The sequence below is a fragment of the Aplidium turbinatum genome, chromosome 3 (genome assembly GCF_918807975.1).
Source record: "Aplidium turbinatum chromosome 3, kaAplTurb1.1, whole genome shotgun sequence".
Taxonomy (NCBI): Eukaryota; Metazoa; Chordata; class Ascidiacea; order Aplousobranchia; family Polyclinidae; genus Aplidium; species Aplidium turbinatum.
Window position 1 is genome coordinate 18799557 of NC_137474.1, and position 72089 is coordinate 18871645.

At 39.0% G+C, this 72089-nt stretch overlaps 2 protein-coding genes across 2 annotated transcripts; both read right to left on the bottom strand.

Moving 5' to 3' along the window:
• Positions 1-22566: 22566 nt before the first annotated feature.
• On the bottom strand, positions 22567-53806 carry LOC145767118 (sphingosine-1-phosphate phosphatase 2-like). The gene is made up of 6 exons (XM_082578877.1): positions 53225-53806; positions 45797-45968; positions 42505-42594; positions 35112-35244; positions 27495-27615; positions 22567-25248 (listed from the first exon to the last, which is right to left on the bottom strand). Exons 1-6 carry the CDS (start codon positions 53641-53643, stop codon positions 24954-24956), a joined length of 1230 nt encoding a protein of 409 aa, XP_082435003.1. The 5' UTR covers positions 53644-53806; the 3' UTR covers positions 22567-24953.
• Positions 53807-59224: 5418 nt separating this feature from the next.
• On the bottom strand, positions 59225-60028 carry LOC145766610 (protein FAM200C-like). Its single transcript, XM_082578325.1, has one exon. It carries the CDS (start codon positions 60026-60028, stop codon positions 59225-59227), a length of 804 nt encoding a protein of 267 aa, XP_082434451.1.
• Positions 60029-72089: the final 12061 nt, after the last annotated feature.

A 72089-nucleotide genomic window follows, 5' to 3' on the forward strand; every position in this document is an offset into this window, starting at 1 on the left:
ATGCAATTATGCATACAGACAGTTCACTAACACTCGATCACTCGCTTGCTCTACCTATTTTATGGGAAGAAGAACAAACATGCGTTGACATATGGTATTTAAATCGTGATGTTCTATATGCCTAGAACCAAAAGATCTGCAGTTTAAATCCCCAGTCTAGAGCATCCATACCATCGTCAGCAGCCTACCCATACAGACCATAACCTGGTAGTAAACTCTGAGGCAGTGGGATTTGGTAGAGGATGATGTAGGTGACATACGTTCAGGGTGAACAAAGGACTTAGCTGTTTTAATTTTCTTGACCAATGTATTGTAGCGCTGTGTTTCCAGGTTACTGCTGCCATCGTTGCCAAACATAACGGTCATAGCTCAGTTTCCAAGATCCTTAATGATGTGGTTTGTCTGATTTGGGAGAATGAAACAATTTGCACATTTTTTGATTGTTCAAAAGTGGGAAAAACTAATTGGAAGGAGTGATTTGGTGCTATGACACTTGCTCATATGGGCGATCTATGTAATTTTTCGTTTGTTTTTGGTCCAGTTGTGCTGACATCTATTTACATTGTAGGCTAATTTTTGTTTCGACTAAGTTGTGCTGACGAATCCTAATGGAAGAACACCGGTTCCACAACACAAATTAATTTTACTGAAATACTATAGTGAGTCTTAGCCTGGTCAAATGTTTTAAGGTCAGATTAAGGAAAAAAGCTATTGATTTGTTTTCTTTGATTACACTGGTCTACACGATTTTTGCGGCATGAACTTTGAAAACTGATTTAGAGTAATTTTGAGGTGCTGAATCCGAATCTGACCTCAGATTTTGCCTATCACGTCAGGTTTGTGAGATATGATGACAAAAGTTGTTACTTTTGTCAAAAGTCATGTACAACCAAGCAACCACACGGCATTTCATTAAACTTGAACAATAAACTATAAGCTACAAACGTTTTCAGCCATACACACGTTAGCCCTTGATATCTTGATAAGGGCTAACGTGTGTATGGCTAAAAACGTTTGTAGCTTATAGTTTACTGTTCCATTTTAATGGATTATGTTAAATGCCGTGCGGTTGCTTGTTTGTATATGCCTGTGGTTGAAGAAAGTGACCTCTTTAGCAAAATTGTATTTGTCAAAAGTGGAAAATTTGACGTTGCGTTTATCACACATACACAATTACACATTGTGCTATATCCAGAAATCCAGGCCATGTGGTGCATAAATAGCTGAAATACACTGTCACAATCAATGTGCGAGGTCTCGCGATGGGCTGCTTTGTATCTTGATCGAGCGTGCTGTTTTGATTGTAACATTCTTATGCTATAGGTTCTCATCGGTTATTGTCCTTTAGTAACTTTTGATTGCGAGATCTCTATTATGCAATGTATTTCCAGAACATTTAGAACAAACCTGGAATGTTTTTTTGTTTTTCACGATTGCCAAGTGATGTTTGTCATGACGTCATAAGGATGTTTACCAGCAGATCTGTGATTGCGAAATCTTAATTATGTAACGTGTTTTCTGGATCATTCTACTTTGCTACGTGCAGATCTAAAAGCTTCTTTAAACCTGCTATAAATAGTGGTGTGAATTGATGGATTATTATAATGAGTTCATCATTAAGTTAATTATAAGAGTTGTGCTATGAGTTGTGGATTGGTAAAAGGTGCAGAAATTATTGTTGATTGAGATTTGAAGTAATTGAATGCAAGTAGATGAGAATTGGTGCTGATATAAATTGTGTTCGAAATTAGAGTTATTTGAAAAGCCGTTCGTTAAAGTCCTTCAAGAATTTTCATTATCATTTCACCAGTAGAACTTATTCGACATTTAATTGACTGCTTTTCGGTTATACCCATTAAACTACGTCATTGAACCTTTCCAAGTCTTTTTCCTGGTAAGAGATAGAAAGAAACTATGACATACACCCACAAACTACAATTTTGATACCAATTTGTTTTCTAAGCAACAATATTAACCATTCAGTAATAACAAGCTAAAAAAGAGGCTAAAAGTATAACTGACCCCTTCCCCATCAATATTTTGCATAAAACCACAAAGATGTAAGCAGGCCTATATCAATGCTTGTCCAGTAGTAACCTTATTTAAGCTGTTTTGGCCTGTCTAACACTAACCTTCGCTATAGCACTGCATATGTTGGTAGTAAATGCAACGCCAAATCTTTCACTTTTGGCAAAAATAAGGCATTTTTGTTACCATATCTCAAAAATTTGATGTGATTGTAAAAATCTGAGTTCAGATTCGGATTCAGTACCCCAAAATTACTTGAAATCAGTTGTGAAAGTCCAAAGCGCAAAAAAAATCTTTTTTTGCAGACCAGTGTTATGGTTGACCTTTCACTAGTTTCTTGAAAGCCGTTTTCTTCCCGATACCAAATATCCTTAACGTTGAATCACAACCAGTGAATGCATGAATGAAGAAGAGCTATGAGCATATGTCTGGTGCGATGATTGCTTTCAGTTTGTTGATGTCGTGTATCTTGGTTGCGTAAGCTGTGTCGGAGCGGAAGTAAAGGTCTTTAATGTCTGGGTCAGTGTCAGCATAGTGTGGTAGTAACAATATTAAAAGGTCTGTGTCTTCACCAATTAGTCGTACTATGTCGATGAGGGCTGTCCATCTGCAGTCTTGACGATGTCAACATCTGCATCCACGGAAAAAATCGGCTTCTCGCACCAGCACTCCGCACCAGTCTGGTGCCGTAGTTCTCATACCCACCACAATAATACCGCCATCTGCGCACTGTGACTGGATGTCTGCGTCCCACTCCGACGGACTACCTACCCATTCTAGCAAGCATCCAGCCCGTTGAGCTACGTCGTAAAGTAGCCACGATTTCTCTCGCTCGCCGCGCTCTGGACCCCGACTATCGCCTCTATGCAACATTCAATTAAGCGACCACCACCTATACACGCCCCTTTGTGCCTGCCTGAATTTCGAAAAAAGTCGAAAAACGACCCACCCTAAACAGTAGCCAATATGCATAAGCATTAAGCACCCTATTGTGGTATAGCTTTTTTTTTCCAGGAATGCGGTTCATTTTGTAGTGAGCGACACTTGGTGATCATCCAGAGTTTTATCAGTCCTTCTATTCGGTGTGTCGCTTTTCAATCACTTTATAATTGAGGTGCTTTGGAAAATGTGGGCTATGTGCTATCGAACATGGAGCACATCTTCAGTGCTAAGTATTTGAAATTAAACTCGTTAGGAACGGACGGATATGACTTGCAAGTGCACCAGACACTGTCGCTTAGCATCAGTGTTACCGGTATTGATAAAAATACTTTTCTCTTGATATTGGAGAATTCAACTCTATTTTCCTTTTCTTTTGACACTTTACATTACTTTACTTAACTAATTAGATAAGTTAGTAGCTAACTTAGAACTGAATTTGAGAGTCTATGCTAGCAACAAACAGCAAAAATCAATGCTAGTCTCAGTCTGTGTAGTCCCAAACCGTAAAAAGATTTTTTTTATCCCTGAATGCACTTTGAGGATGGGCAACAAATTTAAGGTATTGTGCCTAATTCAATGGACTTGTGTGAAACACAAGTACCTAGGTGTATTATAACACCCGTGGATTTTGTATTGAAAAATCCAGCATGCAGGAAATGTTCGCCGACCGCATAAAAGCGTTACGCGTGCAAGGGTTTGGACCACCCTGAGCTAGGGTAGGCTATATATTTAAGGATTAATGTCGTCCTTAAATCAACTTTCGGGTTAGAATCGGATTCGGACCTGCAATGCTGGGATCCCTTCAAATGGCAATTTGCTATGACATCTTGATATGGCTAATAATTCTGCTTCATTGTGGGCACCAGCCTTCGGAATTGGACGATTTTCGGTAGACTTAGACCTACACCTTAAGTGTAGGTCTAAGTCTACCGAAAATAGTTTTTCGAGAAGTGTGACGATGATGTTTTTCGAATCTGGACTGCAAAGTAGAAGCATAACATATCGTAATTCAATCAGACTTTCTTTTTCATGAAGATTAAGGTCGCATGTGTTGACATCATCGATGCATGGTTTGTTTATCCAAAAGTTTCCATGTCGAGGATCTTCATGTTACGCGAAATGAATCGTTAAAATTGTTAGCCAACTCTTTCAATTTTTGACTCACAACGCTCAGCACCTCTTTTTACCACTCCATTTCACCAGCATTTTCCACAGCAAATCGGCTTGTCTTCATTCCATTCTTTGAAAAACAAGATCTTTGCTTTCTGAAACTCCGGTTCTGGCAAATTTCCATTGCAGGCCTGACTTTATCCCGGAACTTCAAACTTATCTAATTCTAAATTTTCGTCTCCAACGACTTTGAAATTTTTCAAAATCAAGGACAAAATTCCCCATTTGTGTATGTATTTCTGTGTTTCAAAACTTTTTGAAAACTATTATGCAATTTGTCACAAAAACATTATCAACGGCACAGAATTAGGTCATCAAAAAGTTCACCTTTATTATCAAACAATTTTACGTAGAGATATGTCAGTTTTACAGCTGTGCAATGTGCATGTTTCACAGTGCGATCACAATTTTACAATATGCTAATGACTCTACATTAAAATAAGCTTTGCAGAAAGTAAGATCTTTTGCGGACCGGCAAAAAAATTACACGGACCGGCACCGGTCCGAGAACCGGCGGTTAAGAACCACTGATCTAGAAAGCCATCATAAAAACACAATAACTCCAGCTTGAAAATTATAAATTTGAGTTGAAATAGTCTACATAGAATGGAGCTGATAATATTTTCATAACTCTGGCGTCCGCTCAACTTAAAAAAAATTCTCCTGATAGGGCTAATTAGTCCCACTCCTTATTACTATCGACCTACTGTAGGCCATAAACAACAAAATCTAATTTAACAAGAATTTGCGACAGTTAGGCTAAACTAATTCAAATTAAATAATTGCATTGAATAAACAAGAAAGTTGATAGTTTTTATTAACCAACCAGTCTTTCAAACGCACTGACTTTTACCACTTTAGACAGCTCGACTGACTGCGCACTTCAGCATAGAGACTAAAGTCTTATGTTCAATGAGGCTGCAACAACTAACTAAACTTATTCGATGTTGCAAACGTGTGTTGCTGTGTGACGCACTTGGCTACGTTTTCTTTGCGTCATTACTTGGCTAGAATTTCTAGCGCAGCGAAAGAAAGGGGAAATCCTTTACAAAAGGTGTAAACCTATCATGGGGCCTATACATCGTAAATGTATGCACAGTGGCGTTGCCTCCGGCCCGAGATGATTTTAGCGGTCCAGAATATTTCCAAGGGGCCCAGGAATTTGAATAAACCGTCGCGTATTCTTTGGGTAGCCTATGGTGTGTTTTTTTAGAAGTGTCTTGACTTAGCGTCCGAGAATCTCATTGGTAACGGGCCCAAAGTAATCTCTCTACGGCCCTGTGTATGTATAATCTAGTTCTTCGATCATTATGTATGACCTCCGCCATGATCGAAAACCTGAAACAGAAGTTAAACCATCAGCATCACTTTTTAAAGAGGGAGTGACGTGTTAGAAGCAAACTAGTCAGCCAAAAATGTTACAGATTTTTAAAGCTTTTTTGTCAAGCGATACCTAATTAAAATTTCAATTTGTGCGCTTTGAAACATGTACAGTAGCATCACCAGCAACCACTCTGCAAGAGTGGATGTAGCTCCTCTGTGACATTAGGCTACAATCGTTGCGGATCAATTATTTGTGTTCCTTTTTGACACCAGTTTGAAATCCAAACAAGATCAACATACCTCGGTGTCAAACTAGATAGGTTCCTCACATAGGCTGCAAATCTTATATCCAAAAAGTAAGAGCTACGGTGCCTTATCAAAATACTATCTTACAGAAACTAGAATACTCTGATTGGGGTGCCCTTCCGGTTACAATACGGTCAACTGCTTTAGCCTTATGCTATTAGGTTGCAGAATATGCCAGCCCAGTTTGGGAACGCTCGGCACATGCCAAGAAACTGCACCCATATTCAGAGATTGGTAAGATCACCAATATTGGTGACCTTGAAGATCAAGATCTCTTTTTTTAAACTTGAAAAAATAAAGTTGTTGATCCATGATGTTACAAAAAAAAACGAAATTTATTATAATATAGTATCCTATATTATGCAACCTGGTTAAAGGTAGTTTATATGGTATTGCTAACTGTTGCTTTTAACTACCTTATCACTGGCCAAAGAATTGTAATAAGTTAGTGGCCAGAGGCGTTGACGGGGGGATTTAGGTGGTACTTTTGGACTCAGGCCCGGAACATTTAAGGAGTCCGGCCGCCCGGATTTAAAAGATTCCTCGCGATTTCAAACATTATCAAGATCTTAATATACGGTAATCAGGTCTCAAGGAATTGCCACCAGAGGTTAAAACACCCACTTCAGCCGTCAGATGGTAAAGTACCGGGCCGTCAGATGGTAATGTTTTCACATTAAACATATTTGTTATACCGTACTCAAATTTTAAACAATAATATTAGTCTGATTTATTTGTTGCAATGAACCATTTTACAATACAAAAGTCGGCTATAAAGTTCATATTTTAGCACTACGATTCTAAACTATTTTAACATCTAAAATTGGGTCAAAGAAAGCAAACTTTTTTAGAATTCATCAAACAGAAATGTGAACAAAGTTGAATCATTTTTTTTATCATGAAAATAAAATATTTTCTTACAGGTGTCAAACCCACAGCAATGCTTGATATGAACGACTCGGTTACATGTCTTGTACTGTAATACAAACGAATTTATTTTCACACGAGTCGGTTCAATCATAAACACCTAAACATCGATTTTGGTTAGCTAGCAGCTAGATCATCTTCGGCTGAAAGCAAACAGCACAAATAATGAAAGTGGGAAAGAATGAAAAACGTTTCACTCTTGCTACATTAAAGAATTGATAAAAATGACTAACAACCAAAAGCGAAATAAAATAATAAATGGCACGAAAGAGTATGGTAGGCTGTAAGATATTGGTTCGCCGTCGTCGTGTGAGCATCTGGCGCCTAGGATCTATCCTTTTACCACCCCAGATTCACGATACTAAGCTCGAAGGATACGGTACCTAGAGAGCAGCTAGTCTTTTGGTCCATCACCCATCATTATCCAGACGTTCCTCTCCATTAGGTGGCTTGAAGATGATGCAATCGTTGATGATATGGCCTTCGGTCTTTTCTTTAGCACGACACTCACAAGCAAAGAAAGAAGCCATCCCGATGGGTACATGGTTGAACGGAAATTCCCGCATGTAGAGACGGTTGAGGCACACCTACGCCTATCTTTGTCGCGGTAGACCGGTGTCGGCATCGGGGATGAACAAATAGAGTCTGGTGGGGTTTGACTTGCATTAAAAACTCCATTTATGGTTCGCCCAAATAGACGTAGAGATGTCTTGTTCGTCAGCTTTGTTGATCAGACAGTTGAGCGGCTGGCACAAATGAATGCTTGATTTCAGTAGGCTGAGGTACTCCTTTGAAGAAGCAGAGATCTTTGAATGAAAAAGATGGTTAGGCTCTAATGCCCGTCGACTGAGAGACAGAGTGGCTTCTTCGCGACGAAGCTCAGCAGGTTGGATGCCAGCAAGAATGGGAAGATTTTCCAATGGTGTGGGACTCAGGAACCTGGTCAGTGATCACTGTGCGCAGAGCATTGTTGTGGCAGTGAGCACTGCGGCACCAAACAGGTGCACAGTAGGCTACTCTGGTAAGGTGTAGACAAGGGCTAGGGCTGCTATGCGCAAAGTTTCATCCCTCGCTCCCCAGCTGGAGCCTGCCGAGTGCTTGAGTAGCGCAGCGTACGATGACAGTTTCCTGCGCAGTGATACCAAATGGTGGCCGCACTTGAGCGATACGTCTAATGTCACCCCAAGATATTTTGGTTCGGAGCAGAAGGAGGTAATTTTCTGTTGTACTGGACATTCAGTTCACGATCAGCTTCCCGGTTGCATATTTACAAAAGGTTCCCTATTTTGTGCCTATCTCGAAAACTGACCAATCAGAAGCCGTATCGCTTTCTTACGTCAACTCATTTGCAAAGCTTCTTTGCGTGATTGCGTCGAGTTCGTAGGTTTTCTCCAGGATTGCCAGTTCTGCGGTTTTCTCCTGGAGTTAGGCTAGTTTTGTTTCAAAGTCGCGGAAAAATGTTAGCAGTGGCGTTTTTACTTGTTTTGTTCTATATTTATAAAAAAAACTTTGACTATATTCTGGACTTGTTTCATCACTTTCGACGACTGGGCTACTTTTCAGTAGTAATTGGGCTATAAATTTCAAAAACATCTGGCAACCTTAGTTTGCTCGCTGTATGTGTCTGCTCTGCTGTCTGGCAGGCTAATCGCTAGGCTAGTACTGTGGGAGGCTATATATCTATAAAAATAAAATAAAAAATTAAATTAAAAGGCTATATAAAATAAAAAATTAATGTGAGCATAGTAATTTTGTTTCGTAATTATTCTTATAACCTTTTTTTGTAATTTTATTAATGGATCCAGTGCACTGTCACAGGCCTTTCCCCAGCTTGAAATACAATATTGCAAATGACAGTAAATCAAAGCGTGATACACATCTTTTAAAGTGTCAGTGTTGACATAATTTCTGAGTTTAAGCAACGCCCATGAACCTTTTGCTACTTTTCCGCAAATTTTATCTATGTGATATTTCCATGTTAATTTGTTATCTATGTAAACGCCAAGGTATTTTATTTGATCTTTTTGTTGAATGCTTGTGTTACCAATGTTAATGTTAAAATTTTTTACTTGTTTTTTATTTGTTATTAGCATGTATTCAGTTTTTGAGAAATTTAATGATAATCTATTAAGCTTCAACCAGTTGTAAACTTTTTGCATTTCGGCATTCACATTGTTCTGCAAATTTATTTCACATTTGTCGCTCATCGTAAGATTGGTGTCGTCAGCAAATAGTTTAACATTCATGTTTGTTGAATTTGGTAAGTCATTTATATACAGTAAGAAAAGAAGGGGTCCCAATGTCGATCCTTGGGGCACACCGCAGGTAACCTGTCTTGAGTTTGAAGAGATTCCATTGATGACCGTGTGCTGTAGACGATTGCTGATATAGCTTTTTAACAATTGTAATGGAAGGCCCCGAAAACCATATGTTTGCAGTTTCTGTATGAGAATAGTGTGATCAACTGTGTCGAAGGCTTTAGCTAAATCAAGAAATACAGAGCAAGTTGTATCTTTATTATCAAGGTCAGTTAAGATGTTATCACAAACGTTTGACACAGCTAACGTAGTGGAATATTGTGGTCTAAATCCATACTGATGTGGTGTGATTAGGTCTGTTTTTGTTAGATAATTGTACATTTGTTCATACAGGCATTTTTCAAATATTTTGGTGAAAGGGGACAATAGTGATATGGGCCTATAGTTGGAACAATTTTTCCTGGAGCCACTTTTGAAGATTGGGGTAGCTTGAGCGACCTTTAATACATCAGGATATACACCTTTATCGATACACTCATTGAATAAGTTGGTGAGGAAAGGGGCGATTATTGGTGAGGATAGTTTGACAAATCTTATAGGTATTCCATCATGTCCTGTACTTTTAGAGACAGAAAGATTATTAAGATGTTTTAATACTTCTTCTTGATTGACAGGTTTTAGGAAAAAGGAGAATGGGACACTTTGCAATTTTAATAATGAGCCAGGAGACGGTAGAGGGATTTTAGATGCCATGGAAGGACCAATTTCTGTGAAATAATCATTAAAACAGTTACTTATTTGTGCAGGGTCAGATATTTTTTCATTGTCAGTGCTAATTATTTCTTCTGGTATGTGAGCTGTGTGCTTATGTTTGTAGGCTACTTGATGATGTCATTTATGGTTTTCCATATTTTTCCAGTGTTGTGCTTGCTTTGCGTAATAAGAAAACTGTAATGCATTTTTTTTGCTTGCTCTTTGGTATGAGTAAGTACATTTCTGTACTTTTTGTATGTTGCTTGTGCAGAAGTGTTTGTTGGGTCTTTTATTTTTAAGTGATATAGTCTGTTTTTAGTTTTGATGGAGTTCAAAATTCCTTTTGTTAGCCATGGTTTGGTCTTGAGTTTTCTTTCTTTTCGAGACAACAATCGTAAAGGTGCATGCTTGTTTAAAGTGTCATTAAAAGTGTCGATGAAATGATTAAATTTGCTATGAACTGAATCATTCCTTTCTGTGTATTGGTTGGTCAAGCTATTTTCCAGATCACAAACGAATTCATCAGCAACAAAGTTTTTCATGTTCCTTACTTTTTGTGTATATTTTTCTTGTTTTGGTTTTACAGAGTTTATTACAACTACAATAGGAAAGTGGTCAGAAACATCGTGAATAAGAACATGGCATTGAATTTTATTTGATTGGTCGTTGCTGTATACATGATCGATTGTATCGGTTGTATGTGTAGACTGTAAATGTCCAAGAAAAGTGGAGCCAGAAATGATCCCTGTGGGACACCATTTTTTTACGCGTCTTAATCAGCTTCGCCGTGAGCTGCCAGTGGTGAGGGTGGAGCTTCAATTTCTGACAAGTTCCGTGATCATATGGACCATGTGTCGATCAGGAAGCAGACGAAGCAGCTTGCAAGTAAGGCCACAGTAGCATGTAGTGTCGTAGGCAGCTGTAAGATCTAAAAAGATAGCGCCGCCTTCTTTTTCACCTCAAAGCAATCGATGTTTTCGGTCAAGGGTGTGACTTGATCTGCGGTGCATTTTCCTAGCTGGAGCCAGCTTGCTGCTTTGGGAGGAGTAGGGATGACTGGATTGGCGCGGGCATGGATCAGCCTTTCAAGGATTTTGAAAGGAATACAGAGGAAATACATTGGGCGATAGCTTCTTGGGTCTTCTGGTGGCTTGTGGATCCCAATTAGCCTACAACAGGTTTTCTACAGATTTGTGTGATTGTGAGGTGGTGCAAGCAGGAAGAAAGGAATCTACGTAGCCAGGACTTGAGGGCAGGGGCGCCGGAACGATTTTTGACTGGGGAGCAGAATTATAAAAAGGGGCATTTTTGTTTACTGAAAGGCCATTTTTTTTAAGTTTTAAGATAAGATATACCGATAATGTTCATCTATCAGCTCACTATTAAGAAGCCTAATGATAGCCTACAACAGGGATCCGCAAATGCAGTAGTGGGTCGCGACCATTCACAATGGGTCGCAAACGGGTTTAAACTTACCGTACTATAAATATAACTTGTATGTCAAAAATAAATACAATCATATACTCTTGGACTTGCTGAGTTTCATACAATTTGTACAAGAACATTTCTACTTTCCAAAGTAGTACCGGTATAGTAGTACCCGCTTATTAAGCCCGGAGTTGATACTCCATGCTGCTGCCTCCTTAAAGTCCTGGTTAAAAGACTTCCTTTCCTGCTGTTTGCGCCACCTGAGAATTCCCAGAATCTGGAGAAGAGCCCTTGTGGTTGCAGTCCCTAAGCCGAAGAAGCCCCCAGGGGACCCGAAGAGTTACCGTCCAATCTCACTGCTCTGCATCCCCTTCAAGATCCTCGAGAGACTCATCTACGCCCGTGTCGAACCAATAATAGATCCGCAGCTCCCCCGTGAACAAGCTGGTTTCCGACACGGACGATCAACCGTAGATCAGGTCACACTTATGACCCAAGACATTGAGGACAGCTTCTCGGCTAAGAAGAAGGCTGGCGCCGTGTTTGTTGATCTCACGGCTGCCTATGACACCGTATGGCATAGCGGCCTTACCTGCAAGTTACTCCGTCTGCTCCCTGACAGACACATGGTCCATATGATGATGGAACTTGTGCAAAACCGCAGTTTTACCCTCACAACCGGTAGCGGTCGTCGAAGCAGACTACGCCTACTTAAAAACGGCGTCCCACAGGGCTCAGTCTTGGCTCCTCTCCTGTTCAACATATACACCTACGACTTGCCCCCACCATCTCCAGGAAATATGCTTACGCAGACGACCTGGCACTCCTGCACTCAGCAGGAAACTGGCAGTCAGTGGAGAGGAACCTCAGCCAAGACATGCAAACACTATCAGCGTACCTCCAGAAATGAAAGCTACCCGCACAGCAAACAATGTCGGCTGATCGTTGGCCAACGGTCGCGAACGTCGCGGTCGGCTTTTCGCCGCAAAACAACCATTTGCCAACTAACATTATTTCTTTAACTGGACAAAGAATCAGTAAAAAAGGGTACAACATGTTATAATTTGGTGATATAAACCACATAAAACATTTTTTTTACCAAATATATATTGTGTAAAACTTGGTTGTGGACACAATGCTAAGACAATGGTGGGCCAACGTCGCATTTGTCGTCGTGGGCATTCAGTTGAAAACCAACCTCCAGCCACCGATTGTTTATTTTGATATTCCGGGTGAAATAATCTTACATAATGAAAAGTACCCATTACAATTCTGTGAATTGAAGCTTATATAAATTTTTATTTCAACAAACGTCAATATCATAAATAGGTTGTTAACACAACGTTGAACCAACGAAGAACCAACGTCACGTACGTCACCGTGGGCATTCGGTTGTCAGCCAACCTTTTGAGAATAAATCTCAATTTTGGTGTTTCTGGCAAACGAATTAAGAGATATGGCAAGTATGTATTATAATTCTGTGAAATGAAGAATTTTTAAAGTTCATTTCAACAAAAATTTGATATGACTAATATAGTTGTTGACGCGACGTTGTGCCAATGGTGGACCCCACAGCGCGTTCGTCGCCGTGGGCATTCGGTTGTGAACCAACCTTTCTACAACAAATATCATTTTTCGTATTCACAACAAAATAATTCGAAGCATTGGCCAGTATATGTTACAATTTGACGAAATTAAAGTGAACAAAGGTTTATTCTAACAAAAACGCTATATAAAAAATATTTTGTTGACGCGACGTTGAGCCAATGGTGGGCCCCACAGCGCGTTCGTCGCCGTGGGCATTCGGTTGTGAACCAACCTTTCTACAACAAATATCATTTTTCGTATTCACAACAAAATAATTCGAAGTATTGGCCAGTATATGCTACAATTTGACAAAATTAAAGTGAACAAAGGTTTATTCTAACAAAAACGCTATGTAAAAAATAGTTTGTTGACGCGACGTTGAGCCAATGGTGGGCCCCACAGCGCGTTCGTCGCCGTGGGCATTCGGTTGTGAATCAACCTTTCTACAACAAATATCATTTTTCGTATTCACAACAAAATAATTTGAAGTATTGGCCAGTATATGCTACAATTTGACAAAATTAAAGTGAACAAAGGTTTATTCTAACAAAAACGCTATATAAAAAATAGTTTGTTGACGCGGCGTTGAGCCAATGGTGGGCCCCACAGCGCGTTCGTCGCCGTGGGCATTCGGTTGTGAATCAACCTTTCTACAACAAATATCATTTTTCGTATTCACAACAAAATAATTCGAAGCATTGGCCAGTATATGCTACAATTTGACAAAATTAAAGTGAACAAAGGTTTATTCTAACAAAAACGCTATGTAAAAAATAGTTTGTTGACGCGACGTTGAGCCAATGGTGGGCCCCACAGCGCGTTCGTCGCCGTGGGCATTCGGTTGTGAATCAACCTTTCTACAACAAATATCATTTTTCGTATTCACAACAAAATAATTCGAAGTATTGGCCAGTATATGCTACAATTTGACAAAATTAAAGTGAACAAAGGTTTATTCTAACAAAAACGCTATGTAAAAAATAGTTTGTTGACGCGACGTTGAGCCAATGGTGGGCCCCACAGCGCGTTCGTCGCCGTGGGCATTCGGTTGTGAATCAACCTTTCTACAACAAATATCATTTTTCGTATTCACAACAAAATAATTCGAAGTATTGGCCCAGTATATGTTACAATTTGACGAAATTAAAGTGAACAAAGGTTTATTCTAACAAAAACGCTATGTAAAAAATAGTTTGTTGACGCGACGTTGAGCCAATGGTGGCCCCACGGCGCGTTCGTCGCCGTGGGCATTCGGTTGTGAACCAACCTTTCTACAACAAATATCATTTTTCGTATTCATAACAAAATAATTCGAAATATTGGCCAGTATATGTTACAATTTGACGAAGTTAAAGTGAACAAAGGTTTATTCTAACAAAAACGCTATATAAAAAATATTTTGTTGAAGTGACGTTGAGCCAATGGTGGGCCCCACAGCGCGTTCGTCGCCGTGGGCATTCGGTTGTGAATCAACCTTTCTACGACAAATATCATTTTTCGTATTCACAACAAAATAGTTCGAAGCATTGGCCCAGTATATGCTACAATTTGACGAAATTAAAATGAACAAAGGTTTATTCTAACAAAAACGCTATATAAAAATAGTTTGTTGACGCGGCGTTGAGCCAATGGTGGGCCCCACAGCGCGTTCGTCGCCGTGGGCATTCGGTTGTGAGCAAACCTTTTGCCAAAAAGTCTTAATTTTATTTTATTTATTTATTTGCAATCAGACTCAAAGTCCATAGAATTCAAAATGCTTAGCCTACGCAATTGAATCAAATAGTTTTCAATTAGAGAAAACACAAGTCTCACGAAACAAAGTGTTACAATCACTTATACAAATAGCCTATATTAAAATGTTGCATGACCAAATGCTGCATAAATTTGATTAAAGAAATTCATCTTTTGATAAACGTTTTTACAGCTTTTCAATAGTTTATAAGTCAGTAAATCGGTTGGATATCGGAAATTTTTGAAAATGAAATATAAGCCGTCGCCAAAAATTCATATAAAAATAATATTTTGTTGAAAATGCAACCAAGAAAACTCAAAATGCAAAAATTTTGTCTTGTTTGAGGATAAGGATTTTCGTTAGCCTACATCTGCCGTATTTAACGTTTGACTAGAATTAACTACATCAAAATAAAATAATTTAATTTGGACCAAAAAAATGATTTCATCATGTTTTTACAGTAACCGCAAATATCCCCCATAAAGTAGCCTACAAATGATCATATGAATGTTTGTGGTGGGCAAAACTATTTCTCAACCATTCAGACTTTCGAGTGTTCAATACAAATTACTTCCTTTAGCCACAAAACTTGTTGTTCTCATCTCGTTTGCTTCGAATTTTCGAAGTATTTCGTTTCGACCTAAAAGTTTCTATTGAAAAGCAAAGTCCAATTTTTTCACATTCATCCAATGTTTGAAGATGTTGAATCAATGTAAAATGCCTGATTTTGTTCGCCAGTGATTTAACCCAAATAGAATTGTGGTTTAATTAAATCCAAAGTTTGATTGAATTGAATTAAGTTTAACTACTAGATTCACCCGGATAACAGAGCAGAAATTGATTTTCATTGATTCAACGTTCACAGATGTTGATACAAAAGCATGCTTTGCTGGCTGGCAATAAACAGCTCTTTGTTAATTAGGTCATGCATTGGTGTTAATTAGGTCATCCTCTTCTTTTTTCATTTTTTTCCCATGCTGCCCTGCTTTCAAATTTATTCACAGTAAGTTGTGACGGCTTGAGGGCTTGTACGAATTACAAAGATAATATTGCGGTGCTTTGGTATGTCAGCAAGGTCCAACCAATGAAATTGCGAAAGATTTTAAGCCTACAAGCTCCAGCCTCGAATACTATCATTATTCGCCTGGAAAAGCATTGGTGAGTGTATACTAGGTACTGCATATCGCTGTTTTTATTGTTGTTAGCATTTTTGATAAAGCATGAGATGGTTCAATTAGTTCAATGTAGTAGCCTACTATAATTAATTATAATGCAATACCGATACATAATTATTCATAAATTTAGATTTTAGGACACACCTGGGTGTGTGTGTACTGTGCAGTGCATTGATTTTTGTGTTAGTTTTGATAATACTAAATAGCTTATCTCCTGTTTTTTCGATGAAGTCAACTTTTTGTAGCAAGCTTGCGCGGTGCGTTTTTTGTAAGGATTCTGAAAGTAACGAAAAGGTTCCAGATGCTTGTTTAATAGATCAATGAAAAGTCAATTCAATACCATTACTTATTTTAAGTCAGTTTGTTTTAAATGGACACTGGTAAGCAAAATGTTTCCTCCTACATTGATAAAAAAAAGCTCACCCTCAATAATTTGTTTATTTTTATGTCGCCGGTTTTGTGGCTCCGACTACTGTCTTGTATCGCAATTGTGCAATTTTGGTACGATCTAATTGATTAAAGGCAATTAGTTTTAACATAAAATCTAAAAAAACACTAAATTATTGGGTCAAGTTTTTGTTAGGTCATTAAGGTCATTTTCACATTTTAAAGTAAATTGTTTTGAATATTCAGGTCGATGAAAACTTGCTCTATTTGTGAGGAATAGGCTGATGATGATGGATGATGGTGATGACGGATGATGATGAGGCTACATCAGATTTCGATAATCCTTTTTCACTACAAGCACAAGCATGGTCAGCTTAAGCATTTACCCCTTTACCTTATGTTTCTTTTTCAACAAACTCTCAGTTTTTAATGAATAATAACTACAGACAAAGCTTCTGTAGTTAATTTAATGCAAGGTTGCATGAAAAAGGTGTTTATTACAGTGACGAAAAATCATAATTTTGTATTTGTAATAGAAGTAATTCGCAAAATCTTTGAAGAAATGATTTCAAAGTTTATTTGTAGCAGGATAATTCTCATTTTCTTTTCCAGACTGTTGTAATCAATGTAATTCTGAGTTTATCCATGGGAGATACTTTCAGAACTTTTTCAGTGTGATTAGTTCATTGCTTTATGGGAAAAAGTTGCTTGTTAGAGTTAGTTACGTGGCTTCAGCAACCAACCTTTTCCACTAGACATATTGGTTTGGACCAGCTATTGGCAATTTATCCCAATGACATTATTATTTTTAGATGGAGTACGAAGAACCCATAACTTGTCCACAGCAACAAATTCAAATATCCATGCCGCTATTTCAGACTGGCTGAAATACGTAAGAGATGAGGACTGAGAAGTTTGAGAAGAGGAAGACAGGAAATTTGATTTAATTTGCCTCATGCCCTTTTCTAGACCGCTGTTATATTTAGCATGTTCTTTGTTTTTGCTGTGATGGTTAGAAATAAAAACAACCTTAACTGCCATCTGTCCTACTCTTTGCTTGTATGAGTGCCTTTTCTAGCAATGTTGTACCGAGTGGAATGCTAGTATGGTAAGTGATAAGGTTTACTGCGAATTGAGGCCTCAATCCCACGTCTTCGTGGTCATCATTTTCAGCACAGATTAACTCGAAAAAAGTGAGTTAACAACACGCCACCATGTGGTCAAAGTTAAAAAACGTTTTCGGTTTGGTGAGGTCGTAATGTCTAACCCTTGTCAGAGCAAAACGTGAGCGTTTGGTCGTAGATTAGCAAATGATGGCCAATGCTAGGCCCACGAGTAACCAAATCGTTTTCGCCAGAGGGGATGATAGTAAATTGCGTCTTCCATGTCGACCCAACGAAAGCGTTTGGTCGTAGGTTGGCCAACAGTGCACTAACGTTGGTTCTACGATTAAACAACTCTTTTTTGCCACAGTGAGGATAGTTGTAGGCTAAATTGCGTCGTGGATCCCACGTCGAACCAACAAAAGCGTTTGGTCGTCAGGTTGGCCAACAGTGCACCAAAGTTGGGTCTACGATTAGCCAAGCATTTTTTTTGCCACAGTGAGGATAGTTGTAAATTGCGTCATGGATTCCACGTCGAACCGACGAAAGCGTTTGATCGTAGGTGGCAAATGGTCGGGAAAGGGTTGGCCAACAGTGCATCAACGTTGGGTCTACGATTAGCCAAGCCTTTTTTCGCCACAGTGAGGACAGTTGTAAATTGCGTCGTGTATTCCACGTCGAACCGACGAAAGCGTTTGGTCGTCAGGTTGGTCGCAGGTGGCAAATGGTCGGGAAAGGGTTGGCCAACAGTGCATCAACGTTGGGTCTACGATTAGCCAAGCCTTTTTTCGCCACAGTGAGGACAGTTGTAAATTGCGTCGTGGATCCCACGTCGAACCAACGAAAGCGTTTGGTCGCAGGTTGGTCGCAGGTGGCAAATGGTAGGGAAAGGGTTGGCCAACAGTGTGCCACCGGGGGATCGACGTTTAACCAACCGATTTTTGTGACTGACGATTCGCCCAAGGTGGCCCGCTGGCCAAATTTGTTACGCGCCAACGTCGGAAACCAACGGAGGGCCCACGGGACGTTTCCGATGGTCTAACGTTGGACCAACGACACGTTGTTGTGCGGGTACAGCTCAGCAAGTCAAAGACAGTGTCGGCGGCCTTCCACCTTAACAACCGGGAGGCACAGCGTGAGATAAACATCAAGATTGATGGGGAACGCCTGCCCTACTGTGCCGAACCTACATACCTCGGCATAACCCTGGACAGGTCACTCACGTACCGCCGGCACTTGAAGTCACTGCGCAAAAAACTATCTACACGCGTCGCACTTTTGAGGCGATTGGCGGGTTCCGGCTGGGGAGCTGGTGCTAAAACTCTTCGTACAGCTACCCTAGCCCTTGTTCATTCCACCGCTGAGTAGGCTACTGCGCGCCGGTCTGGTGTCGTAGTTCTCACACCCACCAGATTGATACCGCCATCAACGACGCACTGCGTACTGTGACTGGATGCCTGCGTCCCACTCCAACGGACTGTCTACCCATCCTAGCAGGCATCCAACCCGCTGAGCTACGCCGTAAAGGAGCCACGATTTCTCTCGCTCGCCGCGCTTTGGACCCCGACCATCTCCTCCATGCAACACTCAAGAGACCACCACCTATAAAGCAGCGGTTGAAATCAAGACGCCCCTTTATGCCTGCCGCACAACAACTCCTTAAGAACGCAGAAGAACTTGATTTAAGTGCGGCACACTGGACGAACCACATGTGGAACACGGAGTGGCAAAATCACACCTCCACGCTCCGTGACTTCATACCTGACGCCAATCCCCGTCCACCAGGGATGTCCCTCGCAAGGCTTGCGTGGGTCAGGCTTAACCGCCTGCAAACTGGCGTCGGCCGCTTTCGTTCGGACATGCACAAGTGGGGCCTGGCTCCTTCATCAGAATGCGAGTGTGGTGCCACGGAACAGACCGCAGACCATGTCATCCACCACTGCCTAATCCACCGGCCTCCACACGGTGCGCATGGTCTGAGAATCCTGGACGACGAGACTGCTAAGTGGCTAAAGATTTCCTGCCCTCCAATCTAGCCTGGAAACATCGCTCATACGCCATCATCATCAGCCCATGAATATAAAGCCTAGAAGACACCTTGAGCCAGGGCATTATACTGTAACTCTCTCGGCTTATCTCCAGAACTGGCGACTGAAACGCAGCGAAACCAATTCTGTGGCAGCAGCTTTCCACTTAGTCCTAGACAATCGGGAAGCTGATCGTAAGCTGCATGTTCAGAACAATAGAAAATCTCTGTCCTTCTGCTCCGAACCAAAATATTATGGGGTGACACTAGACAGATCGCTTACATACCACCACCATTTGGTGTCACTGCGCATGAAACTTACTACCCACGCTGGGATACTCAAGCACCTGGCAGGCTCCAGCTGGGAGACGAGAGCTGACACTTTGCGTATAACAGCCTTAGCCCTTGTCTACTCTTCAGCAGAGTACTGTAGACCTGTTTGTTGTTGCAGCGCTCACTGCCATAAACAGCTTCCTGCGTACAGTGACCGGATGCCTGCACCCCACGCCATTGGACAATCTCCCCATTCTCGCTGGCATCCAACCTGCTGAGCTTCGTCGCGAAGAAGATACTCTGTCCCTCGGCCGACGGGCACGGGAGCCTAACCATCTTCTCCACCACAAGATCTTTGCTCTCCCAAACGAGCACCCCCGTCGACTGAAATCAAGACACCTATTCGTGACAGCCGTTCAACTTCTGATCAACAAAGCTGATGAACAACACATCTCTGCGGCTACTTAGGCAAACCATAAATGGAATTCTGAATGGAAGTCAAGTAGCCTACCACCAGTCTCCATTCGTTCATTTCCTACGCCGACACATGCTCCATAGGCTTGCCACTGCAAAGATAGGCATGGGTGCGCCTCAACAGTCTTCGTACGGGCGTCGGGCTTTTCCGCTCAACCATGCACCAATGGTGAATGGCCTCTTCCTGCAAATGTGAGGCCGAGGAACAGATCGTAGACCTCATCATCAATCAAGGCTACCACCTTCAGGCCACCTAACGAAGTGGAAGGTCCGCCGGTCTTGGATGATGAAACCAACGACGGGCTGCTCTCTAGTAGCCTTCCTGTGTAGTCCGGAAACAACGTGAATCTGGGGTGGTAAAATGATAGACCCTCGCCCCCAGAGGCTTACACGACGACGACGAAGCCCACGGATATTAGGTCCACTCGCTTATTAAGCCCAATTTGGTCCATTCCTGAATTACTGAGTTTACGGTATAGGAGTGGTAGAAAATTGCCCCCGCTCAATAAGCCCAAAATTTCTTTAATAGCCTAAGCGGGGACAACCGTCTTGAAATTGATATTAATTTGCAAAGTAGGCTATTTTGTGCAAAATTATATGCTTTTGAAACGTTTGGGCCGCGAAGATTTCGAACGATTGTTTTTTGGGTCGCGCCAACAAGTATTTGCGGACCCCTGGCCTACACTACAAGTGTCCGGTATACAAAGAAGGGCATCATGCTATGTTATAATAATGTAACCTAACTGTGTTGCAGAATTTTGTGCTGTGAATATTATTTTGAGGCAAAAATGAAAGATTATAATTTGGCTAAAAGTGAAAGCAGAGATTGTCATATTGCAAAATGTACAGTAGCTTACATGACCTCAAAAGGGCACCATTGCCCCCCTGCCCCTCCATCTACAAAAAAAACCCGCTTCCGGCGCCCTTTCTTGAGGGCAGGGCCAGCATGGAGCACAAGCTCAGGGCAGATCTTATCCGGCCCTGGAAACTTGTGGTTTCATTAGCTGGGGGAGGGGATGCGTTGGTGAACTCCTTTGAAGTGAAAAGTGAAATCTTCGAATATTGTTCATCTGGTGGTGTTTCCATTCGCCGCATATGTTTCTACTAGTCCAAAATATTAGTTTAATTGTCAAAAAGGAAAAAAAGTCTGCGATTCATCTCGTAGGCCCCTGTTCTTGAAAATGTAACGATAAAAAGGATTATCTTTATCAATAGATATCCATGAGGTAACCAAACAACTACCTATACACAATTTTTTTTTGCTGATTAATTAGAAAATGTAAAAGTAAATATTATCCTACACGTCATGTAACCTAACTGAAGGATACCTATAAGATACCGGTATATGTTTTTTGCTCTTATATTATTTGAATATACGGTACGTTATTTTATAGGTAGTTGCTGGACGTCTAGGATAAAGGAAAAATCTTGTCAGGACATGGATTTAAGACAGCCACTGCGTGGTCAAACCCCAGTACGCAGGCGATGGAAGTCAAGAAAAAAGTTTCCTTGCTTATTGTCGCACTGGGTCAAGATGAGGTCGTCGCCAATGTGCTGGTCCCACTGTGGAAGGAAGAGCTGGCAGCTGGGCCGACATCGGGGAGCTCTCCCCGAAGAAGGCCTTCATCCCGTTTGGCGTGAACCTTGGAAGTATTGGCGATGCTTTAACCGCTTAAGAACTGGTATTGGTAGATGGAGATGTTGATGCGACACAAGAGCCAGGGGGTAGCCTATTCTTTGGGAAGCACAAGTTGTAAATGTGGACAGGAGAAAACGATGCAACAACTACTCGAATGCCTTGTTCTAAAGCAAAATGCTCTGCACAGGGTTTAGCCGAGTTCAACGGTAGAGCAAGAGCTTGCGTGATGCTTTGGGCTACGTCTGTGTGACACACAACGTAGAAAAAGACCAGTCAAGTTCTGGGACTCCCTTCTACAATGGTTGAAATAAAATACGGTAGCCTACTTATTTGCAATCCAGAATGTTGGTTAAAAGCAACTCGGTAACAAGTAACAGCTTCCACCATTTCATAACTGAGCCTAATGATTCAGCATCCTTGGACCCCCGGCTGAGAACCCTTTTCCTAGAGCGTCATGTGGGTCTTGAAACCTCCCGTGCTATCGAAGTTTTCAATTACCATTTAAATACCTGAACGCGAATATCTAGAATCCTTATTAAGCCCAATAGACAAGCATCAGAAATTCTAGCAGGATCATAGCGTTCAAACTACCGAGCAGCCAACTTAATTGCTGTGTCTTACTTGGTTTAAGTGCGGCACACTGGACGAACCACATGTGGAACACGGAGTGGCAAAATCACACCTCCACGCTCCGTGACTTCATACTCGACGCCGATCCCCGTCCACCAAGGATGTCCCTCGCAAGGCTTGCGTGGGTCAGGTTTAACCGCCTGCAAACTGGCGTCGGCCGCTTTCGTTCGGACATGCACAAGTGTGGCCTGGCTCCTTCATCAGAATGCGAGTGTGGTGCCACGGAACAGGCCGCAAACCATGTCATCCACCACTGCCTAACCCACCGGCCCCACACGGTGCGCATGGTCTGAGGTTCCTGGACGACGAGACTGCTGAGTGGCTGAAGATTTCCTGCCCTCCAATCTAGCCTGGAAAGATCGCACATACGCCATCACTTACAGGAGACAATACGCAAATCGAGTCCATGATCAATTTATTTCATTAAGCGCAACACTGCACCGAGTGACGTTTATTTGTGTTGTTGGGTATGGATAAACCTACCGTTAGATGGCGCCAATCACATGTTAGTTTAATCAAGCAGTTCAACACACACAAAGCAAATATAGCCAAGTGACTTGACAATTACAGCAAACAACGCGTCGCATCACGAACCAGGCTCTGTGTCGTGTTCAGCCTTCGTGTAAGATTGGTAACAGCATAATGAAACAGTTGTGACGCAGGCAAAGAACGTATAACCGCGCTTTCAAAGTCTAATCAAGGCGGTGTAGGTTGGTTGGTTTTGAATCTTCCTCTGACTGACAAAGCCGTGATTGGTTGTTCCTGGAACCAGCGCCACTTGACCTTGAAGCTTCTTCGTTCACGAAGTCACGCGCTAACCAACTGAGCTATCGGGGCGAGCGATAGGCGATGTGGACTAGACGGTAAGGTAGTCTCAGCAAGCCCAACGCTCTTCACGTGGATCCTGCATGCGCACAGAGTGACTTCAGACAAATAAGTTTCATATCTTTTTCTTCTGTTTGCTTCATTCTTGTAATAGTTTTGATGTTGCACAGCATCTCCACTTAGAACTTCAGCTTCATAGAGGGTGCCTTAAGTGAAAGTGACTGTCGAGCTTTAACAGGACCACGCTGCATCATCATATCCATGCCGTCTACACTTCAAGTGGTGAACAGTGCAAACGAAACACAACGAACGAAAGCCACGTCCACTAGCAAACGTGTCAAACCCAACAACTACTTATTGATTACATCAACATGTCTCTATGAACGTGTGCGCGCAACACATGTGGACTACCAGGCCAGTTTATGTTACCCGGAAACCACACATTCTACATCATTTCAACACAAAAGGCTTGTGGGAAACAAAGCGAGCACTGACCGAAGGATGGCAACTCGTTTCGATGAAACATATTTCCAGCTAGACAATCAACGTCAACCAGGCAACAAAACTGCACTGGGCATTATAAAACAAATAAAAACAAATGACGACGCAATTAGTGCGAATGGACAATGATAGATTCGATAGAAGTTTCACAAGCGCGGTCGATTTAGCAATAGGTCAATGGTCGGGCTTGGCTGTAAGAGGGCTACATCGTGTCCTCTCGCAAGGGGGCCCCAAAACCCAATTTCGAAAAAAAGTGCGAACATACAAATAGTTCAATTTATAAAATATAATAACAATTATAGTGAAGTACCACAGCGTATCGGATAATCATAGCACTAAAGTGCATCATCGTTATGGCAACCAGCAAAACATCAGGGCTGACTTTAATATGACGTCAGAAACATCTATGCAACATCAGAGCGGTTTCATTGGAAGCAAATAATATTGTCAACTACAAATTGACTTGAGTGCAATGACATAGCTTCCAGGAAGTAACACCCCAGGCAGCAAAATCCGTCATTTTCAACGTCTTCCGACGTTGAATTGCAAATATGACGGGTTTTGCTGTCTGGGATAAAACAAGCAGATTGACATGACAACAATGTGAGAGGCTCATGATCGTAATTCAAATGGACTGTCAATCAAACATTGTAGTTCTAGCCTACCATGTGCGAATGGTTCTACGAAGTTCAACAACGTTGCATCGAAGATTCATTAACAAACGAGTTCACCTCGACCACACGGTCACTTGTTGGGCGGCCACGATACATTGCGAGCTGTTAAACAATTATCGCAGTATAATATAAAAATATCCTCACACAAGAGAGTGAGTACTGAGTAGGCAATTGGAGGGTACCAATCAAGCTACAATATAAACCTCGCAACAGTAGAAGACGATACAATCATTAAAAAGTAACAAAACGACGTACGTTGATTCGTGTAGGAACTAGAGAGAAACGCTTTGACTGAATTAAGAATACACAAGGATGCATGATGTGGTTGCCTGCCATAGCTGTATCGTTAATGTTGAGAGAAAATACTGCACACAAATCCACAATGGTTTGCTAGTGCCATCCAGCGGGAGAATGCTCACTCTGAATCGTCGTGATAATTATCGACCACTCAAAATAGAGATGAACAAGCGAGGCCTCATTTGCGTAAACAACGATTCATTCCGTGACAGGTAATATATGACGGTAAAGACACCTCGGTCATAAAGGACGTCATTGATGTAACAATATCGTTAACTGCGACCTCATAAAGAATGCAACATTTCAATTAAAACGAGTAATTGATTAATAACAATAAGAAAATGTAGTAGGTTGATAAGAACACTGAGTTACATCTGTTAATATCACATGTTATAAAAATATCGCGACTGCAAACAATTTGTAAGGCTCGCTGAGATGAGGCATATTCTACATATACAATGATAAGAGAAACCACACATGGTTCATCAAAACTTGTCAGTGAACAAGGTGAAGCCAAGTGAAAACATGAGGGACGATTCCCAAAGTCGAGAAACCGACCATGACGTACGTGATGAACTTGTAGGTGATCTCAACATCCTTGCGCCGGCGAGAAGCGGGGTCGTTCTTGGCAACGCCCACAGCAGAACAGACCAATGAAAGGCTTACAAACTTAGCTGACATGCGCACGAGGAAGAGAATGACAAAACCAAGAAGAGCACGTGACACACTGATGACCAATGACTGGACGGTTGGCATGGAAATCGAATATGGGGGTTCCCCTGTTGGTCCGCTGTGAAAGCAATTGTCATAAAATTACTGAAAGTCTTGAAATTACATTTTGTCAAAATCAAACTGCACAAAAGCTTCCTGTGGCGCCATACTATTTTGTCAATATACGGCCACGGACCACGGTGTGTCTTAATAACTTCATTGTTCTTAATTAACCGCTCTACATCAACAATCTAGTGAATGCGATAGTGCGTTTACTGCTGCAAGGCTTCCAAAGCCAGTCAGTAATGGCATTCCGCGGTACTTGACATTATGACGCGGACAGAATGACGAGAGACCGTAATGACCAACCCGAATGCGGCAAGACTTCGCTTCGATAGTCAAAAATAAACCTAACTGAGGCCATGTGTAGAAATCGGTTACATACCGGTGTAACGGTCCAGGAGTGACCGCAGTCCAACAGTTACCTGGGTCGCCAAATATAATTAGTTATGTTTTTATGATAATAATTGAAATTTCAACTGCTTAAACAATTACATTGACTATTTTAGGCATTAATTAATCTTAAATGAAAAAGTATGCATTAATTTGAAAGTAACTACTCAATTAAACTTAGTTGAATTTTTTTTGTTTTTGTATTGGTTTCAGAAGCGCCGGGCAGCTGTGTACATTTGTGGTGTAATGTCATTTCTAGACTGCCACGCTGCAGCAGCACGGTAACTTTTAGACCGCTGTAACTCCTGGACCGTTACATCACATGCCTTTCAAAGTTGGGCCTAGTACCCAACTACCCATTGAACACAATACAAAATAAAAACCAAGATATGCAATGTGCCATTGTTCACGACCATGAACACTTTTTACAACATTTTTATAACTTAATATTGTCCATTTTGAAATGTTTAAAATCTAAATTGAATAACGTATGCTTTTGCTTCTTTTTCCACAACCTCTGTAGGTTAATGCACTTTTCTGCCGTTGTGTATCACAAATATCTCAATGTCTTACTTTTCATTGTTTCTAACAAATTTTCTTTTTTACATGTAGTTTAATTTTCTGCATCATTAATCACCGTTTACATCATTAATAAACGTCGGCTGCATAGCCGAGTGGTGAAAGCCCTGGAACGGCAATCGAAAGGGCGCCGGTTCGACACCGCTCAAGAGAATGCGGCTGTGTCTATGGAAGAACACTTAAAGGCATGCCTGAAAGTGGACACGAAGATTGGCTTCCTTGCCTTCCCGTCCACTTAATTTAAATCTTCAACTACCGGGTTACGACAAAGCCTGGATACGACAAACAAATAACCGTTTGATGCCATAATATTTTAAGATTCTGCTGTTAGTTCACAGCGTAAAGACACCAACCCGTTTATCCATTGTCAATTGAATTAACATTGTCGAATATTCTTGAAGATTTTCTTGTCTGACCTCCAAGAGGTATTAAACCTATATAATGCTAATGAAGTTGGAATGATGAATGCCCTTATATTATATCTGTCCATAATAGTTTTGCTGAATTTAAAGAAAAACTACATTTCTGTTTTTACTTGAGAGTATCTAACCCTTCGTGTTGTGTATGAAGTAGCAGAGTACCATATAGTACTAGATTAATGGAAAGAGAGCCGTTTTATTTGTTAAGATTTTACTTCATACATGTTATTGTTTACACAAAAGTGAGAAAAAAAAATATTATTGACACCTTTAACTTTGCTTCGGTAAGAGTTAGAGATTTCATTTTACTTTACTAGTAATGCACGCTATATCTTTAGATAGCGCATCCACAATCACAGACACGTCAACAAAACTAAAAATTGAATTGTTGGCAATTGGTTTGAGATTTAATGCTTTGATAAGAGTTAAAAAATTAAATTTGTCATCCAGGCAGCAATGTAAGCGATACCTTTAAACAGAGTAACCTCAAACAATAACCTAGTCTCGAGTCATTCAGGTATTCGGACCGCGTCATATAAACTTGCTGTTCTATGAGGACTTATGTCTTGAAATAGTATAAGAATGACAGTCATGGAAGCGTTGTCACACAGTTATGCAGCAGTAAAGAGTAAAGTTATACAAAACTTGAAAGGCGATTGCAATGGCTTCCAAGTTAGTGTATTATTTTCATAAATCTACCCTCGAGGCCAGGTTAGCCAATGAATGATCTCGCTAACACTTTGAAAGTTCTTTTCAAAAGATGACGCTTATTCCATAGCGACATGGAGATTGTCCACATCGCTTTGTTCGAAACACTCAACGAAAATGAAGCTATGCAATTATGCATGGCAGGCTGTAGTAGCAAGTGGCTTACTAGTGATTGTCGTATTGATAGCACATCCATGAGGAGACGTGAATGCCGGCTCCGGCTGCAAGGATGATCACTGTGTCACCTCTGCTGGTACTGTAGCGACTTGTGCTCGGGTAGAACAAACCTGGAAGCATCAGAATATAATTAAACGTTTAGATGGCTGTAGTAAATCAACATAGGTTACATAGCTGGGTTACTTTAGGCGCACGATACAAAATAAAGTGAAACAAACAGTTGGTTACTTAGAATAGTTTGATACAAATTCTATTTACAAGATATAGCAGCTCTGCCGTGATTTTGGTAAACCTAATACCCACCATTTTGCCAAAAATGACTTTTTTGCATACGTTTAAAGACTTTATATGCATCTCCTGACAAAAATTTGTGCCCCAGATTAGTATGGTTTTCGAGATACAGCAATTGGTGTGTAAAACCTAACATATTCTAATGTGTGCAAGAATAATTTTCTGAAACCTAACATATTCATCTACTCCAATCACGTACCGTAACAGGATATCGTCACGTGACAGCCATAATTTCAGAAGCAATTGCAGCAGGCTACTTCACCACATCTTACATCTCTTGAGTTGCATTAAGCGGATTCAAAAGCGTGTGATAAAGTAAATTGGGCTAAAATGTCGTTAAGCACTAAGTAAGCTTAATTATGTAGGCTAGCTTAAAAATGTCCATCCGAACACACTAGCTTTTCTTTTCATTGAATGCCGTATCATTTACATCTCGCCGATCAGTTTGATTTTTCGTAGCCTACTGGTGTACCGATGGCTTAGTTGACTTTACGGTACGCTAAATAACTTAGCTTGCATACGACTATTAAGATTTTAAAGCAGAGGCCCGGGAGTACGCTACTCAGTGTGTTTGGTCATTTTTAATCAACCGTACCAGATGCTGTGTAGCCAATAAGCCAATGTAGTACGGTAGCCTTAAATGAAGGCATGGTTATTAAGTAGGCTACCAGCAACTGATTTTAAATCGGCGACAGCCTTTAACATAGCAGGCTTCTGTGATATCAGCAAAGTTATCTACAGATTACAGTGACGAAATGATAGGCTACACAATTCTGGGAGAAATCCAGAGGTTTACCGGTACTTTAGGTTTGATTCAGACTTACAAAGCCAACATAGTGCATTGGTGCAGTCAAAGCCAACATTTAGCTTATATATATGAGACTTTATCACACAAAAACATAACATTAAATAAGCCAATAAGGTCAACATCAAGAATATATATTAGGTTTTATCATACAAACCTAATACTTTTTTTATAACTAGTTATCTGGCAAAACCAAATATACGCCATATTTTAATAAACAAACAAAAACCTGGCTCAAATTTCATTCTTAAAAATTTTGTTTGGTTGTCCGTTCCAGCCTTACAAAAGTCAACTTCGAGTGTTTTACCTTAGTAATTTCATAGCTATAAACACAAAAAGTCGTTAATCTAGAAAACTTGAAAATGGCGGATATTAGGTTCAGCCAAATCACGGCAGAGCTGCAATAGCTGAAGTGGTTTTTAAACAAAACTCAGTAAAAGTGGTTTTTATGGTTTAGTTATAACAAATAGTTAAAACACAGTACAGTACTGAAGGAACTGGTTTAGTTTTTATTCTCCGATCCCTTGCTATGAAAAGCTGCCAAATTATAAATAGATTAAAAGGGAAAGGCTTTTCTTTGCGTTGTGGGCAATATAGTGACCGCGGGAATAATCGAACAGTTGGTAAATCACAAACAGAAAGTAAAAACAGTGTGGTCACAAAACAATAAATCGTGTCGCAATAAAACTAGCACAAAAGAACCCCACCATCATCTAAAAATGCCGTTAATCTGAAATCTGCTAGCCGCGAACTGCAATCGATGGTAATCATACTGCCACACAGCCGATACACGCCTACAGACACACAATCATTTTGCTTGTGGAATGGACTTGCGCTGACGAAATATAATACAGTACGACTACGAGGACCTGGCCAGTGGCAAATATATTCATACATATGTCGTACATCATGTTAAGAAATGGGGCAAGTTAAGAACGGGGTAAAAGAATAACAAAACAATTGTGCAAGCAAATTTTTATGGCTGTAGGTAGGATCAATCGTCGCTCCACCTCGTACCGAGCATTGGTTTCGTCTTCTAATCGAATTTGGCTTTGGATGGTGATGTCGTATGTGGCTTTGGAGGCCCAGCCTATGGTGAAAAAGATGTAGGCAAAAGTCACATTTGTATTGAGGGTGGGGGACGTGGTAGTTTTAATTTTTCTTTTCTAGTGTTTCTTTTTTTCTTGGATTTTTTGCATCATATTTTTTTTTTCGAAAAACTTTGTGCCTTTCTTAGTTCTTTTTTTCCAGAGTGATCTGTCACTAGCAAGTTGTTCCCATGAATCCAGATAAATGTTTGCATGGTGAGGATGACTTTCAGCTGATGTTTGTATCGCATTTGTGGTCTTCCGGGTGGTCTGTTCTCTGTTTCCAGTTCACTATAAAACATTATTCGAGGAAGTCCTGTTGGGTCCATCCGCACGACATGTCCAGTGAAGGCGGTGTTGCAATATGGTGGCTTCAAGACTGGGCAACCTATCACGACCAAGGATTGCATTGTGGGTGAGACGATATTCCCAACGAGTGCCTAGCATTTGCCTCTGTTTCCTCTGCTGGCAGTTTTCAAGACGTTTGATGTCACGGCGGTATAATGTCCAGGTTTCACAAGCATAAAGAAGGGTGAATAGAACGACTGCCCGGAAGACCTTAGTTTTTGTGCGGATAGATACAGCATGGTTGCTGAAAACACAATAGTTAAGTCTTCCATAGGAACAATGTGCTGCTTTTATATGATGTTCAATATTCTTTGCACATGTTGGATTGTTGGTGATGTTGAAAGTATTCAACAAGGTAGGAGAAGTAATCTACTTCATCTAGAGGTCTTTGGTTGATATTGTTTTCTGGGGAGGTGTGATCGAGTGGCGTTTGGTTGAGTATCCTAGTGGTTAACTTTCATTCCGAAATGCTCATAAGAGTTGTGTGGCATTGTCATCGTAGCTTATGTAGCTTATAGAAAGATCTGTAGCTTATGTATTATAGTAGAAAGTCTGTAGCTTATGTATTGTACGAGCAGAGGTTTTCGACTTTGCACGGAAGCGATTGAAGAGACCTCTGTCCATGCGACGGCGCATGCTGTTACCAGGAGAGGTTTGTGAAACCTCGCTTAGCATTGCAGTCACATACAGTGAAAAACATGTAAGCGCAAGAACGCATCCTTGTTTGAGACTCCCTGTAACAGGGAATGAATTGGAAAGGGTGTTTTGGTAACTGCCAAGCATACCATCATGGAGAGCAGGGATCAGGGTAATAAAGTCATCAGTGCATTCAAATCGAGCAATAACAGACCACATAGCAGGTCGAGGAACTTTATCAAATGCCTTCAAAAGTCCCAAAAGATAAATGAAAAAGGTTGTTTTGTTTAAAGCCACATTGAGACTCTGGGAGTACATCCCCACTCCCCAGCTAGGGTGATATCAACCGATTTACGAAGGTAACAACATATTTTTACTTAGTCTGCAACAATTTCAATTTTCTTGAATGTTTAAGTAGAATCTATCTCTTCTGATGTATTCTTATTATTTATTAATCACCAAGAAAAGATTCCAACAGCATATGGCTTGTTGCAAAATTGCCAGCAACAATAACAGCTTCGGCAGAGCGTAGCTTTTTGATGTTGTCTAAACTGTTGGCAAAAGACCGACACTTCCTGGTAGAAAACTTGACAAAGTACATGTTTGCTCATTATCATTTAGGTGCCGACCGAACCAGATTTGATCTTTTTGGTAAACTGTTCTATTTTCCTCTGTTTTCATTTCATAGAATGAAGTCTGTAAAACTAATAAATTTGCCATTTCGTTTTTAGTAAACCAAACCACTCTAGTGATGAAATATCTCATCATTCTGCTTCGTTTTATCGTTGAATCAAAAGATCAACTGGTTTTACCAAAATGGAAGCACTCCACACACAATCCAACACCACAGCAAGACAACAAGCAAATCAGCCTTCAAACAAAACAAACGGAAAAATTAGCTTAGTTGATAATGAGCTTCATTTTAACCAACAAAAATCGTTATCTGTGGTTAGCAAGAATACGGCGAATGGCATGAAACGTCGAGATACGTCGAGATAACATATTTCATGGATTAGTCACCGCATAGCTCGAATACTAACATCGGCTCGTGTGCTATTTGTGATTGCTTCGTGCGGCTGTTATGACTCACAAAGATGGCGGATTACCGAAGTCTCTGAATGGTTTAACAGGCTGAACTTGTCAGAAAATCATACCAATTGCACAAAAGAAAATTTTATATCTGCCTTTGATGCTCTGCCAACCAAGAATAACAAATATTTTGTCCCTGAAAGCGATGCAACTATCGCTTGTAGCGCCGCAAGTTTACATACCTCAAGTTTGCATGTTTACATGCAATTACAGTTTACATGAGCAGAAAAACTATCGCCCAAAACAAGCAGTATAAGCTTAAAAGTTATGATACGTAAAATTTCATGGCGATCAAAATGAATATGGAACCCTGCATGATAATGATAGATGAAGCAGTTCGTAGGTACAAGAACATTTCGATTGGACGGATACCAAAAGTTCATAGCACACTTGGAATAACTAGCAACCACTGATGCATGTGATGTATAATTCGTACGGGCACATTGGCACAACATGGTCTTCGACCAATGCAGGAAGTTGGTTCATTAAGAATCAAATGACGTGCCCAGCACAAGCCAGCAGATAAGATCAATACGTGTTTAAAAACTTTGTACAAACTTCGTAGCCTACTGGTTCGTACAGGCAGATATTGCCAAAGGTTATCAATGCACTCTGTCTTTTTGTAAATGACAATAACATCAAGATAATTATAAAGTTGTTTATCATCGTAAAATAACACAAAATTGACCAACCGTCCAATTGCTTAATTTTATATGTGGTTACCTTAATCGTGGTCAGACTATAAAGTGGCATTAGGCTATTCTTGATCAAAAATGTCAAGTTACATCAGATGCTCACTCCCCCCAGTAACAAAATCCTGCGTACACCACTGAGCGTACCCTCAATACACGTGGTTCACTCGCTTGAATATAAGCCAATTACGTCGTCTCCGTAAAACATCATATGCAAGACGTCAAGAGTGTTGTAACCTAATAACCTAGCTGTTGCAATCTAACAAAATATCGTCAATACAAGCTGATTATGGTAGGCTAATTTTATGCAATATAATTTTCTGGTTATAATAATAATTATTAGCAGATGGGCGTTTTTTGTAATTCGTTTTAATTTCGTTTCGAAAAGCATTTCGAATGTTAACGAGTTAGCAATTTCAACATTAACGGCAATTACAACAAAACACCATTCCAACCTCAGCAAAATTGAAACCGCCTCGAGACCAGCATCAATAAATATTGAGCCACGGCTGGACTTGCTCTGTAACAGAAAGCCACACCCACCACACTGAATAAATGTGCTTGCTTTTTAGTTTTGTTTCCTGTAGAGTATTAGGCTTCAAGTACGGGCAGCTTGTTTTTAGTTTTTGTTCGAATTAATATATAGCCATAAATATCAAAAAATGTATATTTTGTACTGTGTATCATTTTAACCGTAAAAGGTCGCGAAAATTTTTGGTAGATTAGAAGGGGTCGCAAGCCATAAAGTTTGAGAAGCTCTGGTCTAGTGAATAGTAATTAATAAGGCCTATTAACCATTAGACAAACCCAATAAAACATGAAGATCATATTGTGGTTGGACGTTACTTCACAAATATTGGGCAAGATTATCCACCCAGACAAAGTTGTGCAGTTTGTGCTGTTTTACGGTATTTTTAAATATTTCATTTCGAATAGCATTAGTCCAGAACAAAAGAAGCAAAGAAGACAAAAGTGTTCAGTGTTCACGTTGGTTTTAGTTACAACCAACTTGTCAACTTCCACATCATCGAAAGAGAACAAAGACATAACAATCAGCCTATCATACAAACTGGGTTCAATGAAACTCGATATCAATATATCCTTTGAAACGAGAGTACACCCACGAAAGGTTGTGAAACAAACAACACCAACAAATGAGTTAGGTGTTTACAGTCAGTCCGCCACAGATGGTCTCTATCCAAAAACTTAAAACTTGGATTGACTTAAAATTACCGGGATTTTGACAACGCAAACCTAGCAGGGCTTACTAACCCCTTCCAACGACAAACGAGAATGCAGTCCTGCACTGCATCAACAAAAGAAAAGTTGCTTTTGAAAAGGGTCTCAAGGGTGTGCAAAGTTCGACTTCAGGGCCAAGTGCTTATAACCAGGTGGATCTGAGAGCAACAGAGCTACGTTAGACATGTGATTATTACGCCATACCTATTGTTGTGGACATTCACGCAATAAACGATCAATATGCAGCTCACCACTTTCAACCGGCTATCTGCTACTCGCTAGAAAGATACTCTAATGAAGGGCTTCCCAAACTTTTTTGCTCGCGACCCCTTTTAATTTCCTAAAATGCTTCGCGGCCCCTTACGATTAAAACGACGAACAGTGCGAAATACACATTTGTGATATTTATTGAAAAGCTTAGATCAAACGAAAAACAATTTTCCGTTCTCAGTTCACTTCGTTTTATTTATTTCTGACCATAACAACGAAGCCTATGGGCAGCCTACTGGAAACAAAACAAAAAAAAACACATTTATTCAGTGTGAACAAAGCAAGTCCAGCCGTGGCGCAGTGTTTGTAAATGCAGGTCTCAAGGCGGTTTCAATGTTGTTTAGGTTGGAACGGTAGGCGAAGTAAGAACATTTCAGATAAATTATTTTGAAATTTTTGTTTCCAGATGTTCAATTTTTTGATGAACGCATCAATTTTACATTTCAATGCAAAATATTGATGTTTTCTCCTAGGAAGGACAAATTAAATTTGTTCAGTTTTTCAAGCAAATCTGACATTTGGCATAATTCTAAAAGCTAGTGTCATTGCAAAAATGGTGGACCAAGACTGAATTTTATTCTGTTGGAAAAATCACGATTTCGGTTTTCAACATTAATTGGCTAGCCATTTCAAAGCTTTGACTTTTGAAAACCACCTCACTTCACGATGCCGTAAAAGAGTTTTTAACTCCGATTCCAATTCACCTTATACATTTTCAAAAATACGGCCTATTGAGTGCGCGACTCTTAATAAAGTTAATAACTGTCACAGCATCTCGCACATAAGTGTTTAATATGCAGTAACGTATCTTGTGCAAATTGGTATACTTTCTGCGACTCCTGAAGTTCGTTACGCGACCCCTGGGGGTCGCGACCCCCAGTTTGGAAAGCCCTGCTCTAATGTATATACTGTAGATTCAGTTGAATTTATCTTAAATTGGTCAGAATGCCAAAAAGGTAATGTTCCAAGATGGTTCAAATTTGAAGTTAAATTTAAAATCCTTGCGGCCCTAACAGAGCTGACAACACTCTGTTTATATCTTGGATCACTCTAAGGGTCACGTTGGGCCACCGACCATTTGCATGCCTAGCTTTAAGCACGATACGTAGTAATTACTGCAAGTACTGTTTCATATAAGTTGCTTTTACCGAGGAGGAAGTGAGATAGGATGATGATCCAAGGAGCATATGGCGACTTTAACGTGTAGTCTTCCACCATGTCCATGAATGGCCAACCGACCCACAGGTAAACTGCGGCCAATGCTATTCCAGCCATGACGTCCTGTCCATATTGAAACACAAAACACATCAGTTCAAGCCTTTTGTGACTAATGGTTGCAGTGAAATTATCGAGTAAATAAAACTAGAGACTAGACACCCAGTTCAAAGTATGAGAAGTTCCTTTGGTGATTAAACTAACCTTACATTGATACATGATCATTGATCATAACCAGCCAGTTCAGAGACTGCCTGGCCTGCACATAGTTCTGTCAACCCCCGCCGTCTGCTGGTCATATACATCATCCAGAGTTTTTTTTTTAATAGATAGATAGGTTGCAACTTTATTTTCAACAACTTATTTTTGCGATATTACCGACTAATCTGGGAGAAATAATCAAAGTAGCAACAAAAAATACCCACATCTTAGCCAGGAGTGAACAAGACGAACGTGAAATTTTTGCCTCCATAACAATCACGTGTCTAATTTGTGCACAGATGACAAAAAGTACGTGCAGCCTAACTAGCGATTTATGCAAAATAAAAAAAATTTCGACTTTACGTCAAAAATTACCCTAATCAACTATACTAAAATCAAAATAGAGTTTAGTAAATTATCACATAGAAATGGCTAAGACGAACCAACCCCACAATCCCACATGATACAGCGTTTTAAAATGAACGTCAACAGTTGCTTCTTTCTATCAGAAAAAAAATCTTAGTCAACAAATCAGCCTATTTTTACATTGATTCAACGTTGTCATTCAACATCTTCTGCAGACATTACGTCAATGTGAAAAAGGACAATTGCTGTATGGGTGGGATCCAAACTGTTCTCAAACAAAGGCATTAATCGTTTGCTTTCAATCTTTTGTTACAAATTGTCGAATTTATATGACAATTCACAATTGATCCTTTATTTCCAACATTGACTTAAAAAGAACCAGTGACACAGCGTTGCCAGATGGTGTTCTACGACACCAATTTTGAAAAAAATGGTGTAATTTAAAATGGCATCACAAATTTAGTGTAATTTTGAAAATATTTGCTACTTTGTTGTAATGAAGTATATTTATTTTTGTGTTGCATTTATAAAACTGTTTGTCTGTAATCCTGATCCGTAATCCTTGCTCTGTTGGTTAGCGCGTGACTTCGTGAACGAAGAATCGACTCTTGGGTGTGCGCTTGAACAACGCATACTAAGGACTGCTCTCCATTCAGCGGCATCTAATGAACGGAATAATTCCCTAGCAACAACACTTCAATAATCGGAAACTTCACTTTGTCAAACTCGGTAACCGGCCCTGCGTCAAGATTCTCTACAAGTATGCGAAACTACCAGGAATAAACTATCAAGGCTTTGTCATTCTGAGGATAAAGTTTTAAAGCCAACCAACCAATTAATTAATCGTAAAATTCTTTATGCAGAAGTTAAGGTCCTAGACATGACTTTTTGGCTCTTGCGCATTTCCACTGTTTCTATGGGAAGAACATTTGAATGTTAATTTGTTAAAAATCTATCTTTATTTTAATCATCTAGCTTCTCTACCTAACTATCAGTATCATACATACTGTATTGGCTGTGTTGTACTATGTAACTGTGTGATTTTTGTTCTTTGCTATATAAATTTTTGTTATTCCCAATACTTTTCTAACAATTCTGTTTTTTTTAGGAAAAATTTCGGGCGTTGGTGTAATTCTACTAGGTGAAATGGTGTAATTTGGAGGTTGAAATGATGTCGAGAGCAAACTAAAGTCTGTCAACGCTGCAGTGACATTTGCCCTCAAATCAACGTCATGTGGACACAAACATTGGATTCAATTGCCAGGCATCCAGCCTGGACACAGCAAAAAAACATCAGGTGATACAAAATCGAAGTTGGAACGTTTATAGGTCGCCATTCATACTTGTCTATAAAACCTCTGACGTATCAGACACACATTAAATGGGAAGGTTACTTCGTTGCAGACAGCCTACAACCCATGTTCACTGTCGCAGGAGAACAATAATAAAACGATTAAAACTGAAATAACCATTGGCGATTTCGAAAAGACATTGAAAAAAATCGATTTGTTGTTAAAAATGTGCTACCTGAGGCTGAAACGATACCTTAAATTATAAAATATTGGAAAGAGTGTTAAAAAAAAGAAACGACACTTGTTCAAAATGAAAAAACTAGGAAAACTTTAAAAGCACATAAATGAACAAAACTGCGTTGGAAAGATGATGGGCTTTACAAATGTTTCAACAAAACTAAATTCAAAGCATGCAAAAAGTGTATAATATTATACACTCAATCACTCATCATGACTAGTAAATACTTCACACTGCGTTGTGATTCGTTGTAGGTCTGTGCATTTCAAGGCCAAGTGACCTATGAACTGGATGAAAACATGTTTACATGTTGCAAAAGCATGCTGTTGTACATGTTGTGCATGCTGTAGTAGGCTACATGTTGCAAAAAAAAGAGATCAATTGTGAATTGTTATAGAAATTCCACGATTTGTAAGAAAAGTTTGAAAGCAAACGATTGATGCCTTTGTTTGAGAACAATTTGGATCCCACCCATGCAGCAATTAGCCTTTTTCACATTGACGTAATGTCTGCAGACGATGTTGAATGACAACAAAAACAATGCTTTGCTGTTGGCCCCAGACAGGTTCCAACACTACCTGCGCATTAGGGTGGTCCTTATTTGCCACCTTTTAAGCGGGCACCCTCTAAAATAGTTCCACTTGATGTAAAAAACACTTTCTGTAAAATCTTTTTTATTTAAAACAACAATTGAGGTATGCTCAGTGACCTAAGTTTTTCCGGAAAGCAGCCTAACCTAAATCTCACTTTTACTGCCACAAGCGTGTTAACACGTCGATGGTGATGTAAAATGTCATTATAATGGGCTTCAGGATCAAAGATGTTGCTCTATCGCTTCTTTTGATCATACAACTTGTCCCTACGGCGTTGGTGTATTTTTAAACTTTATCATACTTATTACAGCAGTAACCCAAGTTTTATAATCAGTTTCGAGGTATTAGGATAGGGCATTTAGATGTAGAATTTATCTTGACACTTGACAGCTAGTTTCGTGGCGATTGCAAAGTAGCCTACCGATTTCTCGAGTTCTATTTTACAATAATTGTCTTATTACTAGAGCAAGTTTTTGCAACTTTTTTACAGTTTCCGACAGCTTCCTAAATACTCAGAATTTATGTAGTATAAATATACTGTTTTAAGCTGTTTGTAGGAATTTTATACTGCAACTTTTTGCAACTTATTTATATTTTACATGCAACTTTTATCAAGTAGCCTATTGCGCAAAATGTAAAGGTGTGATTTAAAAAACATGCTGTAAAACTGTTTCTAGTATAATATGGTTCTATTCTCTTTGATTTGCATAACAAAGAAATATTTGGCATTATATGTAAATAGATCGCTTGAGTAAATCAATGTCGTTTAAATTTGACAGCTCTGCAGGAGCTGACAGTGAAACGCTGTAATGTAGGTTTCAAATCTCAAGAACATCAAAATGTATGCATGATCGATAGCATACAGAAAACAAAGTCTTAAGTTGTTGGGTTATACAACAGAACCTTTCGAGTATCTCATGCGCTAATAATTTAAAAATACTTGTGCATAAATGCAACTATTTACTGCAACTTTTGCTAAAATTAAGTGCAAATTTCTCACGATTACAATGCAATAAAAACTTGCCCTACTTATTACTAGAGTATAACTTATTGACCAACACCGTAGGATCAAAAAATTGACTTTTCAAATTAATGACTAAATAAATTCATGTTATTGCAATATCTAAAAAAAAAACTGCAGGGTTCATGGAAAAATCTAATGTAGAAGAAAACAGTCTGAGATCTACTTGGTTGGGTCAGCGAAGAATGAATTCACTGGCTCAAAATTGCCATCTGTGCATGATGTTCTTGCCATGTACTTTCACCAGTTCAAGATCATGAAAACAAACCGGGAGACACCCAAGCACACAATGCATGAAATTTTGCATACTGGAGCCGTGCAGGCACACAGGTAAGAGCAGTTTACACCGTAGCATCTGTGCTAGCTGCAACAAGCCATGTTTGATGCCATTATTCAGATCAGTGAGTGGAATACAATGGAAAACATTAAGGCCTTCAGCACACCAGCTAACAGTGGGTGACTAAAAGAAGCTTCTGCACTTCTCAAAGCTAAGGTAGGCCATGATGTTCTGTATCTGGCATGCCGCCACCGCCCACCATATTCATGAGATTATACTGCACCTACTAGAGGAAGTGTTTTTGTCATTTTGGCACTGCATCTTCCAAAGAAATATAGCTATTTAAAAAATTTAATCAGTTCTGGCCGTAGGATAAGCAATAAGCATCATGACTAAATTGAATAATCAATCTCAATAGAGGATTCTTTCCTATGAGAAGGAGCAACTAGACATCAAATATCCCAGAGATGGTTACAGAGAACTCCTTAGTCCTTACAATCACAATTTTGTTTTTTATAGAATCTCCAGTCTTCACCTGCAGATAAGATTCATGAAACCTGGAGCCATGCACCAAGCAAGATTTGCGTCTTGTCTTGGAATTTCAGCTACAAAGAATGACCTCCAACTGGTTAAGGAACTGTTGGCATCTGTAGACCGAATATCACTGGCTGCTTTAAGAAACTTACAGACGTTTGGTACCTGTCTGAAGAAGTTATTAAATTTTCATTCTTTGATGCCTTCATTTCCATAGACGAAAATAGAAAGATGGTCCAAGCATTGGTTGAACAAGGAGGAGAGCATCCAGCCAAGCAAGTCAGTTTTTTTCGACCAAGACATACGAACGGAAGAAATTTGTCACAAAAAACACAAAGAAATTTTTTGCCACCTTGAGTATTTCAACTTCGTTTGTAAAAACCCTAATTTATGGCCCAGTCTGTCATCCTTCATTGAGGCTCAGAAAACTGTTGGAAAACTTCGTGCTACATACGACACAGCAGAAAGGGGCGTAGCCCTCATTCAGGAATATACTAGGTAGTGGACAAAATCAGAAAGTCAAATACAGTTTATTTTCCAAGTAGTGACCAGTGACTGGGCACTAGAGATGTACCGATACCAATATTTTGGTCGATACCGATATTTTCGCCGATACTTTGATGTTACAAAAAGAAGCAATTTTGGTATTTGCAAGGAATCATATCAAATGCTAAGTTTTACCTTATTTGCATAAAACTATTAAAAAAAGCTTTCAACTGGCATAATTTATTGAAGATTCAAGAATCCAATCTCAACCGCATTGTTGTGTCATAATAGTAGGTTTTAGTAATGAAAGGCCACCGTAATTGAGGACTGGGGTATAAGGGAAGAAACATAACATCATAATTGGGGTTACTGAAAAATTAATAAAGTGTTTGCGCAAACTCTCCAAATAGGTTATCATAATTGATAATAAGATGTAAAATGTAAACCAAGTGATTTGTGTAGTCGTACAAAAACTATTCGACAAGTAATGTGCATTGTGCAACCTAAGGGTGCTTGTCGTTTGGTTGAAAAGCTTTTGTCAGGCCAAGACCACCCAGGCAGCAAAAATGTACAACTCTGCATCGCCCCCATGTTGCCAAACGTCCAAAAAACCCATGCAACCCGGCTGCCCCCAGTAAGCCGGCTCCACCAGTCCGCGATCCAACTTCCACCCCTCGCCGCAACAAACCCACCAAGCCCAAACAATGTCATGGCAGCATAAGCATGCTCAAAATGAAAGCAATGGGATCACGAATCCCCACCAAACCAATCAAAATAGTCCTGCTGCGCCCAAGACGACAATCCCACCGCGAAGAAAGGAGTGCTCCCCCGGGCCACCAACACAAGGTCGAGCACTCACCAGCACAACGAGCAGCCGCGACTCGCCAACGACAACTTTGCAGCTGCCACACCAGCCACTTCAATTCTTGTGAATGTCAATTCTTGTTACAAAACGGCTCCTGAGAAACATATAGTTGATTGGATGGTCTAAATGGCTAGCGTGGAAGCCACACCGTTATGGCCAGCGAACTGCAACAGCTCGCTGCACCAGTGAGCGCTCAGCCCCACGCCGACAGCAGGGAAGAACGTCCCCTCCCCACAATGAGGTCGCCATCCCAGACGCAACAAGACCATTTATTGATCAGCCCAGCGAGGACCTGCAGTCCCACCGCCCCCACCCCAAGCCCACCCACTCCGCCATGGCATTGCCCAAGCCCGGCGAGTCTACCACAACAAAAGATGGAAACCAAATCACAAACCGACAGAACCAGCCCACCAAAAACAACCAAGCCACATGGGACGTCAAACGCCTATCAACGCAAAAACAATGCAAAATTATATATTTCTGCTACATGGGTAGTCTTGGCCTGATTTTATCCTCTGCTGACAGTAAAAAAAAAACACAAATGATAAATATTGGAGAAATTGAGTCTCCTTCACAACTTAAGAATTGAACAGTGCAAAACTGCTGAAACAAAACGTTTTGTTTGAGTGAAATAATCACTGTAAGCAAACAATGCCAAAAGGTGCGTGCATGAAGTCATGGGAGTGTGAGGTATCAAAAATTTGAACAGGTTGTTATTTTTCTACATCAATGTGACGTTAGTTACTACTTTAAAAAATATCTATATCTTTGCTTCTGCAGAACATCCGCAGCAAACGCATTTTTTTACATGCAGTTTAGTATCGGCCAAATTTTGCCGATACCGATACTCAAAAACTGGCCGATATCACCGATACCGATATATCGGTACATCTCTACTGGGCACCAAAACAAACTTCTTCATGTAACTAAGCCTGCACTTGTTGAAAATCAGAAGGTCAGAGTATTGTAGCCTAAAAACGTGAATAAAATATTCATCATGGTGTTATTCTAGAACATTTGACAACCGTTAACGTTCGTGTTATCCTGTGCTACCGTATTATATCAATTGCACTCAGCATAGCTGTAGAAGATGGTGGTGCAGGGGGGTTGCACTCTCGCTAGGATAAAAAAAATGAATGCCAAGATATTAGGAAAAATTATTGCGTTTTTAAAAGTACTGTATTATATATATATTTGCAAAGACAAAATTTGGGAAATTTTTTATTCTCCTATGGCTATGGCACTCAGCCACGTAAAACTTTGTTTGCACTGAGCATACCTTAATTGTAAATGTTGTTTAAAACAAGAAATATTTTACAGATTTAAGTGTTTTTATATAAAGTGGAACCAATGTGAGAAGCACCCATACAATTTCAACCAACTTAAACTTTTAGCTATATATTATACCGTATGATACATATAAAGACCATCCTACTGCACATACAATACTTACTAAGATTGAATGCATTCCAACATACAGTCTGCTGCAAGCCACCAATGCACACCAAAGACAAGCCAATACAATGCCCAGTTCCAAGGAAAACTGCAATTTAGAAAAGCAAGATTGCACTTGCAGCAACAAAAGTATTATGACAAAGGTACATAAGGTATGAATCAAGCAATTATCCAATGATGTTTACCTAACACTTTTTACAACCTACCGTATCTAGCAAGGAACAGTTACCACTTTTATGTCGTTTGAAGACATTGAAACAATAAACTTCTGCTAGCTCGGTAGTCGGTAGGCTACCACTCTGATATGAGTCATCACCCTTAAAGGGCAGGGAAACCCAAATAAACTTTGCGAGTTTTTTGTTTCAGCGTGATGTCATTGTGTACAACATACGTTTTAGCAATAAAAAAATCCAAATTTTGTTGCCCTCGTCTCGCTAAGGCCGCTTTTGTTTGATACCCGTTTGTGAGGTCTCGTTGCGCATCAAGCTGTGATGCTGTACGCTGTGACGTCACAAGGTACGGTACATATAGTTGTGGCCAAAAGTTTAAGACCAGACTTGATTTATGACGATTTTTGCATTACTTCAAAATACTGCATTAGATATAAGATGATGCATAAAGATGATGCAACTGAAACAATATCTGATGCATTGTTTTGAAGTAATGCAAAAATGGTCATAAATCAAGTCTGGTCTTAAAATTTTGGCCACAACTATATCGTTGAGGTAAAACCAAAGCGGGTTATGTCCACTTTTAGGTTTTTTTGTTTTATTGCAGTTTCTCGGTTTTTGAACATAGCTCTTTCCAGCACTCCAGGTTTCAGCCTTGTATGTAATCAAATTCAAGGTGAAGCTATGGACATACTCCCAAATATCTCGCATACTTTGAAAGCAAAACTGGGCTATGTGCAATTCTGTGGACATAGCCCTTTTCTAGCTTGATAGTATAATTAGGTCTATGTCTAATGCTACCATAAATTATGGACATAAACCCCTTATTATGGAATCATGCCAAGGATCTATGTTCAATTTTCCATTCAGGTCATGATGCAAATTCAAAAAAAAAAATGCAAAAGATTCAGTCCTTTCTATAGAATTGTAACATATTTGAATTGCCAAACAACATTCGTGTGAAAATAACTTGTGCACTGTGCAGTGCACCTGAATTAATATGGTATGATAACTGGTGTATCATCGTGCATTCATGTTATTGTTAATCCTTCCTTTTCTGGTCAGGTGGTTAATGACCAGTCTGGTTGACAGTCACTATACTGATATCCCTGCGCTCATGGTTCGCTTCTTACTCAAGTCACACTTGTGGTAGAGTGACAGAAAACCTATTGCTACATTAAGACCTTAGCTGATACAAAGCGACATTTAGTATAACTTATCAAACAGTTTTTTCTTTGTCAATTGTGAAATGGTATTGACACTAAAAACTTCACTTGTCCCAGATGGAAATTTAGGTATTGATAGAAGCTGCGTTTCTCCTTGATAAGAAGCTAGTACAGCAAGGCAGTTGACACTTTTTTTCGAAGTGTCTTACTATCTATGAACAAGCGCCACTCTTGAGCTCTATATTGTGGTACTTCCATTTTCAGCAGAAGCCCTTTGATGTCTTTGCAGTAAACAAATTCATCTTGTTGGCAAAAATATGGAAGCAATTCTTTTTCTCTAGCATGGTAAAATGTTATGGAAGCTCCGATTCCAAGACAGTTTTTGTCTTTAAGTCGACATGCCAACATTTCTGCTGCTTCTTTGGATAGGCTAAGTTCCCTGATGAGATCACTCAGCTCCTCCCTGTCTGAATGTCTCTGGAATAGCTGAACTACTTTCAAACACACTTCCACCGCTGTTACTTGCAGAACTTTCTACCTCTTCATGAAACTCATTATACTCCATAGCCATGCACTTCCTCACAGTGAGGAACAGGTCATTGTGCAGATTCTAAATCTGGGTAATTCGAACTGCTTTTCTTGTGACGATTAAACCCCTGTATGTCTACCAAACAGAAGTAGGCTACCATAGCAGTCATTGAAATGGCTTTTTGGTTCTCTCCGAACCATTGGTACACCAAAATTAAAATTTTTAAGTGTACCTTTAGTCCACTTTCTCAGGCTTTTTACACATGCTTTGCAGACAATATGAGGTGCCCATGGCCTATCTTGGTCACCAAGTTTCACTTTAAAACTTAGCAAACGTTAAACTTAGCTAATTTTCTCTAGCCAAAATTTGAAAATATTGATATCTCAAAAACTGGAGCCAATTGAAAGAAACAGATGTTAATTTTAAATTCAGAGGCAAAAAAAACCGTTCAAATGTCTTAAGCACTCGAAAAAAAAATTTTGTTGGCCAGTGCAATTTAAACACTGTAAAAGTAATATCACTATATCATTTATCCAATGCAAAGCATAGTTATTGCAATCTGCCCAGGATTACACTTACAAAGTGATATGCTACCAATCCTACCATACAATATATTTCTGTTTGAAGGCACCAGCTCTTCACCACAAACACACATTGTTGAAATAGGCTACAAAACTCCATTTGCAGATGACTACATGATTGCAAACAATGCCATGCTCTTTCAAAAGCACCACATCAAATCCAATCCTGGCAGTGTAATGGGCTATGTCCAGTTTTTGTTTTACAACCGGTTGTTACTTTGAGAACCTCACTGGGCTATGTCCAAAAAAGGGGTGTAAAAAAATGGGGGGTGGCACACAATTTTGAAAAACATCTAGTTGTGTGCAAACCAAGGAGAGCATGGTATGGTTGTAAGTATGAGGCACTGGTGTTTGATCCATTTGAGATATCAAAAATATTTAAAAAAATTAATGGTTTTATGCGTTTATCTCAGTTTGATGATTTTGGACATTTGGTTTTACGTCAACGATATGTACCTTGTGACGTCACAGCGAACAGCGTCACAGCTTGATGCGCGCGAGACCTCGCAAACGGGTATCAAACAAAAGCGGCCTTAGCGAGACGAGGGCAACAAAATTTGGATTTTTTTTTGCTAAAACGCATGTTGTACACAATGACATCACGCTGAAACAAAAAACCCTCAAAAACTTAATTTGGGTTTCCCCACCCTTTAAAACAAATATTTGTATTGTTTTGATTAAATAATACAGTCATATCAAATATTGAATAGATTGACATTCAGCATTATGACATGAAGAATTTCACATCACACACAAGCATGTTTCGTGTCAATCAATGCTCTACTCTATTGGCATCTGAAGCAGACTCCAGCCAAAAAATCTGCAATTTCAGCACATATAATACCTCATATCTATTGTGCATAGCAAGTAACAACGAAAACGGGAGTGCAGTCCCTGCAACAGCATGTGTAGAAGGAATCCCATACTCAGCTTCAACTCGTGTCTCCAATTTGAAAACAGGCGGCCAGTGAGGTCTTGGCCACTGAATAATGTCTTTCAATGCTTGACCAATGTACCTGTGAAACAACCAACTCAAATTTAGATTATTTTTTATAGTTAATATAATACAGTTTGAATTATATACTTTGCTGAAGTAATCCTATTGCATTTTTTTTTTGTATTAGCTACTTGAAAGGAAGTATATTCATCAGAAAAAATAACCGAAATATATAAAAAATGACCGAATTTTTTCAAGTCATTTCGGACAAATGACCGAAAAGTCTCAGCGAATAAAAAACCCAGGTTTCCGCAAACATTTTTCCGCAGTTTCCGCTTACCCTAACTCTAACCATAGAGTAATCTATGCTCTAACCCTAACCCTCGCTGATCGCAGTTTCCGCTAACCCTAACTAACCCTCGAGTTTGTTTCAAATTGTTTGGGGAAACTCCGATCAGCGACTTCGGCTTTGTGCTATTAAACTGCAATCAGCGACTTCGGCTTTTTTTAATTATTTTTCTCGATCTTTTTAGGGTACGAACTGACTGTACGAATGGTTCAAGGTACGAACTAGGTTGCACCCCACTAGCAAGTGCAAAATATATTTGCTGTAACATCTACTGACAGCTGATCCCTGTTGCCTCAGCAATTGAGGTTTTAGCTAGTCAGGAAGTGCAAATTTTGATTTGTATCAGCTACTTGAAAAAAAATATCAGAAAAAATGACAAAAATAAATAAAAAATGACCGGATTTTTTCAAGTCATTTCGGACAAATGACTAAAAAGTCTCAGCAAAAAAAAAACAGGTCACGGGCTATCTTAGCCCCGTGCTAATTAATCGCTAATAAAAGGGCATGTTTCTATACAAAGATAAATTGTACAAGCAAATTGACGGAGTGGCTATGGGTTCGCCTCTGGGTCCCACTCTTGCCAATTTCTTTCTAGCCCATCTTGAAAATAAGATTTTTTCTGAAAATACTTCACAATTCGTTCCCAAGCTTTACTTACGTTATATTGACGACAATTTTGCCATATTTGATAACGATAATTCTTGTTCACAGTTTCTTGAAGTACTCAATACGCAACATCAAAACATAAATTTTACTGTAGAAAAAGCCACGGAGACTATACCTTTTCTGGATGTAGAAATCAAGATAAATGGTAATGAATTTGATACTTGGGTCTGGCGTAAACCTACAAACACTAATCTTTTCCTCAATTTCAGCGCTGTTTGCCCGTCTAATTACAAATCTGCTTTGATCAAGTGCCTTATCTCGCGAGCTCGAGACATTTACTCGAACAATGACTGTTTCAATAATGAAATTAATAAATTACGCTCATACTTTGGTGCTAATCATTATCCGACTTGGTTTTTTAATAAGGTTCTTAAAGGGTTTTCAGGCCTCGAAATTCACGGCGAACATGTCCGCCGTCACAGCATGTGATGTCCGCAGGAAGTACCCTCTAGATCGGTCATATTTGTCCGCCGAGAAATCACAGGAACTACGGATACAAATCGTCATTGCATAGTACAGTATAAACAATTGTTGCAAGAATATAATTTCCCGCGCATCTAGAAAATGTGAATACTGTATCTCTTAGCTTCCATTCAAGAAGGAAAACTTTCGATTATTACGTTGCTTCAACGACTGATGACATTGAATCAGCGTAACAAAAGGCGAATTATTTGCTAAGAATCGATGGGAATACCGGTTCTTCTGCACTAATCACGCGCAACTTAGTTCAAGTTTTACATCACAATGTCTGGCTTTGATCTCCGAGTAATATTGATGGCAAGGTTGATTACAAAATTAGATTGTACGAGTAGGCTATATTACAGCAAGATGCAGCAAAATTTGTTGTTAAGTTTTGGTATTACAATAAGAAATGGGCCAGGGAAAATTCACTTTCGCTCACAAGGCACGCAAAAAATACACCTAAAGAAAAAAGCCTAATGAAACTTTGCACAGCAGAAAATAGTGGCGTTAGTGTACAAGTTTTCCGACTCGTGCCCAGAGCATTGTGACGCAAGAAGCCACAGGACCTCGTTCGGTGGAAGTTAATCAGTTATGCGGCTTAAGCAGATACACGGCACTTTGACTCTTCAAGCGCACGTCGTTGGTCTGATGAAAGCCTTTCAGAGTGACTTTGCTGAAATTTTAAAAAGCCTTCTAAACCGTAGCTTTAGTTTTCAAATGGCGAAGTGATTAAACATGATGATCGACGCTAAAAGTGGTGTGTCCGCCGTGAAACTTCATTTGTCCGCCGAGATAGCTGCTTAGACCGGACACGTTTGTCCGCCGTCAACAAAAACGAATTTCGAGGCCTGGGTTTTTGAATTCGGTTTCCACTACGTCTCCAGTTGAGGAACCTGATTTCAAAAACTTTCTAACAATCCCGTTTGTTGGCAAGGAATCCAAACGTTTTGCCACAAGTTTGTCCAGATTTATTGCTTTGAAGTTTAACGTTAAGATTTTTCCCGTTTATAAAACATTTAAAGCTGGTTATTATTTTCAGTTGAAGTCTAAAACTCCTTTCCGCTTATGTTCTAACGTCGTGTATAAGTTCACTTGCTCGCATGATGCGAGATCGTCATACATTGGTATGACCACACGACATTTGGTGACGAGAGTGGGAGAGCATTTGAATTTAGCTAATTTTAATAAAAACAGTGCAATTAAAGACCATATTAGAAACTGCCAATCGTGCTCTAACAATAAACCGTCATTGCAGTCTTTCAAAATTATTCGTAAGTGTTTGTCCGAATTCGACACCAAGATTCACAAGGCATTGATCATCAAATCTTTAAGCCCAGGGCTCAACAGGCAATTATTTGCTTGCGGAGCTTCTTACCTATTAGCAGTTTTTGATTGAATTATCACGTCTTGTGTTTCTCGCATTTACTTTGTTTTATGCCACTATCTCTTGTGCTTCTGTCTTTCTTGCGTAATCTGCCTGAGTCCTTGTCTGAACAATCAATTAATTTTACCTCTGAAATACTTGACCCGTTGTGCTGTGTAATTTTCAGTTATCATTTTGTGTGAGCGAGGCAGTTTCTCAAATGTTTAGATTTGACCATATTTTTACTGTGATACTATATGATTCTTCAGCATTTCTTTTAAAAATGTATTTTCTTATAGGCTTGAATAGGACTATATGATTAGACGAAAACGTTCGCTTTTTGTTTTTATAATGTTAAATGTAGTGTTGTTGCTGAGTTATGTCTGTTTATGGAATAAAAGAAGAGCTCTATGAAAATCACAGAGCCAAAATATTTCACAAGATAATAGCCATGTGTATTGTGCGTACACAAATTATATTTTTACCAAACAAATTTATTGTAATAAAGTGTTTAAGATGAAGAGTTCAGAAAGTCGGTTATGAGCGTAGGCGTAATTATATGTAATATAATATGTAATTTATTAGAGGGGCGATTCCGTGTCAATTCACACAGTCAAGAAAATCAACCTCTTCAATTTTCTTTAAATTTTGCACACCTTTTCGTTATCCTATATAATGAACAACTGCAAAATTTGAGTGAAATTTATTGAGAAACACGAGAGTTATGAAGCATTTAGTTTGGGGGGGTCTGCCGATGTTTGAGGCCCTATTACTGCTAAACTAAATTAGGTAAGAACCCAAATTTTTTACATGTGATAATACTTCTGCCAAATATTGAAAACACAACATCGTTCACATTGTCACTCTAAAAGGTGAAAGGTTATAGACATCCAAAGTTGGCCGTTTCCAGATCTCGGCTAAAATTTTCCAAAATTTTAAAACCTTACAAAAGACCCTATTTTTGATTGGTTTTGGCTGGAATTTAGTAGAAATGTTGTTTATAGGTTTTTGTATTGTGAAGCAGCACCATCGCTGAAATAGAGTATTTTTTTCACATTACCAAGTGATTTGATAATTGGAATTATTTGGTTAATGAATGCATGCACTGTGCTTGTTGAATGTTCCAAGTGATCTGATATTGCAACCAAACTTTTTAATGTTAAAGCTCCATCTTTTTTGTAGTATATTTCAAAAGGGTGAAGGGTTGCCTGAGTTTTGTCCCAATGGAACCCTTGCACGGCATCCTGGACAATAAATGAGTAGTTCAGCAAAATCAAGTAGTACTACGACTTCATCATCAGCTAAATTTTGTCTTTTAAAAGTAACTTGATTGTGATTTGCTAACGAAGTGATGGGTCTTCAAAGCTGTATTTGGTACATTACAACTCAGCTCTTTGGAGTTGACTATCTGCTTTGTTTCTACTTTTGATGTTTGATTGTAATATTGACCATCTTGAGTTGAGCCTGATGCAAATAAATAAATAAAAATAAATAAAAGCAAGAATGGTGTCACACAATGATTCAATAAAGTCATCCAGGCTTTTTAGCTGCACAGTTAATTGTCGTTCTATCAGTATGAGCCCATTGCTTTTCCCTTATAGTATCATCAAGATCATATTTGTTGCTGAATGTATCAATTAAGTAGCTCTTCAAACATTCTCTGCAAGAGCAATTATTGCACAAACTCATCATGCATTCTTTGTTAGAATTATGGAACACACCAATTTTCCAAATAGTCTGTGTATGTCAGCTTATCAGGTACTACGGCTTGCATTAATTTGGCATTCTGATGTTATAAACTTCTTCTTCTTCGTGCAATTAAAGAAAATTTAATACCAAACGATCGAACAAAAGATATCGGACAGTGTAGCTAAAACACATAAAGATAATAATGTCTTAAACTTTTTGCATAAAACGTCTTGCAAAAATTATCCATAGGTCTACAATTGTCATTTGTCAAGCACATAATATTGCTACTGTCATCAAAAACACTTTATATAGCCAATAACAAGATAAAATAATGATCACCCCTACTCCCCTTGAATTTTTCATTTCTAATTTTTAGCGTTTTTGTCTAAACTTTGACGAATACTTTCTATAAGAAAACATTGAGAACCATAGATCAATTTTGCATGGTAGACTTGTCATATCTTAGTGAATATGTGAAAAAAATTTCAGTGCAAATTTTTACTGGGATCATGGGTAACCGGGGTATTAAAAGGACCCCACTTTCTGCTTTTTTTCATTTCGTCCCATGTTTCACATTAAGTAGGCCTACCTCCCAACCCCTTTAATATTTTATACTGAAATTTTCTCAGTTCATAGAGAATCCTGTAAACAACATTTCTCCTAAATTTCAACCAAAACCAATCAAAAACAGGGTCTTGGCAAGGTTTTAAAATTTTGGAAAATTTTAGCCGAGAGCTGGAAACGACCAACTTTGGATGTCTTTAACCTTTGACCTTTTAGAGTGACAATGTGAACGATGTTGTTTTTCAGGGTGCAACCTAGTTCGTACCTTGAACAGTTCGTACCCTGGAAAGATCGAGAAAAAAAACTTAAAACGCCGAAGTCGCTGATCGCAGTTTAATAGCACAAAGCCGAAGTCGCTGATCGGAGTTTCCCCAAATAATTTGAAACAAACTCGAGGTTTAGGGTTAGCGGAAACTACGGTTAGCGGAAACTGCGGAAAAATGTTTGCGGAAACTGCGATCAGCGAAGGTTAGGGTTAGAGCATAGATTACTCTATGGTTAGAGTTAGGATAAGCGGAAACTACGGTTAGCAAAAACTGCGGAAAAATGTTTGCGGAAACTGCGATCAGCGAGGGTTAGGGTTAGAGCATAGATTACTTTATGGTTAGTAGAGTTAGGGTAAGTGGAAACTGCGGTTAGTGGAAAAATGTTTGCGGAATCTGCGATCAGCGAGGGTTAGAGCATAGATTACTCTATAGTTAGGGTAAAGGTTAGCGGAAACTGCGGAAAAATGTTTGTGGAAACTGCGATCAGCGAGGGTTAGGGTTAGAGCATAGATTACTCTATGGTTAGAATTAGGGTAAGGGTTAACGGAAACTGCGGGAAATTTTTTGCGGAAACTGCGATCAGCGGACTTCGGTTTTGAGCTATTTTTTCTCTCGATCTTTTCAGGGGGGAAATTTTATAGGCAGTGGCTATTTGACCGGCTCCGGTCTTTGAATCTGAAACACTATTTGACCGGTCATGACGTCACTACATAAGCACTTTTTTCTTTTTCTTTTTCAAAGCAAAAGACGTGAAGCGCCGAAATAAGTTCTAAAATCAACGCGTTTTCTTCAACTCAGTCTGTGGCGCGTAGGTTACGTCTCCGACTGCCATTCTAGAAGGAATGAGTTCGATACTATCCGGAAGCATTCTTTTTTTTTCTTTTTTTCATCTAAATTTTGACCCGAAGCGCATTGAGTGTGAGTAAATGTGAGTAATAAAGTTAGAGTTTTTTTAATTTGCTGGAATTTGAGAATTTCTCTTGGTAATTTTCCGATCGTCATAAGTGACCGTGTTTGCCGAACAACCAATTACATTTTTGCTCTCAAGTTAGTTATATACAATACTTCTTTAAAAAATGGTTTTACCTTTACCATTTTTTTTTAAAAAGTCACTTATAGTCGTTCGGCAAACACGGTTTGAAAAGATTTAAAAAAAATGGGCTGTAGGCTACTCAAATTAAAAATTGACCACAAAAATGCGCTTCGGGTCAAAATTTAGATAAAAAAATATGAAAAAAAAAGAATGCTTCCGGATAGTATCGAACTCATCCCCTCTAGAATGGCAGTCGGAAACGTAACCTACGCGCCACAGACTGAGTTGAAGAAAACGTGTTGAATTTAGAACTTATATATATTGGCGCGTCTCGTCTTTTGCTTTGAAAGAAGAAAAAGAAAGAAGTGCTTATGTAGTGACGTCATGACCGGTCAAATAGTGTTTCAGATTCAAAGACCGGAGCCGGTCAAATAGCCACTGCCAATTTTATAATGAGTGCGGAAACTGCGATCAGCAACTTCGGCTTTTTTTAATTTTTTTCTCTCGATTTTTTCAAGGTACGAACTGACGGTACGAACTGTTCATGGTACGAACTAGGTTGCATCCGTTTTTTCAACATTTGGCAGAAGTAGGCTATATACTATCACATAAAAAAAATTGGGTTCTTACCTAATTAGTTTAGCAGTAATAGGGCCTCAAACATGGCCAAAAATAAAAAAAATGTGCCCCCTCGGCAGACCCTCCCCAAACTAAATGCTTCATAACTCTCGTGTTTCTCAAAAAATTTCACTCAAATTTTGCAGTTGTTCATTATATAGGATAGCGAAAGGGTGTGTAAAATTTAAAGAAAATCAAAGAGGTTGATTTTCTTGACTGTGTGAATTGACACGGAATGGCCCAGAGAGCAATTCAGTTTTATTAAAATAACAAAGTTAGGCTATCTTATCATTGCAATGATATAAAGCAAAGTTGAGTTACTCACATTGTTACCACCCATACAACTACCATTTTTCGTGCAATGTAAGGATCGATGTTCCAGAACACATAAGGAAGGAAGGTTATGTAGAATATCTCATGACCAAGAGTTGAACCGAAAGTGAACAGATAATAGAGGGGCCAATTTGTGACTTTGTAAGTTTTAGCGTACTCTTTGGGTGAGAGCCTAAAAGACTTTTTTGTATCATTGAGTGCCTTTTCATGAAAAAATTTTTTTGACTGCTGCTTGGAACACGTATCATACAAATTTTCATATTCATCTGGAACTTTTTCTTCAAACTTTTTTTCTTTATCCTCACTTGCACATCTAACGTTGCTGGCTTCTTTTACTCCGCAAATTTCTTGAAATTTTCTAACTTTTTCAAAATCCATAAAATAATCTGTAAATTTCCATATGAAATCCATTTTGTAATTCTGTTGAAAGCTTCAATCACAACAATGGCCCAAAGAATAAATACGCCAGTGAAACTTCTATCCTAGTGTTGCAATGCAGAAAGTTGATTCAATTCAACTCCAATCTTCTTCCACCAGCTGAGTGAAATGGAATCGTCAAGTGACAGTGTCAACTTCAAAGGGTAAATATCTGAAACAGAGTTGCCAATCGTTGCAAGTCAGGGCAAAAACAACAATTGAATTGGGCAATATGCGAAGTTGCAATCTCCAGTAGAAAATTAATTTATTAATTTAAGCAAGAAAGAATGCATTAATTTATCGAACTGCTATTTGCCTAATTTGATACACAAGAATTGTTTCTGTTTCGTTTTTCTTGTCGTTGCTAATACATTGTTTATTGTTTTCTCATTGCACTTTCCTGTATAAATAGACTCTTGGTTTCTGAAACTATCACAATGTTTTGTCAATTTTTTTTAACTTTGCAATTATTTATCAAGCTGATGGTTATTGTTGGATGATTTCTGTGTTATTTAAATAAAAACAGCAGCTCAAACAAAGTCTACACCATTTTCTGCTTGTTTTTCGATACTAACTCACAGGGCACCTGGGGTGGTAAAAGGATAAACCCTCGGCCCCGGTGTCCAATGAGAGAAATTCATCCTCCTGTCGGAGTAACAATATTGCAGCTAAACGTTGAAGGCCTTACCAAAGCAAAATGCGACATGTTGGAACATCTCACAAAAAAGCATAACGTGACTGCATTACTCCTGCAAGAAACCCACACCACATGGTTTGGTTTCAAAGCTTTATCCTCGGACTGACAAAGCCTTGACAGGGCATTCCGGGTAGTTTCGCATATTTGTAGAGTCTTTTATTGCAAGGCGGGTTACCGAGATTGGCAGAGCAAAGTTTCTGATTGTTGAAGCGTTGTTGTTGGGGAATTATTCCATCCATTAGGTGCCGCACTGCAGCTGTATGTAGAACAATCCAATGCGTTGCTCAAGCGCAAAGATCGAGATTCGAACTAGCGCGCTTGATCTTGAAGCTTTTTCGTTCACGAAGTCACGCGCTAACCAACTGAGCTTTCGGGGGGTAGGCTACATTTTATCAACCAAAACCAGTTTTTCTAGACCTCATTGCATTGTAACTGCTAGCCCACATATTACGCCAGAAAACATATATTTTATCATGAAAGTTTCATTTAGGCAAGAAAAATTGTTTGTACGATTTTGCATTCATTTAAACAAAGTGTCCAGTTCAAACTTTACTGTATATTGCTCCACTCACATTAATCAATCAATCAATCATTTTATTTTTCGTCATTAACGCGTCCGGGACGAAAAAGATACTAACTACAAAAATCGATATAAACCTACCAGCACATTAACGAACGGAAAAAGGTGGCAAAACCTTGAAAGGTTTAAAACGTGCCTGAATGAAAAACTATGTAGGCTACCGGTAGTAGGCTATAGGCTATTTTATATATCAGTAGTTAGCACGGCCACAAAACCCAAAAAAAAACAAACAGCAAAAAATAAAACAAAAACAGAGAAGCACAAATGTAGTAACGAATGACAACCTAATGAAAAGTGTTGTGGATTGAATTTGCCAGTTCCAATATTGAAGTGGATGAGCAGTCATAATCAGGGCCCACAAGAGGGGGGACAACCGGTGCATTGCACCGGGGCCCGGTGAGTTCAAGGGGGGCCGACAAAATGTCTAAATTCACGCGATAAAAAGATTAATTTCAACGATTTTGCATAAAATATTGTTTTTATATTAGTTCCGTATGTCGAATGGGGCCCCCTTATGGGTAGCCTAGGCTATGCCTTTTTTTTAAATTACAGAATATTCAATTTTTTGAGTTTAGGGGGGCCCGACAAAATGTTTAAATTTGCGTGCTCAAGTCGATTTTGCATAAAATATTGTTTTTTACATGAATATTAGTTTTGTATTTTGAATGGGCCCCCTCATGGGTAGGCCTAGCCTATGCTCTTTTGTAGAACAACAATATTTTCATTTTTTTGCGTTCAGAGGGCAAATAAAATGTTTAAATTTGTGTGTTAAGCGTAGGCTTACCATATTTTTGTGACTTCAAAACGGGACGCCTCCAAAGACCAAGACCACTTAGCTGTGATTTTTTAACTTTACATTTCCCGATATTATTACATAGGCCTACATTTAAAGCCATCCCGACTGTCTTCATTGATCGTAGCCTATTGTCATCGAGAGTTCATGCGCATATTCTCTGTCTTATAAATATCGGTTTCAGTTTGAAAAATAGAAAGGAATTGATGTTAACGATACAAAATAATTCGAATTTAGATTTTTTCTGTAAAGCAAAGGGAAGAAAGAATAATATAATGGCCTGCGGTTTTCAAGTCGATAAGTAACTCCCAATTGCACTGAATTTACTCAACGCTGCGTAGGCTACAAGCATTTGCAAATTTACTTATTCACCCAATCATACTTTCTGGAGATAACTTCTTCTTCAAAAAAACATTGTTCAATTTTACATTCTCGTAAAAGTCAGAGCAGGACCAATCAGTAGGCCTATTGATTTTACATGTGATAACGGCTTTCACTTTCTTCTCTAGCATCCTGCTTCTGCTCTCAGACCACATGCTCTTCATGATGGAAAAAATTCTTTTAACGGGTACGGATGTTCCGGTAGGCCTACACAAAATATGAGCTCTACCAGCTTTTGAAAATTTGAAACACGTATGCATTTTTTTCAAATTCTTTGATCATCTCGACCCACTTTTGTTCCAAAGACGCATTTTGCCAGCTCTCTTCCTTACAACGTTCAGACATGTGCCGTTTCACTAGTAGCCTACTTGTTCGTCGAAAAGAGAGTCGCTGTTGATCACCTGCTTCCCAGACATCATGTTGATCTTTTCCGCAGACTCACACACTCGCACCCAGGATATCTCTTCTTTTAGGTCGATCCAAAGATGAGGAAGCACATTTTTATAAGAACCATCATAAAGATCCAGATACGATAGGCCTAAGCATTTATCGTAAAAATCTCTTGCTTCTTTGTTAAACAAGTTTACGTTTACTTCGCCTACTTCATCTGGCTTGCCTAAGAGAGTCAATGCTGCAGATGGGATGAAGCTGTTTTCTTTCTTTTCAAGTAAGTTTAGCTTTAGCTCTGACAGAACATGTGCCACATCTACGCACTAGCATTTTCCTTTTCTAACTATAGAATAGTCTCGTTGAAGTATTTCTATTGCCCATGAACAAATTCCAAATAGAGTTGTGTTAGTTCTTCGAAGCATTTTTTGATGAGAGTAGGACAACCTTCTTGGGAGATCAAGTAACTTTTCAATCCCTCAAACATTTCAAGTATTTTTTGCAAAGCTAGTAGCAAAGAGAGAAATCTTGTATTGCCATGTTGCAAGATACGCTGATACTCAATATCTACAAAGCCGCAAAAAAATTTCAGCTCAGTAACTCGAACGGTGTAAATGTGAAAAGATTTATAGATTTCCACAACAAGACTTTCAACACATAGGCTACATGGAGAGTATCCACAGCATGTTGGAGGCAGTTGTGAACAATATGAGCTGCACATCCGATCCTTGTCAGATCTCTTTCAATCTTTTTTTTCACTTTGAAGAAAACATTATTTTGCCCTCTTCTTTTCACACCTTCAAAATTAGTATTGCAGTTGTCGGCACAACGAAACAAACAAAATCACGAATTCACCTTCAGCAAGTAGACTGCCGGTACGCTACACAGCAACAACAGTAACGAGAACATGCTAATTGGTAATGTTCGTGTAGCCCAGTGGTTCTTAACCTTTTTTTCCCCAGCGCCCCTTTTCAGAGATTTCCATAGTCTGGCGCCCACCATAATATAAGGGCTGTAGCCTACTAAAGATGATGCGTGATACAGTGAAGCTGTATCGGATTCTGCATTGTAGCGCTGTGCAATTAGAAAATGAAAACTTAGCTTTTGAGAATATGGTAAATTTACTTAAAGAAACACATTCACATTTATTATTACTTCAAGGAAATAGGGGCAGTATTTCACTCAGTTCTCATTTACAACATGCATGTGCCCCAAACAAAAAACTCAAAATAATAACCGTAGGCTAATAATAAGATATATATAAAAAAATGCACTTTGAAAAAGCAGGAAAAATGTATTAAATACATTGTATTTAATAACTACCTTGGGCCTGGTGAGAATTTGCTAACTTAATTATATCAGGTTCAATATTTGATAAACAGAGCCTCAGATCACCCCTTTTACATATTTGCAGTCTATTTCTCTGCTTAGTTAAGAGTTGCAAGACTGAACTGAATCCCTTCTCTACCAGGTATGATGAAGGAAACGCTAACAGCAATAACTTGATTTTTTCCCAAAGATGAGGATATTTAACGTGTTCCTTTGGCCAGAAAGCTTCATAGCCAATCTGCTGAAACAACACTTCACTTTCAAAGTCGTTTTGCAAGTCTATAAGTTCTTCAACTAGATTTGGATCAGAATTGTTTGCATCAGCCTGGTCACAACCCACTCTGGTATTTTTAATTCTTTGAGATCTTTAAATCTGATCACCAAATCTTCTTTCAATGCTTGAAGATGAGAGGAATAGCAGTCTAGATCAGTGTCTGACAAACATGAATCATCGGTTTGGTTTTCCTGTAAGGCTTTTAAGCTTGGAAACTGATTTAAGTCTAGCCTTAGTAAACAATTTTTGTAGAAATCTAGTTTGCTAATAAATGCCATTATTATTCCCTTTGCTTTGATGAGACACATTTTGGTTCCTTGCAATTTAATGTTGACCTCATTTAATTTGTTGAAAATATCAGACAAATAAGTAACGTCTGCTCTTCTGCTTTCCAAATCTGAACTCACTTTCTGATCCAATAATTTAAACCTAAAGAAATCAATGACAGAATCATAGAGATCATAAAAGCGTTGTAGACATTTTCCTTTTGAAAGCCACCGGACTTGTGTATGTAGCAAGAGCCGTTCAAATTCTTCTTCATTTTCATGACAAAGTTGGCGAAATATGCAGTCATTCAATGAATATGGGCTTTGATCTTATTCACTGCACTGATAACAACTTGCAGGGTGTTACAGACGGTTGTTCGCCTGGTCAAACGTCATGTAGAAACCGTTCGGGTCTACTGAATATTACGTCATGGAAATTCCTAAAACATGAGCCAAAATTGCACCATCGTCCGTAAGACTCGTGTCAGACCGGTTTAAACCTGTTTCAGTTTGAGACCTGTTTGGACATGAAATATTGCGTCACGAACTGCCGGCGTGCCTTTGAGTTATCACAAATTTTTCTGATTCATTCTTGAAGTTGTTTGTTGGAAGTCGGTCGCACATTTAACTGGTTTATTTGGTGCTTGCTAGCTGGACAAATTCTCCGTCTTTTATCCAAGTAATCTGTATCGTAGTGACAGTTTTAGAGGTGTAGGCATTGCACCAGTCATTTCGATAGCCGCGGGCTAATTTTACAGAAATACACTGTTTGAAAAGAAGTTCAAGTGTGTGTTTCTTCGGTCACCTACATGCAGACGAACGGATTTGGGAATCTTATGTTACAATTTTCCCACGAAGAGATTATGGTTTACCGCTGTGACCACAGGGTACTATGTAATCTGTCGCTGAGATGCTTTGCAGCTAAATGTTGTCTGTGAATGACACAGTGAATTGTAAATACGTCCGGAACTTCTCTTTTCAAATGTGCTATAAATCCACGATGGCGTCCAACCATTGATGGTGCTCCATCGGTGGCACATGCAATAACATTCGAAAGTGGAATTCCTTTCCGTTTAAAGAATTGTTCAACTGCCTTATAAACCGTTGAGCCTTTAGTGTCGACCTCTGATTGTTCAGCAAACAGAAATTCTTCAATAACTTTACGACTGGTATTTATATAGCGCACATAAGCCATGATCAAAGCCTCATTGTCGCGTAGTGTTGTCTCGTCAAGCTGTAAAGAAAACTGTGTTGTTTTGAGTTCATCACAAAGTTTATTTTCAATGTCATTTGCCATTTCATCAATTCTGGAAGAGACAGAAGTATTGCTCAGTGGAATCGAAGGTGTCACATCTTTTTGAGTGGCCATCATAGTGCTGATGATTTCTTTCACTGCTGGTATAATAAGAGTTTCACCAATAGTGTGCGATTTACCACATTTTGCAATGAGCTTTGATATTTTGTAAGATGCAACAAGTCCTTTCTCAACTTCATTTCCGCATGATTTGAATAGTGCTCCAATGGTGGGGCGTTTTTCAAATTTTACTTTCAGATCACGAAAGTATGCAACATCCTTGTTCGCTTTTTCGGGATGCTTTGTCTTCAAATGATCAATCATTCTCGAAGGTTTCATTCCTTCATTTGTAAAAGTTTTCTCGCATATTAAACACATTGGTAATTGTTCATTAGTCACAGAAGGAATAACACCATATTTTAAGTATTCACTGGAATACTGGCGACACTTTCGCTTTTGGTTAGGCCTACTCATCTTAGGTTTGGCTAATTATAGTAATAGCAACTAAATTAGCAGTTTGCTAAATAATCAATAAACTATACTCTGAAACAACAAATATTTTCTTCTGACTGATTTCTGTTTTGACATTTTCTTCCAAGACTATAAGGCTAGCCTACAGCCAGTAGTAATTAGTTAGTAAGAAAAAACTAGTTTAAGCCGATGTTAGTTTTAATACTAAAAAATCAGCACAGATGTGCCTTAAGGCTCTTAACTTAAAAGTCTTAATGCACATCTCTGCTGATTTTTTAGTAGTTAGTAAGAGTTACACTAATAACCATTATTGACAGACTATTATTATGACCAGTCCTTATGGTTTGCTTGCACTGCCTGTCCGCTGTCCCTGCCAAAAGCTGACCACAAAATGCCATTTACTTACTACAAGGAAAGGGAAACAATGCCCATTATCAACAACAAAGGCCTTTTTATTATCAGTAACTTGTCGCGCTATTATAGCGACGTCCACGCTTGTCGGATGGTGTTGTGCATTGTGCTGTATAGGTCAACATAGAATGCTCTGAGAGAGAATCACTACTTCCCTTGTTAAACACAATCTCTATACTGTATATAGCTCCTCATCCTCGGTGGATTCTCGTACCCCCAGCAGAACTACTAAAGCAAATTTGCAGTGAGGAAAATAACGTTACACCTTCTGAATGTAGCGCCCCCTATAACGCCCCCTGAATATTTCCGCCCCTCTAAAAGTTAACAGCGCCCACTAGGGGGCGGTAGCGCCCAGGTTAAGAACCACTGGTGTAGCCTATTATGCTGGCTGGCTGAATGCCCAAGCGGGACATTTGGCTGACTAGTCGGGACGCCGGGACAAGACGTTAAAAAGCGGGACTGTCCCGCCTAAAACGGGACGTATGGTAAGCCTATGGGTTAAGGTCAATTTGGCATAAAATTTTTTTAATATTTTGAAGTTGGTATTTCTTATATCAAGTTGGTATATTTTATATGAAGTTGGTATTTCTTATATTGAAGTTGGTATTTCTTAATGTCATGAACAATAGCAATGCATTCATCCTAAGTTTGCTGCACTTGTCTCTGCAGATTTCAAGGTCAGAAATGGTATTGTATGTTAATGTAAAGCTGTAAGCACACATATGCAATGCTATGTCGGATAGTATTGCAATTTCATCTTCAAAATGGCTGATTTTACCCACGTGTTGCCATGGTTACAATCAGGTGTTGCCAGAGTAGGAAGGGTTAGAGTTGGAAAAGGTTAGGGTTTTGATCTTTGCCCAGGACTAAAAAAAATATCCAAAATGCAAGTTTTTGTTTTTAACAGCTATAAACTTTTCCTCAAATTAGGGCAGAATTTCATATCTGACAACGCTATTGAGGCTATATTTACACTATGTAGTGTTTTAGCATTTTACAGCATTTTATCTTTGTGTACCGTATAACTAGTGTGTATCTGTGAATTTAAAGTCATATTTACAATAGTGCATTGTTTGTGAAATAATGGAGTGTTAATAGGCCTACTTTAACCTAATTTATCCTTTGTAAGAACGCGCACCGCAAATTTTGCTTGTGATTGGTGAGATATCACGCGACATGACATTGGTGAGATATCACGCTGGGGGGCCCGGCAGCAACATCTGCACCGGGGCCCGGCAGGGCTCTTGGAGGCCCTGGTCATAATAATAATAATAGGATGGAGAAAGAAAACCGGACATAAAAGAAACCCATCCTCAGGCAAAAGCTCGTTTCAATGTGGCCCAGGAGAGCAGGTGTTGAGCTCTTTCTATGGTTAGATTGCACATCACACAGTAGCCTAAGACGATTGAGGTTTGATATCCAGTTTAAGGTATTGTTTCTTGTCCTGGTGGGTGATGGAATGGATGAGCTGATAGATGATGATGTCCTGATGGTGTTGTTGATGAAGCTCTCATCCCCTTTTGCGACGTGTCGTGTTGATTATGGAGTATTGCATTGTGTTGCTTAAATGCATTGTGTTGCTTAGGCCAGGGGTATGCAACCTTTATTACAGGAGGGCCAGATATAAATAACTGGGTGAAACCGCGGGCGGCACGTTTATTTAACATATTATGATTTCTAGTAGTTGCAGGCACAAAAAAGTATTTTTTTTGTTATTCATGTTTTTCTTATGGCATTATTAGAGGTTATCTCCTTGCAGAAATAATAAGTTAAAACGTATAAATTTCTGAAGAAAACTGCTATTTAAATTTATATTGTCACGCCATCTTTAATCGAGTTCAGTGAGAAGTTTGCAGCTGGCTTTTTTCCCTACGGCTTTTTCCAAATTTACTGTAAGTATGCTTGCAATTCGAAGTCCATTTTCCAAGTGTTCGTCTGTCAGAACCGATCGATAGGGAGATTTCATGACGCCCATTTTAGAAAAAAAAATTGTTCGCACAAATACGTTGAGCCAAAAAGAGCCATTTTTGAAGCAATGGATTTTTTCAAATGTGGAAGTCATCTTGGTTGAGATGTTTTTGGTAAAAATCGCCAAGATGCATCTCTAAATAAGACTTTGCTTTCAAATCCGTTTTCTCTTGAAAATCAATCAGTTCAAGTTGGATATTAGCTGGTGGCTGGTGCTTTGTCAATATCTGTATCGAATGGCGAAGAGAATATACCAAACAAATATTCATGAGATTTGAAGTCCTTGAAACGAGACAAACTTCATAAAACAATTTTTCAAATTCAGTTTTCTTCTCAGGATGCATTCCATAGCCTCTCAAAGTTGGAATGTAGAAAAGATTTCCTGTCTGTATGTGAGCTTTCCAAAGTGGTAATTTGTTCATGAATCCTTTTATGTGGCCATACATTTTTACGTTCCAAATAATTAAACACAATGGATTAGCGGTGGCCAGTGGGAGATTTCTAAAATGGTTAATAGAAGGTGCGAAATCTACAATAATCCATTCTACAATAAATTATTCACACGTGCCAGACTAAACTAAATTATAAACAGGTTTCGCGGGCCGCACACAATTCAAATTGGCACATCTTTGCGGGCCGCACAATTTTTCTTCACGGGCCGCATTTGGCCCGCGGGCCGCACGTTGCACACCCCTGGCTTAGGCTATGCTGTTCTCTTTCCATATAGGCCTAGTAGGCTATGTAATTCGATGCAGGGCGGTATTAACCACACCCCAGACCATAGCCTATTTGTCAACTTTTTCTGGTGAATTTTTTCATTGTTCATTTATGTTATAAATTTTACTTTGCAAAAACCCTGGCCCTTTTCCAACTTTTTTTATATCCCCTTCTGCATCGTCGGCATAGCCTATATTAATTATTTTATTTTTTTAAATTTTAAAAGTTGTTTATTCTTTGCTAAAATGCTGATGAATGCAGATTTTCCCCCACATTGACAGAGTTTGCCGCCTTAAACGCTTTCTGGTCCTATTTTTAGGAGCAAACACTAAACATAAAAGGCCCACTAGCACTAGTAGATTCGGGAGGAAGGGGCGAAATGGTGTTCACACCGCCACACGCTACAATAGGCTGCGTATGTCAGGTAGTTGCCTACGTAGGCCTATAGTAAATAGCCTACTTGTAATTAAACCTGCTGATGCAAGCTTGTTTCAAGTCTCGCTATCATAGCCGTACGAATCAGGGAGGCAGGGGGGCAGCTTACCCCTGTTGTTTCAAAACGTCGCGTATTCGGGCAAAAATTTGCAATTATTAGGGCAAAAATTGGTATATGAAAAGCTACAAAATTGCATGAATTAAGAAAAACTATAAATTAATATCTTTTACCTATCAAACTAACTACAGCCTCTTATTTGCATAAGAAATGTGCCGAAAAATTTTCATTTGACACACCCGTATTTTTTTGTTTGTTGTATCCAGGCTTACACCCGGTGGTTGAAGATTTAGATTAAGTGGACGGGAAAACAAGGAAGCCAATATGTTCGTGTCCACCTTCAGGCATGTCTTTAAGTGTCCTGCCAACGACACAGCTGTATGCTCTTGAGCGGTGTCGAATCGGCGCACTTTCGATTGCCGTTCCAGGGCTCTCACCACTCGGATATGCAGCCGACACACCCGTATTGATGTATTGTATTGCATGGTAATCAAACTGTAGTACGAAGTGCATTTAACCAACTGCATCATGCCAATTTGGGCAGCCACCAAAATATGTCTCAAATACTTTTGTGAAACTGCCCAAATCAAAACGCAAAATTTGCTATATAGCTAATTTTATTAATTTTCACAAATGCATCGTGTTGATTTGGGCAGCTGAAAACATCTGATGAAACTGAATACGGTAGTCCAGAGGGTCCCAACCGGGGGGAATTCCCCACGAGAGGAAAATTTTGCAATTTTCAGGGGGAAGTTTGGCTATAGGATTGTAAACCTTTTTAAGCCTAGTAAGTTTGCCAAGACTAGAGCGTTAAGAAGGAAATTATTATTAGATTAACTCCACATTATTTAAGCCACTGTGCAGTGAACTGAAATGGATGCAGGCCATCACGTAGCCTATAGGCCTACTTCTTTTTCATGCAAATACTCGATGGCTTTGAAAAGGAAACGTAACCAAGCGAGTGTTTGAGCTCAGAGACGAGTTTAAATTATTTTTGACCTTTAAATAAAATTGGAGTTTGTTTCATTGTGGAATGATGACAAATGGATTAGATTCCTTGCTCATTTGGTTGATATGTTTAGTCCATTGAATAATCAATAGGGGAAGGTAATTTGATACGGAAGGTAATTTGATACACCCCCCCTACAGACGTGCACAAATAATATTAGTCAAAAATATTGTCATTAGTTGGAAGATCTGTGAAAATAATGCCTACAAAAATTGCACCATGCAGCTAACTCGTGCTTTTATGGCATAAGATTGTAAAAGTGTGTTTTTTGAGTATTTTTGTAAAAATTTTAACTCATGATTATTTTCGTCTTGAAAATTAAAGAAAAGTTCCTGAAAGATGAAACCAAACTCATTTGACAGTTCATTGATAAGGCTTCAAGGGCATGTCACGTTTTTTCTGCAATGTGCATCCAAGCATACAAAAATCAGAATTTTATAACTTTTTTTGAAAAAGGTAAATTGATACATGTGGAGAAGGTAAATTGATACAGTATATTAAATTATCTTTTGTGACTGTAATAAATGTTGTCATTGATCTAGTTGATTTAAATAAGTTATTCTTTATTAACAAGACCTGCTACTTTGGGAAACAACTATTATATAGGCTTTCGTAGGCCTACACGCTATCTGTTTTCAAAAAATGAGAAAAGCACAAAGCACCTCCCTTAAATAAGAACTCCAGCCAATCATCCTTCCCATGTCCATCCCGCTGCAGAAGCTTCGCCGCACGCATGGGCCTCAACAGTCATCTTTGCACCCAAGTACACCAACCACATATTAAATTTTCATTTATTACTTTGCTGTCAAAGGGGATTTCTGTAATAGTTTTACTGTATCAAATAGACCTTTTGCATAACAAACCAACAGAGCGTGACGTTGGAGTCGTGAACGACTAGCCGCTGTTCACAATGCTGTGCGATAGGGTTAGTGGCGTAGTTTGCAGGCGAATAAATTGTTTAACGTTTGCTTGAGCTGTTGTTTTGTGGTCTTTACAGGCGTATATCAGTGTTTCAGTATAATTTGCCAGAAAATAAAACTCTTTTAAGTTGTAAACTTAGGCTACAGAAGTGTAAACCTTTGACCAGTTCTTTGCTGTATTGGAAGCGATCTTGCCAGGCAAAGATAGGAAGAATTTCTTGTATTATACAGCTTCAAAAGCTAAGCATGCAAATCAAAATATTGATGCAGAACTTAATGACGAGGCTACTTTCGAAATACCTCAAAATGCTACAGGAGCACTGCATCTGCATAGATTAGCGGTGGAAGATTGAATTTTTGCTGGTGTTGAAGCTTCGCCTGGGTTTGTTTTAAACAGACTTAAAGCACAAGGTTTGGTATTAGTTCTGCATTCGTACTGTACTGTACATCGTATTTTTCATTCATGAATGCACTTCATGTAATTAAGGTTGATTAGTTTGAACATATTCCCTCATCGTGACGTTATCATAGCAACCATGAAGCCAGACTTCAAAAAGGACTACCCAACCACCATGATCATCATCGACTGCACTGAAGTAGGCCTACGTCTCGAAACACTGTCCTCACTTCATCTTCAGTCGCAAACGTACTCGAACTATAAAAGTACAAACACTGCAAAGGCATTAGTCATTAGTGGGAGTTGATCCAAATGGGGGTAATATGTTTGTATTTCAGTTGTACACTGGTAATATGAGTGACAAAGAAATATATCAGAGGAGTGGATTTTTTCACCTTTTGAAGCAGAAAATAGCTGCTAATGAACTGCACTTCATGATGCTGTTATGGCCGATAAAGGGTTTCTTATAGAAAAAGACTTAGCCTACATGGTATTGGTCTACATTTGAATATCTCACCGTTCCTAGGTAGAAGGCCTCAAATGAGTGAGGACAAAGTGTTGAATAAACGAAGTATTGCACGCCATCGCATTCATGTAGAGAGGACCATAAAAAAATTCGTCAATTTCACATCTTCGACAGGAAAATACCAGTGACTATGCTTGGTATCATCAATAAAATGTGGTTGGTTCGTTGCATATTATGTTATGCAGAATGAAAATAAAATGTTGCAAGACAAGGTGCCACTATCGTGGTCCATAATTTCCAGTCTAAATGCACACGCTTCACCATGGCGTCCTAAATTGCCTTTCCTAGTCTGTTAGCCAACACTATGATTAAAACAAACAAGAATTGAAGTGTGCCGATAATCTACAACAATTCATAAACACAAAAAATTTACTTTCACCTGCCACCGACCTCACGCTTGCTTGCAATAACAAGAAACGCCTTCATAAACCGTAGTAAACCAGCGATTCTCAACCCTCAGACTCCGCGTAACTCAAACGTCACGCTCTGGTGATTTTGAATGTGCAAAAGGTCTATTACCTTCTAGGTGTATCAATTTACCTTCCGTGGAAGGTAAATTGATACATTTGAGTGACGTTTTTAAAATTTCAATTAAAAAAAAGTAACAAAAATAAAAAAGTTAAAATGTTTTTAAAAAGTGTGTAAGGAATCAAACTTTCATTTCAGCTTAAAATCAATAGTTTGTGTCACGTAATTATCAGTTAACAGGCAAAAATGTTAAAAGTGTATCAAATTACCTTCCCTTCCTAAACTAAATCTAAAAATGCAAGGGAAAAACACCAATATATGCTGTTCATTCAATCGCCATCTCTGTTCAAAGCGGATTGCGCATCAACATGGGTTATCTGTATCCACAGCAGCATTAGAACTGGAATTTATTCGATATTTTCCTGAAATTTATGACGATGATCTTGATTTAATACGAAATTCGTTCACATTGTTGATGGAAAAACTTCCCAATAAATTGTAGGATGAATTTTTAGAACTCAAAACGGATTCTTGCAAGAGACTTATTCAGAGAAAAATCAATCACTGGATTTTGGACATTAATGTGTAATTCCTACCCCAAAGTGGCAGAGAAGTATCCTTTCATTTGTTTCCACTTATCTATGCAAATCAGGTTTTTCAACTCTTGCAAATGAAAACAAAACAGAGAAACAGATCAGACGTGGAGAATAATATTCGTTGTGCTCTTTCCAATACTCTTCCAGCATTCATGAGTCGTCGAAACAAAAAATCATAAGCTTCATACAGACTGTTAAATGCAATGACTCTTAACCCTTTAAGGGACAATGGTACATATGTGTACCATAAAAATTTTGGGCTTCCGCAACTAAAATAAACATTTTTTTGTTAATTTTATATTTTTATGGTATTCTGCTACATTGATTGTTCAATATAAAATTAGAATTTCGAAACTCTGGATCCTTTTTCACACATTTCAAAGGTTGGTTTTTGAGCAGCTAGCGCAGTACCACGGTGACGTCTGTTCACGGTATGTTTGTGGAAACAACAAGCAGCAGTTTGCTCTGTTTCATTCAGAAACATAAAGGATAGTTATTGTATTGTAATATATAAACGTTTTTACCATTGTTGAAAGCATTTTAGTATTGAAAAAAAATCATATAAATTTTATGGTACATATGTGTACCATTGTCCCTTAGGGAAAATATCAGATAAATTTTCAGATCTTATTGAGGTGCCTGTAGGCAGTGTGTTTTCGTGTTTTTGCTGATTCGTAGCTCTTTAATATCATCAAATGTTAATAGCCTATGTACATATATGCAAACATTGCACAAGAAAAACACTCCAAAACAGAACAAGCAATATATGTATTGAGTGTAATGTCCACCTGTGCTATGTAAATGGTAGAAATTGCTTCTCATTGTACCATGAGTGTGGCTAACTTTACTGAACTGTCACTATTAAACTTGGAAGATGTTTCTGTATGAATGTGGGAATTTCTGACTTCCATCATCAAGTTATTTTGCATGGAAACAACACTTTCATAATAAAAGGGGTGAATATGGGGCTGAGTTGACCCCCTATATGTGTTGAGTGCAATGTCCACCTGTGCTTTGTAAATGGTAGAAGTCGCTCCTCATTGTACCATGAATGTAGCTAACGTTACTGAACTGTCACCATTACATTTGGAAGTTGTTTCTGTATGATTGTGGTAATTTCTGATTTCCATCATCAAGTTATATTGCGTGGAAACAACATTTTCATAATAAAAGGGGTGAATATGGGGCTGGGTTGACCCCCTAAATACCTAACATTGAATAGTCGTGTGAGTAAAATCTTTAAAATCACAAGACTGTAAAGCGAAAGTGCTTATGAAAAACAATAGGGCTCCTCATATGAAGCAACTATAATCAAAAGAGTTATCAATAAAATTTCCCCTAAGAGACAATGGTACACATATGTACCATACCGTTTTATAATAAACAAACAAACAAATTTAAAAAAAACTCTTAAATTCAATTTACGTTGCCATTTTAAACTACAAAACATATTTATTTTGAAAAAAACTTTCTTAGAAATATTATATCCCTTAAAGCAGGGGTTCTTAACCGGGGGTAAATTTACCCCCTGGGGGTAAATTTCACCTACCAAGGGGGTAAATTTACTGAATCATAAATTAAAGTAAATTTCATATTTTCAATTATTAAAAAACTGGTAGTAGGCTATTGCACTCAATTTTGATTCAAATTTATGCTTAGGCCTAATGCAAGTTTTCGTCTTTTTCTTTTATCTCCACGCAAGTAGACAACCAGTTTCATTTCAGCAGCGCATGTGTGCTACATTTTTGGAAAAAATGGATAAATTAATTTCTTTCAACAAAATAATTATATCCTGGAATCATACGGGTTTACTTTGCACAGACGGTGTCCCTTCTATGCTCGGTGCAAAGTCTGGCTTTACAACTCCGGTGAAAAAACGCGCACCGAACATCATTTCTACTCACCGTGCCCTTCATCGACATGCACTGACAAGCAAAAACCTTTCAGAATATTTGAAAGCAGTATTGAAGCATGTGGTTGAATGTGTGAATTTTATCAGGACACGTGCTCTTAATCATCGTCTTTTCAAAGTGGTTTGTGATCAGATGGGATCAAAAGACTCTGTTCTCCTTTATCACACCGAAGTTCGGTGGCTCTATATAGGGGTCTTGTTTTGTCTCGAGTTTTCGAACTACATGGTGAATATGAGACTTTTCTTCGAGAACGCAAATCCCTGTTGAGCTTTTTGCGACAACAAATTTATTGGCGCATTGGCTTACTTGACAGACATTTTTTCAAGTTTGAACCAGCCCAATATGTAAATGCAAGGAAAAAGTGTTAGCATTAGACAAAATTAGATCTGAGGAGTAGAAGAGTTCAAAAAGGAGTTTACGCAAATTTTCCAACATTTGATGATTGGAAAGTCAGTAGAAATCGCAACGACTTCGAAGATGAAAGTTTTAACAGTACTGCTCTTTGGATGGGTTTAGAGTTAAATTCAAGAAAAACAGAATGCATGACGGTATCAAAAAAGAAAGCTTATCCAAATTGCAACCTAACACTCAATGATGTTACAGTGAAACAAGTTGATAAATTTAAATATCTTGGATATATTATAACTTCCGATGGCAAAAGTGACACTGAAATTAAAAAGAGAATCGCCATAGCAAAGGATACTTTCAGTAAAATGAGCACAGTCTTCAAGAATCGCAACATGACAATAAAGACCAAAATTAAAGTTTTAAAAGCATATGTAGAATCAATTCTAACCTACGGATGTGAATGCTGGACAATAAGTAAAGATATGAAGAAAAGACTAGAGGCTGCTGAGATGTGGTTTCTCAGAAGGATGTTGAGGATATCTTGGACTGAAAAGAAGAGTAATGACGAAGTTATGAAATTGGCAAATGCAGAAAGGAGATTAATAACAACAGTTAGAAGGCGTCAGATGCAATTTGTAGGTCATATTCACAGACATGGAGATTTGGAAAAATTAGCTCTATTGGGGATGATACAGGGAAAAAGAAGCAGAGGTCGACAAAGATTAACTTATTTAAACAGCTTGAATCAATGGGCCACAAACACAACAGTTAAAACGAACGATTTTATACGAATGGCAAATGACAGAGAAGTTTGGAAGACCATGATCGCCAACGTCTGTATCAGATCAGGCACATAATCATCAGCTCTTTGGATAAATCATCCCTTCGAAACCAAGTTAGAAAGTATTGCTGACGATGATCTTTGCAAAAATGAATTGATTGATCTTCAATGTTCAACAACGCTTTATTCCAAATTCGTATCGTGCAATGGTAACTTTTCCAAGTTTGGTGTGGATTAGTCGAAGAGTTTCCTACGCTGACTAAGCGTGCATGTGAAGTTATTATACTTTTTCCAACTACTTATCTGTGTGAAGCAGGGTGCTCTTCATTGTTGACTATTAAAACAAAACATCGATCTCGCTTAGTTTCCAAAGACGACATGCGAGTAGCTCTTTCAACGACTGTTTAAAGGATCTCCAAAACTGTTCGTGGAAAGCAAGCACAAAAGTCATTTGAGTAGACATTATTTTTCACAGGATCCCGTCAAGAACAATCGTGTCTTTGGCAAATAAACAGCTTGTTTCTGATATTTGCCAAGGTAAATCCAGACAAAAAAAGATGTTTTGCATTTCTTTGCATGGTTGACTGGACTCGATGACATCACAAGGGGCCATCAAAACGGTGGGGGTAAATTTTACTTTTTTCATTCGGCAAGGGGTAAACGAGACAAAAAAGGTTAAGAACCCCTGCCTTAAAGGGTTAACTTTTGAATGTATTCTTTGAATAAAATACTTTTCAGCAACGTTCTTCATTAATTAAATTATTTTAGTATGAAAAGGAATATTAGGCGCATAGGCAGGGCCGGATTTAGCTGATGGGGGCCCGGGGCACTTTTAGATTGGGAGGTCCCCGTGCAAAAACCACCTACGTCTACAATAGCCTTAATCCAACACTGCACTGCACTGCACAGCATTTTGCAGAAACTTCAAAGGCTGAAAGAAAAAAAAACACAAAATCACATTTTTTCCACTTAGAGGGGGCCTTCAAAAGTCAGGGGGCCAGAGCACTTGCACATTCTCCCCCCCCCCTAAATCCGGGCCTGCCTACTGGCTGAAAAGCTTATTACTAGTGAAAGTTTAGTTTATCTTCCAAGACTTAGAAACGAGTTTTTAACAAATTAAATTTATAAGGGGGAATTTAAATTTGGATATCGACAAAAAGGGTCCACCGGATAAAAAAGGTTGGGAACCACTGGATTAGTCTGTTTCACAGAAATAGAATAGATATAGAAGGCTCATTCCCATTCACGCTCCACACACCGCGATGGCACCACTCGAGTGCGCCCGCCGCCATCTTTGTTAGCACAACCAATCGTGAAAGCCTATTCAACCGGTACCTCTAAATACCCATTGTCAGGCATTGTTGGGCATTATCAGGTATTGTCAGGCATTGTCAGCTTTTTGGGGGGTTGTGGAGCATTTT

What these genes read in the sequence shown, in the direction of transcription:
- LOC145767118 (XM_082578877.1), bottom strand. Translation starts at nt 53,643, where the DNA reads ATGGATTTCATATGGAAATTTACAGATTATTTTATGGATTTTGAAAAA. An exon ending in GTTGTATGGGTGGTAACAAT is followed by an intron (nt 45,969 to 53,224) that starts GTGAGTAACTCA and finishes GTTGTTTCACAG; the next exon opens with GTACATTGGTCAAGCATTGA. An exon ending in CTATGCACAATAGATATGAG is followed by an intron (nt 42,595 to 45,796) that starts GTATTATATGTG and finishes TCTAAATTGCAG; the next exon opens with TTTTCCTTGGAACTGGGCAT.
- LOC145766610 (XM_082578325.1), bottom strand. Translation starts at nt 60,028, where the DNA reads ATGTGTTTAATATGCGAGAAAACTTTTACAAATGAAGGAATGAAACCT.